Source organism: Hordeum vulgare, chromosome 5H, assembly GCF_904849725.1.
Source record: "Hordeum vulgare subsp. vulgare chromosome 5H, MorexV3_pseudomolecules_assembly, whole genome shotgun sequence".
Taxonomy (NCBI): Eukaryota; Viridiplantae; Streptophyta; class Magnoliopsida; order Poales; family Poaceae; genus Hordeum; species Hordeum vulgare.
In genome coordinates this window covers 565,788,484-565,859,839 of record NC_058522.1, presented here as the reverse complement: position 1 = coordinate 565,859,839, position 71,356 = coordinate 565,788,484, and the positions used below count along the sequence as shown (strand labels likewise).

Genomic DNA, 71,356 nt, shown 5'->3' with positions numbered 1-71,356 from the left:
AGGGGACGGGGATGATATATAGCCAGCCCCATGGAGACATTTATGGAAGAAATTCCTCCCCATCGGGTGCAACGGGGACGGGGCTGTTTCTATAGTCCCCAGACCCGAACCCCACTAAGCCCGGTAAGCATCAGACATGTGGCCCAGTGATTTGCCTATATAATACAACCCTAGGTCAAACACTTGTTTTACCTCAGCCCGTCAGCCGCCGTCAATTTCTAACAGTGTTTTACCTCCCCTACCGCCGTCAACTTTTCCATCTACAGGTGGCACCGCCGCCTCGCGATTGAGTGCCATCTGCCCCTCATCTGTTCCACCTAGGAATAGGATGGACTCCTCCACTCCTACCAACGACCATTCACCATAGGTCAGAGACACGGCTATTGCGGACGGCTCGAAACTCCTCCTCCGGCATCCAGGGAGCGGCCAACTTCCTGGGCGAATCCAAGGTGGACACCAGCAGCTCCGTCGTTCAACTACTTCCAGTGTAGCCAACCCCAAGAAGAACAGGAACACGTGAGTATCTTCTTTCTCTTGATTTATGCTGATTTGGGAGGATGAATAAACTGCTGTGATTGTTAGATTATAGGCATGCGTACTTGTGTGATTTTTAGATCAGAGGCAAGGCAAGCGGGGTTTCTTCATATTGTTAGATTACTAGCATATACGTACATGTGAGTCTCAGATTAAACATGCGTACATGTGATTGCTAGGTTGGACTTATGGGTATATTTTTTATGTGTGATGCTAGGTTGGACTTATGGGTATATTTTTTATGTGTGAATCGGTGATGAAGAGATCTGTTTGTCCGGATACTTGTCAATTATATTTCTCATAAATTCCTTCCGTATGTACCTAGTCCAATTAATCTGTGCAAAAGGGGATTGTAATTAGACCATCCCGCAGGAATGTATATGAACAACAACTTGTTTATTTAGTACTCCGTCCGTCTCAAAATTAATGTATCTAATCAGCATGCACTAATCTGTATGAAAGGTAATAAATAGGCCATTTTGTATGAACGCCTATAAGTAGCAACCTGCTTACTTACTGTTATTTAAAATTATCTAACAAGATATATGCTTATGTGTGTTTGTCATATAAGATAATATCTTCATGTGCATATAAGATATAAGTTTCATCGCTTAATTTCAATTCTCAGTACCAACAAATTTCATTGCTTAAATTGATTTATCATATACTAATGTGATGGCACTTTTTTCTTGTCCAGTCCAACTCGGTGTACCAACCAGAGCCATGAGTCCCAACATTCAGCTGTAACAGGCACATCACTCTCAGAGTCACAAGCATCTGAGTCCGTCCATGAACTTGCTGCAGAAGATGTTGAAGGTGACAATGGTCCTGTAGAAATTTCCGATGAGGACGAGGGAGAAGACGAACAAGAAGAAGTTGAGGTTGTTGGTTCAAAGAGAAGGAAGCTTACCTCACCTGTTTGGATGCACTTTGAGAGAGTGAAAATAAAGGGGAACTGGAAAGCCAAGTGTGCTTATTGTAAAAAGAAGCCTGGAGGAGAAACAAAAAATGGGACTAACATCTCCATGATCATCTGAGGAGTTGTGTTTATGTGAAGATCAAGAACAGGGGAAGACACTGGCTCAGAGTTCTTTGAGGTTTAACTCCCAAGATGAAGGCAAAATTTCACTTGAGAACTATACTTTTGATCAGGATTTTGCTAGGAAGGAGCTTGCAGACATGATTGTTTTACATGAGTATCCATTATCTATTGTTGATCATACTGGTTTTCGCATTGCAGCCTCTGTTCAAAATGGTGACAAGGAACACTATTAGGTATGCATTCAATATACCTCTCCATCATGGTTGTACTGTATATTATTTATTTTGATATTTAAGTGTTGATTTTTATTTTATAGGAATGACATCGAGGCTCATTATGAAGAAGAAAGAAAAAGGGCAATTGAGTACATGGCTACCACTAAATCTAGAGTGGCCATCACAACTGATATGTGGACATCCGATCATCAAAAGAAGGGCTACATGGCCATCACAGCCCACTTTATTGATGATAATTGGAACCTTAGGAGTGTTATTATGAGGTATTGAAATTAGCAATGTTGTTGTCTTGAGATTATCAATACTTCTATGTTGAACATATGAATGTTGTTGTCTAATAACTTGTCAATATTTATTGTATTGTGTCCAGGTTCATTTATGTGCCAGCTCCACATACTGCAGAGGCTATAGCAAATGAATTGTATGAGTCTTTGGTTACTTGGAATCTTGATGAGAAGCTTTCCGCTGTGACCGTGGATAACTGCACCTCAAATGACAAGGCGGTTGATATATTGCTGAATAAGATAGGGAAAGAGAAGCTAATGCTGAAAGGTATGATGCTCCACATGCGATGTTGTGCACACATTCTTAATTTGATAGTGAAGGATGGTTTGGATGTGTTGAAAGCTGCTATAGAAAAAATTCGTGAGAGTGTAGCATTTTGGACATCCACCCCAAAAAGAGTAGAGAAATTTGAGGAAATTGCTAAGTTTCAGAAAGTTAAAATGGGAAAAAGGTTGGCGCTGGACTGCAAGACTAGATGGAACTCTACCTTCACCATGCTCAATACTGCTTTACCTTATAAGGTTGTGTTCGAGCGTGCAAAGAAGGTTGAGAAACTATATGATTGCTATCCTAGTGATTATGAATGGGCTTTTGCTTCTGATGTGGTGAAGAGGCTGGAGTTATTCTTTGAAGTAACTGAAGTGTTCTCTGGAACCAATTATGTCACTGCCAATATTTATTTCCCCAAGATTTGTGAAATCAAAGAGAAAATGAGACAATGGTCCACTTCTGATGATGAAATTATAGCAGACATGACAGCTAACATGAATGAGAAGTTTGATAAATATTGGTCTGGCATTAAAGGTCTCATGGGTATGGCTACTCTTCTTGACCCAAGATACAAAAATGAAATGTTGCTTGTTTGCTTCTCTAGCCTACATGATGTTAGTCCTGAAGAGTGTGATGGTCATGTTTCAGAAGTCATTGCTTCATTATGTAGCTTGCTGGAAGAACATCAGGATGAAAACAAGGATGAGGATGGAGAATAATCACATTCCTCATTGACAACAACAAAAGCTACAGCTTTAATGTCAGTTTTCAATGCACGCATTGCTCAGAAAAGGCCAACAACTTATAGGTCTGAGTTAGACCAGTACTTGATGGATGATTTGGTTCCATTGAGCAAAGAGAACTTTGATGTGTTGGACTGGTGGAAATCAGCTGGTAGACGATACCCTACTTTGAGAAAAGTAGCAAGAGACATTTTTGCTATTCCGGTAACAACTGTTGCATCAAAATCTTCTTTTAGCACAAGTGGGAGGGTTCTTAGTGACCATCGTAGCCGTCTAACTCCTCCCATATTGAAGGCACTAATGTGTTCACAAAATTGGCTTAGGAACAAGTACAAATGTAAGCTGACTTGTTTTCTTTGTTGTTGCACTTCTGTGTTGTCTAAATATAGCTCATTGTTCACTTGTTTATTTGCACAGATGCCCCCAAAGGAGATGCTATAAGTTTCTGGTCTTGTCTTGAAGACATTCAGGAGGGGATGCAGGTACTCTCGGAAATACATTTTGGTAATATAGAAGTATATTTCATTTCGCCATTTAACTAAGTTCACATTGCCATGTAGGATTTGGCACTTTGACTAATACAAGAAGCTGAAGTTGCTGGTGAAGTTGGTCTTCCGTCATCGAATAAGAATTCAACTAGCGTGCTACTATTTCTATCAGTCAGATGAACTTTATTTTAAGTTATGTGTGGTGTGTCGTCAATATTGCATGATTCATGTAATATTTTAGGCTTCATAAACGTTTGTCGTCAACCTTTATCTATTATCATTGTGTCATGGCATTTGGCATGCTCTTGTACTGCTTCTTGGTATGATATTTAAATTTGCTTTTTGAGTTGCTCGCATGATGTTCAATGTTGATGATCACATCTTACTACTTCTTAATAATGGCTGTTAGATAATTATATCTTTGTTTCTCTCAATGTACCACACTCATGTGTATACTCGTCAATTTACTAAAATATAGTAGTTGACATTGTATGCATAGAGGGGATATGGGTTACCCGTGGGTCTCCTACACCCGACAGGGGATGGGGACGGGGAAAAGTTGTCCCCGAGGCTGTATATGGGGATGGGGTGTTGGGTAATGTAGCATAAATTCAAAAAAATTCCTACGCATGTTCAGATCTTTCTATGGAGAGACCTGCAACGAGAGAAGGGTAAGAGCATCTTCGTACCTTTGAAGATCACTAAGCGGAAGCGTTGCTAGAACGCGGTTGATGGAGTCGTACTCGCGGCGATTCCGATCCAATGCCGAACAGCGGCACCTCCGCGTTCAACACACGTGCAGCCCGGTGACGTCTCCGCACCTTGATCCAGCAAGGAGGAGGGAGAGGTTGGGGAAGAAGTCCAGCAACACGAAGGCGTGGTGTCGGTGGAGAGACGAGGTCTCCCGGCAGGGCTTCGCCAAGCGCCGGCAGAGAGGAGGAGGAAGAAGTGCAGGGCTGCGCCGAGGGAGAGGGAAAACCGTGTCCTCCAAAGGCCAAAAGTGCCCACTATATATAGGATAAGGGGAGAGGGGGTGCCACCCCTAGGGTTCCCACCCTAGGGGGTGCGGAAGCCCTCCCAGATGGGGGGAGTGGCGGCCAGGGCAAGGAGGAGGGGTGGCGCACCCCTCTGGTGGGCCTAAGGCCCACCTTAGTTAGGGTTCCCCCCTTCCCCTTTTTTCTGGTGCACATGGGCTGGGTGGGGGGCGCACCAGCCCACTTAGGGGCTGGTTCCCTTCCCCACTTAGCCCATCTAGCCTCCCGGGGTCGTCACCCCCTTTCGGTGGTCCCCCGGGACCACCTCCGGTGGTCCCGCTACGTTACCGGTGATGCCCGAAACACTTCCGGTGTCCGAAACCATCCGTCCTATATATCAATCTTTACCTCCGGACCATTCCGGAGCTCCTCGTGACGTCCGGGATCTCATCCGGGACTCCGAACAACTTTCGGTAATCTCGTATAACAATTCCCTATAACCCTAGCGTCATCGAACCTTATGTGTGTAGACCCTACGGGTTCGGGAGACAGGCAGACATGACCGAGACACCTCTCTGGCCAATAACCATCAGCGGGGTCTGGATACCCATGGTGGCTCCCACTAGCTCCACGATGATCTCATCAGATGAACCACGATGTCAAGGATTCAATCAATCCCGTATACGATTCCCTTTGTCTGTCGATATAGAACTTGCCCGAGATTCGATCGTCGGTATACCTATACCTTGTTCAATCTCGTTACCGGTAAGTCTCTTTACTTGTTCCGTAGCACGTCATCGTGTGACTAACTCCTTAGTCACATTGAGCTCATGATGATGTTCTACCGAGTGGGCCCAGAGATACCTCTCCGTCACACGGAGTGACAAATCCCGATCTCGATTCGTGCCAACCCAACAGACACTTTCGGAGGTACCCGTAGTGCACCTTTATAGTCACCCAGTTACGTTGTGACGTTTGATACACCCAAAGCACTCCTACGGTATCCGGGAGTTGCACAATCTCACGGTCGAAGGAAAAGATACTTGACATTAGAAAAGCATTAGCATACGAACAATACGATCTAGTGCTAGGCTTAGGATTGGGTCTTGTCCACCACATCATTCTCCCAATGATGTGATCCCGTTATCAGTGACATCCAATGTCCATGATCAGGAAACCATGATCATCTATTGATTAACGAGCTAGCCAACTAGAGGCTTGCTAGGGACACATTGTGATCTATTCATTCACACATGTATTACTGTTTCCTGTTAATACAATTATAGCATGAACGATAGACGATTATCATGAACAAGGAAATATGATAATAACCATTTTATTATTGCCTCTAGGGCATATTTCCAACAGTCTCCCACTTGCACCAGAGTCAATAATCTAGTTACATTGTGATGTATCGAACACCCATAGCATTATGGTGCTGATCATGTTTTGCTCGTGGAAGAGGTTTAGTCAACGGGTCTGCAATATTCAGATCCGTGTGTACTTTACAAATATCTATCACTGCACTCTGGACATGGTCCTGGATGGAGTTGTAGCGGCGCTTGATGTGCTTCGTCTTCCGGTGAAACCTGGGCTCCTTGGCTATGGCAATGGCTCCAGTGTTATCACAGAAGAGTGTCATAGGACCCGACGCGCTTGGAACCACTCCTAGGTCGGTGATGAGCTCCTTCATCCAAATTCCTTCATGAGCCGCTTCTGAAGCAGCTATGTACTCCGCTTCACATGTAGATGCTGCCACGACTTCTTGCTTGCTGCTGCACCAGCTCACTGCCCACCATTCAACACATATACGTATCCGGTTTGTGACTTAGAGTCATCCGGATCTGTGTCGAAGCTAGCGTCGACGTAACCCTTTACGACGAGCTCTTCGTCACCTCCATAAACGAGAAACATTTCCTTAGTCCTTTTCAGGTACTTAAGGATATTCTTGACCGCTGTCCAGTGTTCCGCACCGGGATTACTTTGGTACCTCCCTACCAAGCTTATCGTAAGGTTTATATCAGGTCTGGTACACAACATGGCATACATTAGAGAGCCCACGGCTGAAGCGTAGGGGACAGAACTCATCTTCTCTCTATCTGCTGCCGTGGTCGGCGACTGAGTCTTACTCAATCTCATACCTTGCAAAACTGGCACGAACCCTTTCTTTGAGTTTTCCATATTGAACTTCTTCAGTATCTTGTCAAGGTATGTACTTTGCGAAAGACCTATGAGGCGTCTTGATCTATCTCTATAGATCTTGATGCCTAATATGTATGCAGCTTCTCCAAGGTCCTTCATTGAAAAACTCTTGTTCAAATAGGCCTTTATGCTCTCCAACATCTCTATATCATTCCCCATCAATAATATGTCATCCACATATAGTACGAGGAAAGCTACAGAGCTCCCACTCACTTTCTTGTACAAATAGGCTTCTCCGTAAACCTGTATGAACCCAAACGCTTTAATCACCTCATTAAAGCGAATGTTCCAACTCCGAGATGCTTGCACCAGCCCATAGATGGAGCGCTGGAGCTTGCACACTTTGTTAGCACCCTTAGGGTCGACAAAACCTTCTGGTTGCATCATATACAACTCTTCCTTAAGGTTCCCGTTAAGGAACGCTGTTTTGAAGTCCATTTGCCAAATTTCATAATCATAAAAGGCGGCAATTGCTAACATGATTCGGACTGATTTCAGCTTCGCTACGGGAGAGGAAGTCTCTTCGTAGTCAATTCCTTGAATTTGTCGAAAACCCTTTGCGACAAGTCGAGCTTTGTAAACGGTTACATTACCGTTTGCATCAGTCTTCTTCTTGAAGATCCATTTATTTTCTATGGCTCGCCGGTCATCGGGCAAGTCCACCAAAGTCCATACTTTGTTCTCATACATGGATCCTATCTCGGATTTCATGGCTTCAAGCCATTTGTAGGAATCTGGGCCCGCCATTGCTTCTTCATAGTTCGAAGGTTCACCGTTGTCTAACAACATGATTTCCATCACAAGGTTGTCGTACCACTCTGGTGCGGAGCGTACCCTTGTGGACCTTCGCGGTTCAGTAGTAACTTGATCCGAAGCTTCATGATCATCATCATTAACTTCCTCTTCAGTCGGTGTAGGCACCACAGGAACAACTTCTTGCGTTGCGCTACTTTCCTGTTCGAGAGGGGATGTAATTACCTCATCAAGTTCTACCTTCCTCCCACTTACTTCTTTCGAGAGAAACTCTTTCTCTAGAAAGGATCCGTTCTTGGCAACAAAGGTTTTACCTTCGGATCTAAGATAGAAGGTATACCCAATAGTTTCCTTAGGGTATCCTATGAATACGCATTTTTTGTTGGAATTATGCCCTAGAGGCAATAATAAATATAGTTATTATTATAATTCCTGTATCAAGATAATAGTTTATTATCCATGCTATAATTGTATTGAATGAAGACTCATTTACATGTGTGGATACATAGACAAAACACCGTCCCTAGCATGCCTCTAGTTGGCTAGCCAGTTGATCAATGATAGTGTCTTCTGATTATGAACAAGGTGTTGTTGCTTGATAACTGGATCACGTCATTGGGAGAATCACGTGATGGACTAGACCCAAACTAATAGACGTAGCATGTTGATCGTGTCATTTTGTTGCTACTGTTTTCTGCGTGTCAAGTATTTATTCCTATGACCATGAGATCATATAACTCACTGACACCGGAGGAATGCTTTGTGTGTATCAAACGTCGCAACGTAACTGGGTGACTATAAAGATGCTCTACAGGTATCTCCGAGGGTGTTAGTTGAGTTAGTATGGATCAAGACTGGGATTTGTCACTCCGTGTGACGGAGAGGTATCTCGGGGCCCACTCGGTAATACAACATCACACACAAGCCTTGCAAGCAATGTAACTTAGTGTAAGTTGCGGGATCTTGTATTACGGAACGAGTAAAGAGACTTTCTGGTAAACGAGATTGAAATAGGTATGCGGATACTGACGATCGAATCTCGGGCAAGTAACATACCGAAGGACAAAGGGAATGACATACGGGATTATACGAATCCTTGGCACTGAGGTTCAAACGATAAGATCTTCGTAGAATATGTAGGATCCAATATGGGCATCCAGGTCCCGCTATTGGATATTGACCGAGGAGTCTCTCGGGTCATGTCTACATAGTTCTCGAACCCGCAGGGTCTGCACACTTAAGGTTCGACGTTGTTTTATGCGTGTTTGAGTTATATGGTTGGTTACCGAATGTTGTTCGGAGTCCCGGATGAGATCACGGACGTCACGAGGGTTTCCGGAATGGTCCGGAAACGAAGATTGATATATAGGATGACCTCATTTGATTACCGGAAGGTTTTCGGAGTTACCGGGAATGTACCGGGAATGACGAATGGGTTCCGGGAGTTCACCGGGGGGGCAACCCACCCCGGGGAAGCCCATAGGTCTTGGGGGAGACACACCAGCCCTTAGTGGGCTGGTGGGACAGCCCACAAGTGGTCTATGCGCCAAGAGAAGAAAAATCAAGAGGAAAAGAAAAAAAAAAGGAGGAAGTGGGAAGGGAGGGGGACTCCCTCCCACCAAACCTAGTCCAACTCGGTTTGGGGGGGGGAGAGTCCTCCCCCTTGGCTCGGCCGACCCCCTTGAGGGTCCTTGGACCCCAAGGCAAGGCCCCCTCCCTCCCACCTATTTATACGGAGGTTTTAGGGCTGATTTGAGACGACTTTTCCACGGCAGCCCGACCACATACCTCCACGGTTTTTCCTCTAGATCGCGTTTCTGCGGAGCTCGGGCGGAGCCCTGCTGAGACAAGGTCATCACCAACCTCCGGATCGCCGTCACGCTGCCGGAGAACTCTTCTACCTCTCCGTCTCTCTTGCTGGATCAAGAAGGCCGAGATCATCGTCGAGTTGTACGTGTGCTGAACGCGGAGGTGCCGTCCGTTCGGTACTAGATCGTGGGACTGATCGCGGGATTGTTCGCGGGGCGGATCGAGGGACGTGAGGACGTTCCACTACATCAACCGCGTTCTCTAACGCTTCTGCTGTACGATCTACAAGGGTACGTAGATCACTCATCCCCTCTCGTAGATGGACATCACCATGATAGGTCTTCGTGCGCGTAGGAAAAATTTTGTTTCCCATGCGACGTTCCCCAACATTTTTCCGCTTTGGGTTCGAGCTTTTCTGGTTGAAGTTTCTTCACATAAGCATCGCAGCCCCAAACTTTAAGAAACGACAACTTAGGTTTCTTGCCAAACCATAGTTCATACAGTGTCATCTCAGCGGATTTAGACGGTGCCCTATTTAAAGTGAATGCTGCAGTTTCTAATGCGTATCCCCAAAATGATAGCGGTAAGTCGGTGAGAGACATCATAGATCGTACCATATCTAATAAAGTGCGATTACGACGTTCAGACACTCCGTTGCGCTGCGGTGTGCCAGGCGGCGTCAGTTGTGAAACGATTCCACACTTCCTTAGGTGTGTGCCAAACTCGTGACTCAAATATTCTCCTCCACGATCGGATTGCAGACATTTAATTTTTCTGTCACGTTGATTCTCAACCTCACTCTGAAATTCCTTGAACTTTTCAAACGTCTCAGATTTGTGCTTCATCAAGTAGATATACCCATACCTACTCAAATCATCGGTGAGAGTGAGAACATAACGATAACCACCGCGAGCTTCAACGTTCATTGGACCACACACATCAGTATGTATTATTTCCAATAAGTCGGTTGCTCTCTCCATTATTCCTGAGAATGGAGTCTTAGTCATCTTGCCCATGAGGCACGGTTCGCATGTGTCAAATGATTCAAAGTCAAGAGACTCTAATAGTCCATCAGTATGGAGCTTCTTCATGCGTTTAACGCCGATATGACCAAGGCGGCAGTGCCACAAGTATGTGGGACTATCATTATCAACTTTGCATCTTTTGGTACTCACACTATGAATATGTGTAACGTCACGATCGAGATTCATCAAGAATAAACCATTCACCAGCGGAGCATGACCATAAAACATATCACTCATATAAATAGAACAACCATTATTCTCTGACTTAAATGAGTAGCCGTCTCGCATTAAGTAAGACCCTGATACAATGTTCATGCTTAAAGCTGGTACTAAATAACAATTATTAAGGTTTAAAACTAATCCCGACGGTAGATGTAGAGGTAGCGTGCCGACGGCCATCACATCGACCTTTGAACCATTCCCGACGCGCATCGTCACCTCGTCCTTGGCCAGTCTCCGCTTATTCCGCAGTTCCTGCTTTGAGTTGCAAATGTGAGCAACAACACCAGTATCAAATACCCAGGAGCTACTACGAGCGCTGGTAAGGTACACATCAATAACATGTATATCAAATATACCTTTAACGTTGCCGGCCTTCTTGTCCGCTAAGTATTTGGGGCAGTTCCGCTTCCAGTGACCCTTTCCCTTGCAATAGAAGCACTCAGTCTCAGGCTTGGGTCCGTTCTTTTTCTTCTTCCCCGCATCTGGCTTACCGGGTGCGGCAACAGCTTTGCCGTCTTTCTTGAAGTTCTTCTTACCCCTGCCTTTCTTGAAACTAGTGGTCTTGTTGACCATCAACACTTGATGCTCCTTCTTGATTTCTACTTCTGCAGACTTGAGCATCGAGTACAACTCGGGAATGGTTTTCTCCATCCCTTGCATGTTGTAGTTAAGCACAAAGCCTTTGTAGCTTGGTGGGAGAGACTGGAGGATTCTGTCAATGATAGCATCATCCGGAAGTTCGACTCCAAGTGAAGTCAGACGACCGTGTAACCCAGACATTTTGAGTATGTGCTCACTGACATAACTGTTCTCCTCCATCTTACAGCTGAAGAACTTGTCGGAGACTTCATATCTCTCGACACGGGCATGAGCTTGAAAAACTAGCTTCAGCTCTTGGAACATCTCATATGCCCCGTGTTGCTCAAAACGTCTTTGGAGCCCCGTTTCTAAACTGTATAACATGCCACACCTGACCAGAGAGTAGTCATCACTCCGCGCTTGCCAGACGTTTAGAATGTCCTGGGCTGCTGCGGGAGCGGGAGGGTCACCTAGCGGCACATTAAGGACATAGGCCTTTTTAGCTGCTTCAAGGATGAGCTTCAGGTTGCGAACCCAGTCCGCATAGTTGCTACCATCATCTTTCAGCTGTTTTTCTCTAGGAATGCGTTGAAGTTGAGGTTGACGTTGGACATCTACAATATTTGTAAAGACAACTTTTAGACTAAGTTCATGACAATTAAGTTCATTTAATCAAATTAAGTATGAACTCCCACTTAAATCGACATCCCTCTAGTCATCTAAGTGATACATGATCCATGTTGACTAACCCGTGTCCGATCATCACGTGAGACGGACTAGTCACCATGGTGAGCAACTTCATGCTGATCGTATTCAACCATACGACTCATGTTCGACCTTTCGGTCTCTTGTATTCGAGGTCATGTTTGTACATGCTAAGCTCGTCGAGTCAACCTAGGTGTTTCGCGTGTGTAAATCTGGCTTACACCCGTTGTATGCGAACGTTAGAATCTATCACACCCGATCATCACGTGGTGCTTCGAGACAACGAACCTTCGCAACGGTGCACACTTAGGGGAATACGTTCTCGAAATTTTAAGAGGGATCATCTTATTATGCTACCGTCGTTTTAAGCAATAAGATGTAAAACATGATAAACATCACAATGCAATCATATAGTGACATGATATGGCCATTATCATCTTTGCTCTTTCGATCTCCATCTTCAGGCATCGCATGATCATCATTGTCACCGGCGTGACACCATGATCTCCATCATCATGATCTCCATCATCGTGTCTCCGTGAAGTCATCACGCCAAGTACTACTATCACTACTACTATGGCTAACCGTTAGCAATGAAGTAAAATAGTAAGCACATGGCGTTTCATCTCATACAATAAATTAAGACAACTCCTATGGCTCCTGCCGGTTGTCATACTCATCGAAATGCAAGTCGTGAAACCTATTACAATAACATGATCATCTCATACATCATACATGCAACATCACAACTTTGGCCATATCACATCACATGTCAAACCCTGCAAAAACAAGTTAGACGTCCTCTAATTGTTGTTGCAAGTTTTACGTGGCTGATTTGGGTTTCTAGCAAGAACGCCTTCTTACCTACGTGACAGCCACAACGATGATATGCCAAAGCTATTTACCCTTCATAAGGACCCTTTTCATCAAATCCAATCCGACTAGAGTAGGAGAGACAGACACCCGCTAGCCACCTTTATGCACGATGTGCATGTCTGTCGGTGGAACCAGTCTCACGTAAGCGTACGTGTAAGGTCGGTCCGGGCCGCTTCATCCCACAATACCGCCGGAAAAGAATAAGACTAGTAACGGCAAGCAAATTGACAAACCATCGCCCACAACTTTTGTGTTTTACTCGTGCATAGAATCTACGCATAGAAAACCTGGCTCGGATGCCACTGTTGGGTAACGTAGCATAAATTCAAAATATTTCCTACGCATGTTCAGATCTTCCTATGGAGAGACCAGCAACGAGAGAGGGGTAAGAGCATCTTCGTACCTTTGAAGATCGCTAAGCGGAAGCGTTGCTAGAACGCGGTTGATGGAGTCGTACTCGCGGCGATTCCGATCCAGTGCCGAACAACGGCACCTCCGCGTTCAACACCCGTGCAGCCCGGTGACGTCTCCCGCACCTTGATCCAGCAAGGAGGAGGGAGAGGTTGGGGAAGAAGTCCAGCAACACGAAGGCGTGGTGTCGGTGGAGAGACGAGGTCTCTCGGCAGGGCTTCGCCAAGCGCCGGCAGAGAGGAGGAGGAAGAAGTGCACGGCTGCGTCGAGGGAGAGGGAAAACCGTGTCCTCCAAAGGCCAAAAGTGCCCACTATATATAGGGGAAGGGGAGAGGGGGTGCCACCCCTAGGGTTCCCACCCTAGGGGGTGCGGCAGCCCTCCCAGATGGGGGGAGTGGCGGCCAGGGCAAGGAGGAGGGGTGGCGCACCCCTCTGGTGGGCCTAAGGCCCACCTTAGTTAGGGTTCCCCCCTTCCCCTTTTTTCTGGTGCACATGGGCTGGGTGGGGGGCGCACCAGCCCACTTAGGGGCTGGTTCCCTTCCCCACTTAGCCCATCTAGCCTCTCGGGGTCGTCACCCCCTTTCGGTGGTCCCCCGGGACCACCTCCGGTGGTCCCGGTGGTCCCGGTACGTTACCGGTGATGCCCGAAACACTTCCGGTGTCCGAAACCATCCGTCCTATATATCAATCTTTACCTCCGGACCATTCCGGAGCTCCTCGTGACGTCCGGGATCTCATCCGGGACTCCGAACAACTTTCGGTAATCTCGTATAACAATTCCCTATAACCCTAGCGTCATCGAACCTTAAGTGTGTAGACCCTACGGGTTCGGGAGACAGGCAGACATGACCGAGACACCTCTCTGGCCAATAACCATCAGCGGGGTCTGGATACCCATGGTGGCTCCCACTAGCTCCACGATGATCTCATCAGATGAACCACGATGTCAAGGATTCAATCAATCCCGTATACGATTCCCTTTGTCTGTCGATATAGAACTTGCCCGAGATTCGATCGTCGGTATACCTATACCTTGTTCAATCTCGTTACCGGTAAGTCTCTTTACTCGTTCCGTAGCACGTCATCGTGTGACTAATTCCTTAGTCACATTGAGCTCATGATGATGTTCTACCGAGTGGGCCCAGAGATACCTCTCCGTCACACGGAGTGACAAATCCCGATCTCGATTCGTGCCAACCCAACAGACACTTTCGGAGGTACCCGTAGTGCACCTTTATAGTCACCCAGTTACGTTGTGACATTTGATACACCCAAAGCACTCCTACGGTATCCGGGAGTTGCACAATCTCACGGTCGAAGGAAAAGATACTTGACATTAGAAAAGCATTAGCATACGAACAATACGATCTAGTGCTAGGCTTAGGATTGGGTCTTGTCCACCACATCATTCTCCCAATGATGTGATCCCGTTATCAATGACATCCAATGTCCATGATCAGGAAACGTTGATCATCTATTGACTAACGAGCTAGCCAACTAGAGGCTTGCTAGGGACACATTGTGATCTATTCATTCACACATGTATTACTGTTTCCTGTTAATACAATTATAGCATGAATGATAGACGATTATCATGAACAAGGAAATATGATAATAACCATTTTATTATTGCCTCTAGGGCATATTTCCAACATGGGGATGGGCTGATTGTTCTCTCAACGGGACGGGGGAGAAAAGATACTCCCCGGCCGGGTGCAGACCCGTTGCCATCCCTAGCCAGACCGGCTTTAATCTAAAACGAATTATCAAGGGGGTCCCCATAACAACCCCGATCGTGTTAGGAGCGCTCAATTATGGAACATAACACCGGGAGCCGAAACTAAGGGGGCAAAGGTGGAACAAAACACCAGGCTAGAAAGGCCGAGCCTTCCACCTTTTACCAAGTATATAGGTGCATTAAATTAAATAGCATTAATATGGTGATATGACAAGGGACCCATGTTATCACATGGAAGCAACTGCACCTGCAACTAGCAACACTAACAACATGGTTAAGCAAGCAGTAACATAGCCAATCAGTGGTTTGCTAGGTTGAACAGGTTGAAGGTTTTCATGGCATTGTTGAGAGGCTGATATTTAACAGGTGGTAGGCAACGAGACATAATCGATGGAAGCGATAAAGCTAGCATGGCAATGATAGTAATGGTATCTGGGGAAATGGTCATCTTGCCTGAGATCCCGATTGGAAGAAGAATGCCTCCGTGAAGCAGACGAACCAACGTAGCCGAACGGGTCCTCTCAATCCGGCACGCTTGCGGAACTCTATCGAGACGGAGGAAACCGGAAACAAGCATCAACGCACGATATACACCACACGATGCAAGACACACATGATGCATGAACGGTCTAATGCACGGCATGACAATCACAACAATCAAACACTACACATTAAGTGAAGCTCCATATGCAACGAGTTGTATATCGACAAAGCTCCACGTTTAATTATTTAGTTCATTCCCGTTTATTAACACGGCAATATTAAAATGTTGTTAACATGACACGGGGTGAAGCACAAATTAATCTACCTAGCTAGGCATTTTAAATGAGGCCGGAAACGTCATATAGCATTTCCGAAATGACCTCACATGTTAATTTATAATTCTGTCCAGATATGAACTAACACATTTAATTAGTTGTTAAACAGCAAAACAAATAGGTTCACGTGATTCTACGCGTCAAGACAAGCAATTTACATATAGAGATCATCTCCAACGGAGCTACGGATCAAAAGTTACAAGCACCGCAAGATATGATAGCATGAATGCAATATGTGTGCAACGACGGTCACGAGCACTTCAAAACACACAACCAGCAAGATAAAATGAAACTACACGAGATTCTAAGCAAGTTTCATGTAGGACACGATCAAATCGGAGCTACGGTTCAACAACTACGAGCAAAACAAGAAATCATTACAAACTGCCAAAATCAGCCACATAGCATTTTCTACGCCCCACAACTACGAACTACACTATTCCGATAAACTCAAGCAAGGCATGGCACGAAAGAGGGCAAGAAGCACTACTACAAATAACTAACAACAACTAGCATGGCAGGAAGGATCACTAGAGAAAGAAGTCATAAAGTGGCATCTCACACACTATTTCAGACTTAGTGAAAATTACACCTCATGAAAGTGCAGTTTTCGATCTGAAGCAATATTGACAGCAGCAAAACCTATAGCTACAGGACTCCAAATGGCATGAAAATTCACAGAATGCTAGATAAACACAAGGGCTACAACTAACTTCATTGCACCAACCTCAAAAGAGCTACAGATCACAAGATACAAGCAAGACAAGACATCAACTAAATATAACAGATCTCAGACTTAGAAATATTTCAGCTCCTCCAAATCAGCACTATTTCTAATAACTTGAGAGCAAGCAAACCACACCTAAACATGCATTTCTTTTGCAAATAAAAATACCAGGGGCTAGACTAAACACCCAAGAACAACTCCCTAGTTGACAACTCCTTCAAACGAAGCACGGAATAAATCCTACGAATTAAACAAAAGGGCAACACGGCAAAATATCGCGCGAACTAACTTGCCCAAAAGCTAAAACTAATTGCACAGAAAAATCCTACCCTGAAAACATATAAAATATGTGGGGTTGCACAGCAAAATAATACCACACATAAATGCGAGAAAATAACCTATACGCGGGAAAATAAATTAGCGGCAATTCCCTACATGCAAAAATACAAATGGCTACTCTAAAATACATGGAAAATAGGTTCCTAAAACATGGGCATTTCTAATACGGCATACGAACAACCCGGTCTTGCGCGAAAAATAATTACGGGCACGATTCTTATGGGACAGCACGATACTCTAGGCAAACAGTGGTTCAAACCTCATCAAACATTTATGCAAGTTGCAAAAACGGATACTACGCGAAATTCTACACCAAATCCATATATAGATCACCTCGATCCGACTTACGGAATATAAGTTACGGGGTTTTAAAATAGCTATTTTCTGGAATTTACTAATTGGGAGCTGCTACGCATCCACCGGTGGATATTTACTAAACATCCGTCACCTGGACAGCCGTTCGATCTCGCGCGTAGCCGTCCGATCCGCTCCTGGACTTAATTCCTGAAACGACGTTCGAGTTGCAGAAACAATCGCTTTGTTGCAAAAAATAAACTTTGGACCCACTAATTCCTGAAACAACGGTCGAGTTTCAGAAGCAATTGCTTGTTTTAAAAAAAAATTGTTCATCTTTTCTACAAACATAGGTGCTGTTGCGGAAGAATTTTTTGCAACAAAGGTCATGTTTCAGGAAAAAAAATTCAGCGGGCTGGGATGGGGCGGCGCTACGGCGGTGCAGGGCGACGGGCGGCGAGGTGGCTGGCCCCCTGGTTGCGGGAGCTCGCCGGCGTGGCCGAGAGGCGCTACGGCGGAGCCGAGAGCGGGCTGGGACGCAGCAGCTCTCCGGCGGTGTGGGGCGACGGGCGGCTGGCCCCTGGCCGCGTGAGGCGAGGCGGCTGCCTGCTGGTCGCGGGAGCAGGGCAGGGAAGGCCATGGCAACGACGACAGCTCCGGCGAGGCTGAGCGGCAATAGGCAGGCGGCAGGCGAGGTCGCCGGGGCCGAGGCGGAGCCGCGGGTTGGAAGAGTGAGGAGCTCAGCTTCATGACCGTTTCCTGAAACAATGATCCAGTTTTAGAAAACGGTGCGCGATCAGATCGAGATCCAACGGATGAATGGAAGGCGGATGGATCGTGCGGGATCAACCGGTGGGATGTAATCTTTTCCCTTACTAATTCCGAAAAGTAACTAATATCTAATGGGTCGGATCTACTACTGGGCCCAACACAACTAGCACAACAACAAAATAAAATAAAATAAAAACGCACAGGCGCAGGGGGGTGCTCACCCTGGCAACTTGGGCCGAATTGGGAGGAGGGAGCTTCGGGCCGGGAGGCGAGGCCGGCCCACCTCGGACTCGGCCGCGGGGAGGCCGAGCTAGCCTGGGGCCCTGCGGCCCAGGCGCGCTGGAAGGGGCGTCGTTCTCCTCGTCTCCCTCCTGGAGCACGGACAGGACGAACCATCAGCGGCGCCGGGCGCGGTCAACGGCGGCCGACGACAGGACTCCAGCGAGGGGGGCTGACCGGATTTGGCGGCGGCGGATAGATCCGGCCCCCTTGGCCCCATTCCCGGCGACGCATCCGACAAGGAGCGGGGAAGACGGAGTGACCGGCGCACCTCCTCGCGGCGGCGCGGCTCCTAGCAGGTGAACAACGGGGAGGAGCAGGGAGGCAGGGCTGCACGGGCAGGCGGAGCAGGCCGCGACCGGCGGGGAAGGCACGGGCTCGGGGGAGCCTCAGGCGGCGCGGACAGTCCGGCGGCCGGCGGCTCGAGGCGCGGGGCTGGCTACGGGAGCCTCGGCTCCAAGCGGAGGCGCGGACGAACCGGGCTCGGGCGGGCCCCAGATGGGCTTCGCGGCCCCCGGTGGCTGGAGGGAGGAGAGAGGCTGCGCGGCTAGGGTTTGAGGGGCGCGGAAAACGAGGAAGACCTAGGGTTTGCTGTCTAAATAATAGGGGGATCTATATAAAGACAAACGGGGGGCTATGGTTATCCGAATTCGACCCCGTTTTCGCCCACGCGATCGCAATCGTACGAACTCGAACGCAGGGTAGGCTAAGTGACCGTGTAGAGTAGGCTAGCCGGGGAAGAGAGGGAAACGGTGCGGCGCGGCAACGAGTTTTGAAACACCGACAAACGTCCGACGGTAGACCGAATACAGTGCCGCTACGCTCGACTGTTCGGGTACCAGACGGGCTCCGATCGCGACGAAATTCGACAGGCGGCCTACCTATATTAAAATAAGACCGCAAATGAAATCTCAACCCGTTCAGAGAAAGTTTTACGCACACTTTAAATACAGGGTTTTCGACGATGCCGCGGGCGCGTGCGAGTGCGGTCGGGCTCAGAACGGACAACGACGAGAACCGGCAACTAACAACGGATGCAAGTTTCGAAAACTGGCGGCAACGGGATGTCGATGCAATGCAGATAATGCGCATGATGTGATCATGATGCGACAAAAGAAAATAGACACACGACGAAAACGGGATAGAAGGGGAATCTTCTGGAACGTCGTCATCGGGCTGTCACAGAGCTCGAATGAATTCTAAATGAATGTCATATACACATTGTTGTGCATGCATCAAGGATGAGCTCATTGATTGAATCAAATATGTTACGATCAAGATGAATTCCATGTGATGAACAAGATGTGATCTATGTGGAGTTCATTGAGGATCTCAGACATTCTCATGCTTTGGCTTATGGTTTGAACCATGATGGATCATGATCTTGAGATAATAATTAAAGAGAAGAATTCTACATATGTTTTGAAAATAGAATCATGATGAGCTCATATGTTGAGTCATGGATGATTATGTCTTGAAGCAAGTAATTCAAGTGAACAATTCATTGTCCTTCTCAAGAAACTATGTTGTATCATGAAGACGAGCAAGTTATAGCCAATATGAGATTCATGGAGAAACTTGATATGGTCATGGTGAATTGAGATATTGGTAATCATTTCTTAAAGCAATGAAGCCTAATAAGAAATCAATAGGGCCTTCAAGACATCAAGATTAATCATGGATCAAAGATAACTGTTGACCAAGATGAAGATCAAAGAGTTAACTCAAAGTTGGCCATCACAAAAGCGCAAACGATGTACCACATGGGATCTTGTGGTATGGTAAGTAATTGTCAATTGCACTTTGTATACTAACCCATACTATGTGATGTCTATGTTTCTGAGGGTTAGGTAATTCTCATGGGATCGCATCAAGAGAGAGATTTCAAGTGTCCATGTGAGGATGACATTAAGTGTTCATGATCATGTTTGACAAGGGCAAGTTCAAGATAACCATCCCTAAGGATTACATGCTTGAAGCTTGTGAATGTTCACATGATGGACAAGTGAAGATGAATACAAAGCAAGGCTTTCCACATTGTGTATGTGAGAGCTACTTGAAGACTTCATCAATGTCTTGCCTTCAGCTTGAGCCAAGAATAAACAATAACATCAAGATCAAGTGAAAGGCTCGACTCAAAGGTATTAGTTCCTTTGACGTTAGTGGTGTGGAGTGATGATTACCAAATAAACATATACATTTAATAATGGATTATCGGTAGCTATGTAGTGTAGCTATTTTATGATTCTTGAGTTATAGGGATCCCGCACTATTAAGAGGGGATCAAAGGGTTTCATAATGGACTTGCTCAAACCAATATCTTCTATACACAATTCCACTCGTATCATATATCCCAAAGTAAAACCGTTAGCCAAAAATGGTACCCAAAATTATATACTCAAACCTTTGCATTGATTTCATCATCCATTTTGTTTGATATTGGGTGGTTCTCTATGTGAGGACCTGGAGCTTTTCAATAGCTATGAAACGAGCTGAATATCATCAACATCGGAGTTTGTATGTAAAAGTTACGCATGTTCTATTATTGGTACGCTAACTGTTTATTGGAGGGACGGAACTTCCGGGAAGGTTCCAGGATAAACAGAAAGTTTGCGAAAATCTGGCCCAAAGGGAGCCCGGAAGTTCCGGTGGCCAGAAGTTCCAGGCAGGTTCCGGGGCAAGTTCCGGGCTAACCAAAAACTTTACATTGTGTGCCTCAATAGGGAGCCCGGGAGTTCCAGGCAAGCAAAGAAGTTCCGGGCTATATTTTTCTATGCATAATGGCCAGATTTGTTGGGACACTATAAAAGGTACCCTTCTTCCCCAACGAGTTAGACCTTTTGGATCTGAGATTTCCCCACTGTTTTGAACTCTCTTCTGCTCCCCCAAGCCTCAAAACTCCAATCCATTTGGGGGAAAACTATCCCATGGATCTAGGGTTCATTTGTTGACCTCCTCCATTGTTCCTCTGCTCTTCCATCCCTTCATAGCATTAGTTGCTTTTGGTGGGATTTGGGTGAGAGGGATTTGAGCATTCTTGTGGTAAATCCCGAAGAGATTTCTGAGAGTTCTTGAGAGAGATTTCATCCAAGCATACATCCACTCCTCTTCTCTCTTTTGACCAAAGCATTGTGATTTGAGCAAGTCTTGAGCATTTTCCCTTTGATCTTGTTACTCTTTGGGGTTGGAGACTTCTAGGTCATAGGAGTGCCTCAGTGAGGAACCAACTTGTGATTTGTCCCCCGAAAAGTTTGTGAAGGTTTGGATGCCACCTCAAGGTCTACCACTAGTGGTTGGTAATCGCCTTCATGGTGATGTCTCGAGGAGAATAGGGTGAGCCTTCATGGTGTTGGTGTGCCTTCGTGCTAACATTCGCCTCTCTAATGGTGAGTAGCTTTCCTCCAAGGAAGTGACATCGGGATACATCGTCATCGTCTCCGTGACTTCGGTTATCCCTAACCCTAACTCCTTACTTGTGGTTAACTTTGGTTATTTGAGCGTACATTCACTATATATTGTTGTCCTCATTATATTATATTGGCTATTTCCCTGTAAAGATTAATCATTTAGGCCTACACTTTATATCCCGCAATCCAGATTATTATAATCTATTGTGGTTCCAAACAGGGCCTTAGTTTCGGGAGCTTGAAACCACCTGATTTCTTGCTCCCATCTATAGTTAAGGATATGATCATTGTTTAAATAAAGTCGACAAGGTTAATTAGCAGGAAAAACTTGCTACGAAGCAGCATAAACCGCTGTCGAGTTGGAAAGCCGTGCAGCTGGGTCGTATCTCGTTTGGAAAGCCATGCAGCTGGGTCGTATCTCGTTTGCAAAGCACGATACGGGCCTGTTTATTTGTGGTCTCTACCACAACCCTGAATCCCTGATTGCAGCGACTCCTCCAACTAACTATAGACAACAAAATTCTTTACAAAAAAAACTATAGACAACAAAAAATTACGGCCGGACCGGGCGTTTGTTGTCGGAACGACGACACAGTTCAGACACACGATATTTTTCCTTTCAGAAAGGGAATTGTTTCCAACCCGCGCCGCGGCCGAACCGACGCGCCCGTTGACCCCTGGCACGCGGGTCTTGCAACATTTTTCTCATTCGCGCGCTTCTTTGGTCAATGGATGCAACATTTTTCGTCTAAATATGTTTCAACCTGCGTCATTTTTGCTGCAAGCGTTTTTTACTATATTTTGTCTTTGTAAAAAAACTGCATATAAGTTTGGTTGCAACTCTAGTTCGTCGGATTTTTTGTTACAATCGATGTTTTTTTTACTTTTTGCTACAACCGTGTTAATTTTTGCTACAACCGGCATCATGTTTTGCTCTAACCGTTCATTAAAAAGTTGCATACACATCACGTAAATTTTTGTTACAACCGGCGTTTGACTTTTGCTACCATGTACCATCAGCTTTGTTTTTTTGCTACGATCACGTAAATATTTTTTTACTACAAATTTTATTTTTTGTTGCAACCGTTGAAAAAATTACTGCATAACATCAAAATTTTGCTGCATAGGAAGAAAAATGTTGCATGCGGATCTAAAGATGCGGACGACGCGGGATTGGTGGATCCTGCGGCCCGCGCGCGGCCAGCCGAAAATCTGGGTCGGCGCGGGCGCAGATCACCCCCTTTAAGAAAACAAGAAGACCAGATACGATGGGTATCCCCTTTGCCACGGCCTCGCCGACCACGTCGTCATCCGGTGGCGGCACTGGCACCGTCCGCGGCACCGGGTCTCACCTATTTCAGATAGACGGCTACTCCATCGCCAAACGCATACCCACCGGCTCGGGCTTAAAGTCTTGCCACCGCTGGATTCTCTTTCTCTACCCCAACGGCGCCGTAGAAGACGACGGCTTCATGTCCGTCTTCCCCGTCCCCTACGAGGTCTTCACCGGCTTTGTTAAGCTGCAATTCGAGCTCAGCTTCATCGACGAGGTTGAGAAGCAGGATCCGGCGCACGTCCGCACGAAGCAGGTCATCGATCTACTTAGCAGCAACTACGGCGTGGACTATCCCAGGTTCATCGCGCTGGAGGCCTTTGAAAAATCCAAGCATCTCAAGGAGGACCGCTTCACCATCCGGTGCGACGTTCTCGTCACGGAGAGACCTGCCGCCCAGAGATGCGCCGGCTGCAACCTCCGGTCGCCGTCGTTGGCGGTGGAACCGGCCCCCCATGCGTGTTTCTGCGACGTCTGCCACGACGCCAGCCGGGACGACCCGTCCGCAAACCATTGCGCAGGCTGCCATGGACCCTTCACCGCCATTATCCTCGCCGTCACTAGGCTCCCATATGGCCATCTGGAGCTAGACTAATTTCCGTAACAAGTTCAATCTTTCTCTGTTAACTTTTTGGCCATTACTTATGAGTTCTACTACACACGTGGTTCTATGTTAGAATGATCTTGCCTTAATTCTCAGTAATGCTACACGTATAGGGGCATACCGCATACGAGGTTTTTACATCTTGATTTAAGATATAGCGCGAGTTCTTTTGATGTTTTTTTTGGTCTTCTAGAATAAACTGTCCCCTACCAAGTTTATCCTAGAAACTCATCCAGAAATATTTTAGAATAAGTTGTTCAGTACTCAGCTTATTTTAGAAACTCAACCAAAAATATATTTTTAAAAACATATTAGTCAAGTCTTAATTAGTAAACTTATAAAAAAATTAGTTGGCTTCTAAAATAAACTGGATAGGGGCAGCTTATTTCAGCTTATTCTAGAATTAACAAAAAAAACTGGCACATAGTACTACATTAGTCATCGAGTCTAATTTACGCTGCCACAGATGCGATCTGACTAGTGCACGTTATAGCTAAATTATATACAGGTAATAATAGAGGCATCCACCATATTCTAGATTTTTGTAAGATATTATTTTATTTTACTATGGAATACGAGAAGACAAGGAAAGTTTTGATTCCATTGAGGTTTTTGATTTGGGTATTGACAGTCCAAGGAAACGGAAGTTTTGATTTAGTTAAGATTTCGGTAAAATTTGATTTGATGGTGTTTGAAAGTACCAATTTGGTTTAGAGTGTTCCAAGTTACTCTATTTGTATTGGTTTTGTTTTGTGGAGATTAGTAAAAACCAATACAAAACCAAAGACGGAAAGGGGCGTGGGAGAAAAAAAATTCAAGAAAGAGGTGGAAGCGATGCTAGAATATCCATTAAACAGTACGGATGCCACTTAGCTAATAAATAATTTATTATTATTGAAACATCAAAGTTCAAATATAAAAATAAATAAATGAAAGTTGAAGTAAAAAAAATGAAAATGAATAGAAGGGGGGTGTAATGGGCTGGTCGAGGAGAGGTGATACGCAACAACGGCGAGAGCGATTCTGGTATAAGGCCAACTGCAACGCATGAACCCATTTCGTTCAAGAGTATACGTTTGAATAAAAAAAGTCAATTACACCACAAGTGCTTGAACTTGACAAGAAAAGTCAGTTTGATACTAAAACTTACGACATACATTGGATCAGTGATAGAATATGGCTTGAGGGTGCATCTACGATGCTAATCACATTTGTATATGCTCAGTGTGCTGACAAGACACGTCAATGTGGTGTAGGACGTGACCGAAAAGGCAGTATGAGCGTGTGACATGGGTTTTTTGTAAAAAACACCTTGACATATTTTTATCACAAAAGAGCCCCTTAATATTATTTTTCCTTAAAAAACCCAGCAATGTCCACCCGTCAGGAAATGGTTCAAAGAAAAAACCAATATGCAAAAGTCGGGGATTCAAACACGCGACCTCATCTTAACAAGCTCAAGTTACTAGCCACCTAGACAAGTCAAGTTTGTTGTCTAGTGTGATAGCTATACCTCATGACCCATATTTGACACCAAAAACCTAATTACCCAGATGGGGCTTAAATGAGCTGCAGTGAATGCGGTCCATTATTACCATGATAGTATTTTTAGTGCATAAATACAATTAAAAATTTCAAAAAATGATTAAAATCATATTTAGTATTTTACTAAAAACATAAAAAATCATATTTACTATTTAAATTATAAAATTACTTTCAAAATAATGCTTGAATATATTTTAGAATTACAAGAATAGTAATTTAAATAATAATTTTTCTCATAAAGTGAATACATGAATATTTATCTGAATGCATGAATACAGCCAAAAATAGATGTATATTTTCTGAATGCATTAATAATGCATGATTTTTTCATAATTTATGAAAATTATTATAATTCATAAATATTATTTTAAATACAGAAATATTTCGAAATAATACTTGCATATTTAGTAGGATAACATTTACTTTCTTTTAAAAAAGAACATAATTTAGAATTACGTGAGTATTACTTTAAATAATAATATTTTTGGAATTACTTGAAAATTATTTTAAATAATAATAATTTCTATAACTTCATGACCATTTTGTTAAACATGATTGTATTTTAGAATTAAATGAACATTATCTTAAATAGTTTCCTTATAATTACAAAATTATTATATTAAATAAGTTAATTTATTTGTATCTATAATATTTTTAATTTACATCTTACTACAAAATAATGTGAAAAATAAAAAAAATATATGTGAAAATGGCCCTAGGTGACTGAAGCCATATAAGTCCTTTATGTGTGCTTGCCTATAGGTCTTTATGGGTAGAAATCCCATTTGCACGGCAAGTAATACACGGTGTGGTGGCTAGCCTCTACCGGCTCGCGTTAAACATGTGTTCGAACCTTGGCGGTGCTAAATCTTTCGTCCCGTATTTCCTTTATTGTATTGTGTTTTCGTGGGTGGTGTCCAATTGTCATAGTGTGTTTCAGGGTTATTTTAAGAAGAAGAATTGAGGTGCTTTTGCAAGAAAAAATAAAATATCAGGGTGTTTTGGTAAAAAAACAGGCAACACGTCCGTCCCCGTCTTCCGTTCACTGACATTGGATCCCACATCACGATGACGCGCCGGAATTGCCAACTCGGTTACACCGAGTTTCCCTGTCTACTGACAGTTGAGGAACTCGGTGACACCGATTTTGCCATCTCGGTGACACCAACAGCGCACGGGTATATATACGTGCGACTGGACCTTTTGATTTTACTTTGTCAAAACGGTTCGTTCACCAAACCCACCCACCCCCCGAGACCCGAGGTCATAGCCTTAACTCCTCGAGCACCGCCGCCACTGGGACTCACCGTCGTCGATGAAATCTGCTCCTTCGTCGTCGCCGTAGCCGAACCGCCACCGAGCTAGGTACGGTTCGATCCCCTTTGCGTTCCCCGTATGTTTCTCACGCATTGGATCTTTTAATTCTTCTTTCCACTTTGTGCAAACCTCCTGTCCACCAGATAAAATCAGTAGATTAGGAGAAGTAGGAAATTTCGGATCTGATCTGCCGCAGAATGCAACTCGGTGAGACCAAATTTGTTAAATTGGTTCCACCGATTCCTGTTTTAGGGTTCCTGAGAAGCAGCTCGGTGAGACCGAGCAACTATTTTCGGTGCCACCGAAAATGACTGCCAAGTTTCTGTTAAGCGAGTTTGTTTTCTCGGTGACTCCGAAAATGCCAACTCTGTGCCACCGATTTACATCCTGCAGAAGATCATACCCTAAGTTTCAGACTTCAAATTTTCAAAAAATATCTGAATTTTGTGATGCTCATTCATTCTGTCTTTCCTACATCCACTTCACATGATCTGTTGTTTGCTGTTGAGTGTGTCTGTCAGTATGTCAGGTTCAGATGACACTCATAATGATTTGAGAGAGCAGAGTATCGAGATGGATGCTGGCTCTAGTCCAGAGAGGACAGACTCTGACCCTGGATCATACAGTTCTCATGGCTTGCCCAAGGCAGGCACCAGGCAAAGGAGGAAGCTAAATTCTAATGAGGAGGACTTAGACTTTTTGCCAGAAGAAACTTCAACCCCTCCTAAGGCTCCTCCAAGGAAAGTTGTCAGGAAGATGTCTGCCAGTGATGCTGATCTGAGAGCACCTGATTATGCCAAGAAGGGCAAAGTTGTTGCTAAGGAAGCACCTGCAAAGAACGCTGGTGTGAAGAGGCCCAGGAAGAGAACTATCCATCTTGTTGGCAGAAAGACTTCTATGTTTGAAGACCCAGAAGAACCTGAGGAAGAAGCTCCTAAGGAGAACCCAGATCCTCCCAAGAAGGAGAAGCTGATGGGTGATGCAATGAAGTCTGCTCCAAAGCCTCTTGCTAAAGCAAAGAAGGTTGTAGCTTCCAGGAAGACCACTAAAGATATACATGCAGCTGCTAAGAGCAAAGGCCCTGCATCTAGTGCCCATGTTGCAGAAGAAGAAGGAGATGAGAATGCTCCAGTTCTCAGGAAGCTCAGACCATACCTTCCACTCCACAATGATGCTCATCCTGTAGCAGTAGACATGAAGAATAGGAAGGATGATGGATTAAGAAAGTGGAGAGCTGATGATCCATATACTGTCATAAGAAGAACTGTTGTTGATCCAAGGTTTCACACCGAGGAACAATAAGATTTTTATGAGACTGTTTTGTATGACAAGAGTCCTGCTGTCAGTGATGTGAGGTATGTCGACTGGGCATACATGAAGGAGAATGAGAATTTCTTTCCACATGTTCAAGAGAACTTCAGGCTAGTTGACATAGAAGATTTTGTTGGGAAGGAGATGACCCCATGGAATGACGAGATGATCATGCAATTCTATGCAACAGTTCATTTCTATGATGACTCTTTAGTTTGGATGACTGATGGACACATGTACGACGCTACAATTGCTAAATGGGCTGCTATCATTGGTGTTCCCAAGCAGGAACAAGCAGATGTAGATGTGTATGCAGATGCTAAGTAGAATCACAACTCCATGACCAACATGTACAAGACCATTCCACATCCGTACTTGGCCAGACACAAGTTTGGCTCGGTATATTTTCTACAAGCTGGTATTCCCACGACAAACACTATACTGTGATACACTCTCATGCCTAAGTCACGAGATGAGAAGATGATCAGAGGATATTCAATCAACCTGCTGCACCTACTTGATACACATACCAGATTTAGAGTGATGGACTTGATAGTTGAGACTATCCGAAGGACTGCTGCGGATCAAAAGAGATCATGTGGATATGCACCTTATATTCAGATGCTCATCAATGCCAAGCTAGGGAAGCATGCATATCAACTTGATCGTCCCCATCTACCTCTTGAGCCAGAATTTGAAGATAATGAGGTTGTGATGGATGACAATAATCCCAACTCAGCTGCAGCAAGAATGGCAGCAGAGGCAGCAGAGGCTGAAGCTGCTAGAAACAGGCCACCTCCAGTTCCACAGCTCATAACTCAAGCTGAGCAAATGGCATTTCTAGTAAGCAGTGTCCAAGGCATGGAGAAGAACATTCAGGAGATCATGCAAAATCAGAAGAGCCTTGAGAGAGTTGTGGAGACAAAATTCCACAACATGGATATGAAGGTAACTGACTTGACCACCATTGTCATACAACTTCAACATGAAGTTGACTCTGTGGAGATTTCACGCTGAGAGGATGAAGATGAAGATGATGATGACGAGGATGAGTCTCCTCCTCCCACTACTACACAGTTCAGCACTAGGCCCCAGTCAGTTGTTGTTCCTGCACCGAAGACAAGACACACATCTTCAGCACAAGCTTCAGCACCTTCAACACCAGCTCCAGCTCAAGCTCCTTCAGTATCAACTCCTCCAGATCTAGGGACGTCAGCACACGTCTTTGCAGATGTCGTTCTATTGACTCCATCATCAACTGCCCAAAGAGACGAGTAGTACTATACTTTTGAACTTTTTGGTAACTTGTTGCCAAAGGGGAAGAAATGTATAGATCATAGACTTCGTGTGAGAGAGAGATTTTGACTTTATTTTCTCTCGTTTGGTTTTAAAAACTTTGTTTGTTGGATGACTTTATCCTATCTGTGTGTGATCATACGCATTTATCCTGTGTGATGCTACGATATTATATTTTCGCTATCCTTGTGATGATCACTCACTTATCTTGTTGGTGTCATGTGCATTACTTTTACTTTTACGCACCACCAAGATGTATGTGAAATGGAAGAGTAACCCATGATCCTAATCGATTGTGCATTTGCATTCAAAAGCAAATTTAAAATAATGCACAAATTTAGGGGGAGCTCTTGCTTTTCACATACTTCTCAAAGCGCCGATGCTAATCAATGATTATATCTTTTGTCGAAGCTTTGATCTATATGTTGTCATCAATTACCAAAAAGGGGGAGATTGAAAGTACAATTTCTCCCTAGGGTGGTTTTGATAATTCATCACAACATATGCATCATTGGACTAATGTGTTTTCCAAGTATATTTGAGAAAAGTACAAAAGATGCTATGGCTTAAGGTTTATGTGGAGATGCCCCTGGATGCAAGAAAGGAATAATATTGGCTCAAGCTTCAAGCTAGAAGACTCTTCATTTTGTATTTGTGAGAAATCACTTTTGAGTCCATAGGAAAGCCAATAATATTAAAAGGGGGTTGATACGTCTCCAATGTATCTATAATTTTTTATGGTTCCATGCTATTATCTTGTCAACTTTGGATGTTTTGTATGCATGATTATGCTATTTTATATCTTTTTTGGGACTAACCTTTTAACTTAGTGCCAAGTGTCAGTTCCTGTTTTTTCCGTGTTTTTTGACCCTTTTCATAGAAGAATATTAAACGGAGTCCAAACGGAATAAAACCTTCGGAAAGATTTTTTTTTCCGTAACAGAAGATACGCAGGGGACTTGAGAACTAAGGCAAAGGACCCCAGGGGAGGTCACAAGCCCCCTAGCCGCGGCCTGGGGGGCACGCCTAGCAGGCTTGTGGGCCCCCGTGGCTCCTTTGCCCTACTTCTTCCGCCTATAAATTCCCTAAAAATCCCAAACTGCCAGAGAGAGCCACGAAAATACTTTTCCGCTGCCGCAAGCTTCTGTCTCCGCAAGATCCCATCTTGGGACCGTTCTGTTGCCGTGCCGGAGGGTGGATTCGGACACGGATGGCTTCTCCATCAACACCATTGCCTCTCCGATGATGCGTGAGTAGTTCACCGCAGACCTTCGGGTCCATAGCTAGTAGCTAGATGGCTTGTTCTCTCTCTTGGATCTTCAATACAAAGTTCTCCATGATCTTCATGGAGATCTATCCGATGTAACCTTCTTTTGCGGTGTGTTTGTCGAGATCCGATGAATTGTGGATTTATGATCAGATTATCTATGAATATTATTTGAGTCTCCTCTGATCTCTTATATGCATGATTTCGTATCCTTGTAATTCTCTTCGAGTTGTGGGTTTCGTTTGGCCAACTTGATCTATAATTCTTGCAATGGGAGAAGTGCTTGGTTTTGGGTTCATACTGTGCGGTGTCCTCACCCAGTGACAGAAGGGGTAGCGAGGCATGCATCGTGTTGTTGCCATCAAGGGTAAAAAGATGGGGTTTATATCTATTGCATGAATTTATCCCTCTACATCATGTCATATTGCTTAAGGCGTTACTCTGTTTATTATGAACTCAATACACTAGATGCATGCTGGATAGCGGTCGACGTGTGGAGTAATAGTAGTAGATGCAGACAGTATCGGTCTACTTGTCTCGGACGTGATGCCTATATGTATGATCATTGCCTTAGATATCATCATGACTTTGCGCGGTTTTATCAATTGCTCGACAGTAATTCGTTCACCCAAAGTAATACTTGCTATCATGAGAGAAACCTCTAGTGAACACTATGGCCCCCGGGTCTACTTCACATCATATTTTCTACACTTTTACTTTGTTGCACTTTCCACCTTCAGATCTCACCTTGCAATTAATCGTGAAGGGATTGACAACCCCTTTATAGCGTTGGGTGCAAGTTTGTTTGTTTTTGCGCAGGTACATTGGTGACTTGTCTTGATACTCCTACTGGATTGATACCTTGGTTCTCAAATTGAGGGAAATACTTACTGCTACTGTGCTGCATCACCCTTTCCTCTTCAAGGGAAAAACCAACACAAGCTCAAGAGGTAGCAGGGGTGAGGTAGTAAAATGAACTGATTGCTCAAATGCTCAAAGTTAGCCACCAAAACACTTAGTCATTTTTCCCACATATCCACTCTGTCAAGTTCCACATTCACAAATTCGGTGTCACCAACATTGCCACATTGGACCCACCGAGTTTGAACCTAAGACATAACCCTAGCCATTCCCACCAAATTGGTGCAACCGAAACTGCATCGGTGCTACCGAGTTCAGTGTGACCAACATTATGTTGCCAAGATACACAAAGTCGGAATTTCTGAGTTTGAGTATCGGTGCCACTGAGTTTGTCCATCTGACCGTTAGTCACCTTTTTGGTGCCACCGAGTTCTATATATCGGTCTCACCGAGATTCAAAAGTTCACCACTTTAGTGCTAATCGGTACCACCGGGTTTTCCACTTCGGTGTCACCGAGTTTGCTCTTTTGTGTGTAACGGTTGGATTTTGTCTATTGCCTATATATACCCCTTCACCCACCACTCATTCGTGGGAGAAGCACTCAGAACACACATTTCATTTCCAGATCCATTTTCTGAGAGAGAACCACCTACTCATGTGTTGAGACCAAGATATTCCAATCCAATCATTTGAATCTTGATCTCAAGCCTCCCCAAACTGCTTTCCACCAAGTCAAACTCCCCTACCCATGCATATTCTGTGTGAGAGAGATTTGTGTTGAGGAGACTATCTTTCGAAGCACAAGAGCAAGGAGTTCATTGATCTACCCCATCTATTACCTTTTGGAGGGTGGTGCCTCCTAGATTGGTTAGGTGTCTCTTGGGAGCCTCCTACTTCGTGTTGTGGAGTTGAACCAATATGTTTGTAAGGGCAAGGAGATCGCCTACTTCGTGAAGATCTACCGTGAGTAAGGCTAGTCCTCCGTGGACGGAAGCCATGGTGGGATAGACAAGGCCGCTTCTTTGTGGACCCTCTGTGGATGGAGCCCTCCATGTACTCTCGCAACCGTTACCCTCCGTGGGTTGAAGTCTCCACTATCATGGACGTACAATAGAGCCACCTATCGAAACCATGCCAAAAATCGCCGTGTCAACCTTATGTGTTTGATCTCCCTTCCTTACTCCTCTATTTACACTTACATGTGTTACTTTCCGCTGCAATACTATTAGAACTGCATGTGTAGGGTGTATTTGACTTGTCATAGCTGTCGTAGTTGCCTCTCAAGTAAAATTGGGAAACGGCAAAAAAATCATCTTGTCAAGTAGTCTAATCACCCCCCCCCCTCTAGACATACTTTCGATCCTACAACAACAACAAATTTCCCTCAAGTGGATGACCTAATATTTATCAATCCGTAGGAGGTGTAGGATGAAGATGGTCTCTCTCAAGCAACCCTGTAATCAAATACAAGAAATATTTTGTGGCCCCAACACATCCAATACAATGGTAAATTGTATAGGGGCACTAGTTTGGCGAAGAAATGGTGATACAAGTATAGTATGGATAGTAGAAATGGATTTTATTTTATGAATAAATCAAAACAACAAGTTAGCAACTGGCAAGCAGCAAGCAAAACGGTGTACGATTACTTGAAAATAAGGCCTATGGTTCATACTTTCGCTAGTGCAATCTCTCATTAATGCTAACATAATAGAATCATATGATCATCCCTCAGCGTGTGACAAAGAACCACTCCAAAGTTCCTATTAGCGAATAACATAAGAAGAAGTTGTTGTAGGCAGCGAACCACCTCAAAGTTATCATTTCCGATCAATCCATTGAGCTATTCCTATAAGTGTCACGAACAGCCCTAGAGTTCGTACTAGAATAACACCTATGATACATATCAATTAACCCTAGTGTCACCTAGATACTCCAATTTCACCTCAAGTATCCGTGGGTTAATTATTCGATATGCATCAACCAATTTCAGATTCATCATATTCAATCCAACACAAATAACTTCAAAGAGTAGCCACAAGATTTCTATCGAAGGAAGTATAACAAGAACGTGTATGAACCCATATGCATAGATTACCTCATTGTCACCTCGGGAACCCACAAGTCGAGTACCAAAACATATATCAAGTGAATCAACAGAACACCCCATTGTCACCACGGGTACCCACATGCAAGACATACATCAAGTGATCTCAAATCCAATATTCAATCCGACATAAGAAAATCTCAAAGGGAAGATTCAATTTATCGCATCAAGATAGCAAGGGACAAACACTGTATGATCCAACTATATTAACAAAGCCCGTGATACATCAAGATCATGACATCTCATGAACACGAGAAAGAGAGAGAGAGAGATCAAACACATAGCTATCGGTACATACCCTCACCCCCGAGGGTGAACTACTCCCTCCTCGTCATGGAGACCGCCCAAATGATGAAGATAGCCTCCGGTGATGATTGCCCCCTCTGACAGGGTGCTAGAACCGGGCTCCGGATGAGTTTTATTCGGTACGGAGGCTTGCGGGGGCGGAGCGGAAGTTCTAGGTTTATTTCTGAAGGTTTTTGTATATATAGGATTTTTCGGCATTGGAATCACGCTAACCGGAGCCACGAGGGGCCCGCAAGCTATCAGGGTGCGCCCTATTTGATTGTGGCCAACAGGTGGCCCCTCTCTGTTGTTCTTCGCTCAGGTATTTCTCGTATTATCCAGAAAAAATCGTCAAAAAGTTCTGGACAATTCAAAGGACTTTTATTTTCTGCATAAAAACAACACCACGATAATTCTGCTGAAAATAGCGTCAGTCTGGATTAGTTCTAATTAAATCATATAAGGTGCATCAAATCTATATAAAAATATTATAAACATTAGAAAATACGGAATAAGTATTTCATAAATTATCGATATGTTGGAGACGTATCATTAGATAATTTCCAGCGGTTGCAATTGGGGATTAAATATTCTTCTATGTTGAACACGATACCTACCCATATTAATGTGGTTGCATGGAAAATAGGATTTAATACCTTTTGCTTATCATTTATCGACTTATCAAAGAAATAGAAGTTTATTTGTTAAGTTAATAAGAGATGGTGCAGTTGAGGTGGGTTTTTGATGAAAAAACAGAAGATGTGAGGAAAAAATGATAATTCAATATGGAACCCGGGCTCAAATGCACACAGCGAACAGTAAAAATAAAAAAATCCAAAAAAAACTGTAGTGCAAGATGCTCCTGTGTGTGTGAACGTGTAAAAATTTGTGAAGTTTGGACATTCAAGTAGCTCGGGAAAAAAAGGATGTGAACAGTGCGATTTTTGAAAGTTTCTCAGATACCCAAAAACTGTTTTTTTTGCCATGAACTATTCGAATGACCAAACTTCATGAAACTTTGCACGAAGATCACACACTTAAAAAAAATCTTAATTTGTAAAATGACATTATATTCAGTTTCTACACATTTTTCTAATCAAATTTCATATATAATATTTTAAATTTGGAGTTAGGGTTTAAAAGATAGGGTATTTAAAAAAAATCATTTGACATGTACTACGGGTTGATTAAGCCAAATATCTAGGGGTTTCATGGAAAAGAAAATATTTGACTTAAAACTGGGTTGTGGGTCGATTACCAGGAACATCAGTGGAGTTCTCTGTGAAAGCAAAAAATCTGACTTAAAACTGGAGTGTGGGTTGATTACCAGAAACATCTGGGATTTTCTGCAAAATAGCACGACGGACCAATGTTACCTATTTTTTTATTACTAGGTAACAGATTAGTACTATATTATCATTTTATAAATATGAGAAGTTCCAATTCTGCTAAAATTAACTTGATCTCTTTCATAATTTGTTTTGTTTTGTATTTTCTTTGTTGCAAGTGTATTTGCTCAATTTGTTGTAATTCAGCCATTTGCTCTTTGCTGAAGTTTCGATGAGGTTTAGCAAATACTAGAAGGGTTGGGCGTGCTTTGCTGCGTTGTTTGTGTTGTTGGGTTTCTAAAAAATAATCACACTGTTTCAAAAATAGAAGGTGTATTATTGTTATTAAAAGTCAAATCTTTTAAGTTTGATCAAATTTCTAGAGAAATATACCGGAATTCATAATATCAAATCGGTATTTTTTAGACTCATCATGAAATGAATTTCCATAATTTTTTCGTTTAATATTGTGAATGTCGATTTTTTTGCTCCGAACTTGGTCGAAGTTAAAGAAATTTGACTTCCTAAAAAACTAACACCCTTATATTTTGGAACTGATAGAATATTTAGTTTGGCAAGTGAGGGAGATGGTAGAGTGTGTGCTTTACTTCTATTTATTATGCGGTGATTTAGTGGGCATTTCATTCGTGTGATTCTGTATTATCCGCTAACCAACCTATATTTATATGGATTTTTTTTTTGTGTCAGTGGTTGCATGTTTTATATTGATGTTACAATTCACATGGTGACACTTGTTATTATCAAGGTGGTTGGAGGTTGCGCGGAATTGATATGTTTTATTGGCCGGTTGCTGCTAGTTGATTTGAAAGATCGTTGGTCCATTCAAATCATGAACCAAATCTAAAATTAAATACCTCAATTGAATGAAAGTGGTCTAAAATTAGGGAATATAGTGGATTGACTTTTTTTAATGAAAGGGCTTGAGAAATTCTTGACCCGGTCAAAATTGAATGACCCGAAATTAGGAAGCATAGTATATTGAATTGAATGAGAGAGCTTTGATAAATTGTTGACCCGATCAAAATCAGATGACCCAATTTCAATTGACGACCTCAATTGATTGTGAGCTCTTTTAAACAAGGGACCTTAGTTTTATAGAGGATGGTCTCATCAAAAATTGGCACTCACTCACAAGAGGAGAGCTTATGGCAGATTTAACTCGTCCCAAGTCCACTACATCTGTTCGAAGCTGCATTCTAGACGCGACAGTGCATGGGATCCAAGCTCATAAAATTGAGCACTAATTACGTTAACAAAATATATCAAAACAAACGGACACGACCCTGAGAACAAACCCAGGTTGCAGATGTATCTTCCTGCGCATATAGGAGCAATCATACCATCGTACGTACTACAAAACAGACATCAAATTCTTGTACTCCCTCCAATCCATAACGAAAGAAGCGTCAATTAATATGGACTGGAGGGAGTAGCTAATTTTTCACAGACCCAGAAGTTGGGCAGAATTTCTCTCTGCAAAACGAAGGCACAATTTAACAGCGTATGTCACATTCAGGAAAGTTCATTATAGCACATATACACACTAATACGCATGATGCCAACATAATAAGACAGCTGTTTTACCGACACGGAAAGTTTGGTATATTTCAACTACGATAGGCTGGATTGCTCATTGGATCATAGCTAAGTTTGCCATGTCAGTCTGGTTCGTGTTCTCAGAGGACAGGCAGGTCTGAACTCGACAGAAGACCTCATTCAGACACTTCTACACATTACCGCCATATGAATTTCGCAAAGGTTTCCTTGCTTTGATATATTTGATGATGGATGGGAGGGTTCAAACTGATGAGGTCAAGAACTGCCAGAGTTCTTGTGCCAAAAGGATTTGAAAGGCAGCTGCGAAAGCCACGACTCGGCGCGTGGAGATCTACCGGACTGAGAAGCATTTGCACCAGCAGCAGCATCTTGCCAGAACTTGAGAACATAAAGGCTCTCCTCGTCAGTACATCTCTTCAGCAGAACACGCGATGCGAATCCCTTCTCGTTCATCAAATGGCATATGCCCAAAGGATCGTTGTCTTCAAGGGCAATCATGTAGAGACACCCTTTTTCTGATAGCAGCTCGCGTACAGCAGGGAGAATCCGATCGATCACTTGGCGCCCATTCAACCCTCCAGCCCAAGATGAAGCAATGCCGTTCATCCCGATTTCTTCCTCAGGTGTTGGCACATAAGGAGGGTTCACAACAACCACATCAACCATGCCAGCCAGACGTTTCTCGAGACCTGACACGATATCAGTAGCAATAACATCTGCATGAACACCATGGGCTTCAAGTGTTGCTTGAGTTGTCTCCACGGCATGTTGGTTGATGTCTGTTGCTAGGTACTGGGTTCCAGAGCCTAATTGCCTGAGCATGATGGCTAGAGATGTGATGACATAACCACTGCCACATCCTACTTCCATGCACAAACTTGGCTGTAGCGTCAGAAGTTGGGCTTTGTCAGAGAGCAGCGCATCAACAAGGGCAAAGGAATCATCACATGGTTCGTAAACTTCCGGATGGCTTGCGACAAGCTGAATCTGAGCAGTGTTTAATGTCCTTGCTGATGCAGACTGAAAAAAGAAGAAGCAAATTCGTGTTATGTTAACGTCAAACACTAGCCAACAGATTATCTGAAAGAAACATTGGTATGTGCTTTAATTTAGATCTACTGAAAGAATGTTCAATCATTAGAAGAATGGAGAGAAGTGTATGACAGAAAAGGTACAAAATACATATTTTGTAGAGCGATGCCTTACTTTAAAGCCTATTTATCAAGAAATATATTTTATTGCCTTCAACTGAAGAGCCACCTTGGGATGTACCTCATGTTTACTTTAACATTATTATGACCCATGCTCATCTAAAATTAACAACTCATACTTAAAAAATCTTCAGGAAAATCTTTGTTCCCTTGCAATAAATCCCCATATCCTCCACTATGGCACAATGAAGTTAAATTTGCTAAAGAAATTTCATTGGCAAGTCCAGATTGATGAGAGTGGAAGCAAACAGGATAAACATAGTAGGTCATATTTGATGGCTGAAATACACTGAAAAACAACAAGAGAAACATTTGATGGCTCCAGTACAACTCACTGGCAATGGGGTTAGTATCAGGGTCAGCTCGGGTAAGGGTACAGATAAGATAAGGGTGATGCTGGGAAGAAACAGTTCCAACCGGACTGGGTAGGCCATCCCAACAAGGCAAACTAGATGAGGTGCTTTTGGTGAGTACTAGAACAAAATCCACTTTGTGAAGACACCATTTATCTAATCTAACATTATCTGTTAGCCATAAGAGCAAAAAGGGCTTGCTGGATTTAGTAAATATTCCCACAGCAAACTAGATTCCACAGCACAACACAACACGGTGGTACTACAGTATCCTCCAACTTCCATGTATTCTTAAAGAAGAATCCGAAGACGATTCCCACACACACACACACACACACACACACACCACAACAGGCTAAAGCCTTGTGATTCTGAAACCGCTTTCAAGCTCACCAGCTCGATCGTTTGGGTAATGCCCACACGGGGTTTGATGTCATCGAGAGTTCCAGAGCCGCCTACGGGATAACCGTACTTAGTATCCATCGGCGGCCTGCCGCTGGAGATCGAGAAGAGGATGTTCTGATCTAATAAGGCAAGCAAAGCAAGGCGGGAGGGTGAGGAGTGAGAAGAGAGCGCGCTGACCTTGCCCCTCTTGGGGAGCGTCCTGAGGTCGCAGCTGGTGGAGAGCTCCGCCAGCTTCCCCTCCACGGCCGACACCGCCGCGCCGTCGCCAGCCGACATGGAGCACCCGGAACCGCGAGATACGATGAAGACACCCCCGCCGCAAGATCAAGATCGCCGCGTCCCCCGCTGCAGCGCGCGCACGAATCGCACGTTCACAAACGTATCTGGAGAGCTCTCCACAAACCAAAGGGGGAAACAGAAACAGAAACCGAAACCGAACCTGCCCGGAGGAGTAGCGGATGGCGCAGCCGGGGAGGAGGGGGCGCGGATCTAGTCCCGGGGGGCGGGGGCGGCGGCGGCGATGGGAGGAGGAGGGGGGAGGGGGGCGGCCGCCATGGTGCTGCTGCTGCTGTTCTGGACGGACTTCTGGTCCAGGACTCGTGGGGAACGGGTTATTGGGTCAGGCTCAGGCTCTTGCCGTAGCGGGTCGGACTCTCCTCCTCCCGGTATGGTCCCACCTTCCCCTTCTCTCTCAAGTCTCAAGGAGGCAGAGAGAGTCTATCCACTTCGGCAGGGAGCGGAAAAATCTCTCCCCCCGAAATCCAGGTGGGTGGTGAAATCCAAAACCCCCACTCCCACTCCACCGCCGCGGCGGCATGGCGCTCGTGTCCACCACCACCGTCGCCTCGTCCTCCTCCTACCACTGCGACCACCAGCTCCGCCCGGCCCGGAGCTGGTGCCGCCCGAGGAGCCGCGGCGGGGGCGGGGGCGGGGGCAGGCCGGCGGTGCTGGCGCGGGCACGGGGCCAGCTGACGGCCACGCCCAAGGAGGACGCGGCCCCGGCCGCGGCGGGGGCGGGGGAGCGGGGGCGGTACTCGTACGAGGTGGACTCGTTGATCGACCGGCTGAGCAACCTGGCGCCGCGGGGGTCCATCGCGCGGTGCCTCGAGACGGCCAAGCACCGGCTCACGCTGCAGGACTTCGCGGCGGTGTACCGCGAGTTCTCCCGCCGCGGCGACTGGCAGCGCTCCATGCGCCTCTTCAAGTACATGCAGCGCCAGTCCTGGTGCCGCCCCGACGAGCACATCCACGCCATTGTCATCGGCGTGCTCGGCCGCCAGGGCCCCGCCCTCCTCGACAAGTGCCTCGAGGTCTTCCAGGACCTCCCCGCCGACGCCCGCACCGCGCTCTCCTACACCTCCCTCATCGCCGCCTACGCCCGCAACGCGCTCCACGACGACGCCCGCGCCCTGCTCGACCAGATGAAGGCCCACGGGGTCGCCCCCACCGCCGCCACCTACAACACCGTGCTCGCCGCCTGCGCCCGCGCCGCCGACCCGCCCGTCCCCTTCGACATGCTCCTCGGCCTCTTCGCCGAGATGCGCCACGACCCCTCCCCGGCCGTGCGCCCCGACCTCACCACCTACAACACGCTCCTCGCCGCCGCGGCAGTGCGCTCCCTCAGCGACCAGTCCGAGATGCTGCTGCACACCATGCTGGAGGCAGGCATCATGCCGGACAACGCGTCCTACCGCTACATTGTGGATGCCTTTGCCAATGCCGGCGACCTGTCCCGGGTCGCAGAGCTGTTCCGTGAGATGGCGGACACAGGGCACACGCCGGACCCCTCCGCGTATCTCGGGCTCATGGAGGCTCACACCCGGATTGGTGCCACCGCTGAAGCTGTGGCCGTGCTGCGGCAGATGCAGGCTGATGGCTGTGCGCCCACGGCTGCCACATACCGTGTCCTGCTCGATCAGTACGGAAAACAGGGGAGGTTCGATGGTGTGCGTGAGCTCTTCCGTGAGATGAGAACGGCTGTACCTCCAGACACGGCCACCTACAATGTGCTCTTCAATGTATTCGGCGACGGCGGTTTTTTCAAGGAGGTGGTGGAGCTCTTCCATGATATGCTTCGTACGGGGATAGAACCTGACATGGAGACCTGTGAAGGTGTCTTGGCTGCGTGTGGTCAGGGTGGTCTCCATGAGGATGCAAGAGAAGTTCTTGACTACATAACCAAAGAAGGAATGGTGCCTACTGCAAAGGCCTACACTGGCCTAATTGAAGCCCTCGGTCATGCAGCTATGTATGAGGTCGGTCTACGAACCAAATACTGCTCTATGATATATGATTCACTCTTAAGATAACCCTTTGGTGATGCAAATCTAATATTTCAATGATCTTCTCTATCCAGGAGGCCTATGTTGCATTCAACATGATGACTGAAATTGGTAGCTTGCCAACGATAGAGACGTACAATTCTCTTGCAAATGTGTTTGCCAAGGGCGGGCTCTTCCGGGAGGCTGAGTCCGTCTTTTCTCGGATGACCAACAGTGCTGGTATTCAGAAAAGCAAAGATTCATATGATGCCCTCATCGAAGCATATTGCCAGGGTTCACAGTTGGATGATGCAGTGAAGGCATACATGGAGATGCGCAAGTCTAGGTTTAACCCTGATGAACGCTCCCTTGAGGGAGTACTCAATGCCTACTGCATAGCGGGCGTTATAGATGAGAGCAAAGAGCAGTTTGAAGAGATCAGATCCAACATGGCTGTGCCTAGCATTATTGCTTATTGCATGATGCTGTCACTCTATGCAAGGAACGACAGGTATTGGTCAAGCAGAACTATTCGCCTTGATAATGTGTCAAACTTCTGTTCTCTCGTGAACATTGCTGACTGTTTGAATGCAAACATTGAAATGAAGCCTGTGCCAATTATGTTTAACTATTTCTGTTAAAATATGTACAAACTTCGGATCTTCAGTTAGGTACTTCACAAATCTGACCATCAACTCACTGCCCCTAAGCAAGCAGACTAGCTCACCGGGCAAGAGAACAAGAAAATTTACAAACTTTGGACCTTCAGTTGGAGCTGCCGCTCATCTTTTTATTTTTGAAGATAGCTACTCAAAGTTTGAACTGTTAGATCAACTAGATCTCCTGGGCTAGCAGATTCCGGTAGTAGAGATGGAGATTACCTTGTCCTGCACTTCAGGTGCTCCCGCCGGCGTCCATGGAGAGGTGGTGACGGCGGCGGTGGCTACTCAAAGTTTGAACTAGGAAGGGAACATAAATCCAAACGACCATATGTTACTCCTCTGTTTTTCATTGTGTGTGCTATTACTGGTATTTATCATGCTTAAATCTTTTGGATCTACTGACCTAGATATGACCTGCATCATACAGGCAACATTGGCATAATACATAGCCAGAAGTAAAATGATCTGATGCAGGCATACTTATGTCTGTTGCAACTTACATTGTACATAATATATAGCCAGAAGTGACCTGGGATTTATCTTTTCTCTACTTTTTGCAGCTTACAGTGTTTTTTAAATGCTTCTAATGTGATCTCACTGCACTGTAATCGATTTGTGATTTCAGGTGGGCTGATGCTTATGATTTGCTGGAAGAAATGAAAACAAATCGTGCTAGTAATACACATCAAGTGATTGCTTCCATGATAAAGGGGGAGTACGATGATAGCTCTAATTGGCAAATGGTTGAATATGTCCTTGACAGCAGTAACTTGGAAGGATGTGACTACAGTTTACGATTTTTTAATGCTCTCCTTGATGTGCTTTGGTGGTTCGGCCAGAAGGCTCGGGCTGCAAGGGTTCTAGATCATGCAGTAAGTTATGGGCTCTTCCCTGAATTATTCCGTGACACCAAGCTGGTCTGGTCTCTAGATGTACATAGGTAATATAATTTTCTATTTGCTGTCTTTTCATTTACTGGTCCAGTTTTATATTTGTCATCAGTCTTTACTAGGTTTGTTTACATTTCAGGATGTCAGTTGGTGGAGCATTAGTGGCTGTGTCAGTATGGCTCAATAAACTTTACGCCAGAGTAAAAAGAGAGAAAGATCTTCCCCAACTGGCCTCTGTTGTTGTACTGTAAGCTTTCAACCTAAATCGATGTTCCTTTCCTATTATCATGTTCTGTTTCTATGTTGTGGTAGCTTTATTCTCTAATTGCTCTGGAATCGGTTTATTTTGATTGATTTGCTCACAAAAAGGAAGTTCATCTTAGACTGCTGTGACAATGCTTTCTTCTTGTCTAGAATTGGCAATGCTCCTGTCATTTTCCTAGGAAGCAGTGCAGTGCTAGAGTGCAAATTTTTGGAGGCCGGGCTCCATGGAGCCCCCTTCTTTTAAATCTCCGAAAATGATATTTCCGAGTTTAAAAAAAATCAAAAACAATCCTGTGAAAACTTGTACAAATTTGTGACGGATCTGGCTTATTATGATTTGTATGCTGTGCAAAAAAGACAAAACCTAGGCCCCACAACAACAAAAAAAGGCCTATTTTCATTTACGTATTTGTCTATTTTGTGTATGCCACGTATGAAAGTATATCATTCTGAAACTTTTCTTAGACGTGTTAAACATGTATTTGTGTATATACATTTTTTTTCAGTTTTTTTTGCGCTATATAAATATGTTTTTTTTAAACGAGCTCAATGGAGCCCGGCCTCCATTGGTCATTTGCGTGCAGTGCTAGTTCTACTTGAATGGAGGGCTGCAGAAAAAGAACATAAATATATATCATTTCCAGAAGAAAAAGTTTGCAAAAAATAGAAGTTGATTTTAAGCTGCTTCAGTGGATTATAAGTACATTATTCCCTTAGAGCAAAGTCCCTTTGTAGTAGGAATTATTTGATATCCTTATAGATTATCGTGCCCATGGTTGAATTTTCACAGAAACAATTAACCTTTTGTAACAATATTTTTCTCTTTTCTACGTTGGCCTGACAGTTTTTGTTACTGCCAGGAGGGGGGAGATGGAGAAAAGCACGGTCACAAGAGGACTACCGATCTCGAAAGTTGTGTACTCCTTTCTCAACGACACGCTGTCGGCATCGTTCCATTACCCAAAATGGAACAAGGGGCGAGTCATATGCCTGAAGTCCCAGCTGAAAAAGCTGCAGGCGGCCATAGATTCCTCAAACGGCGCGGCCATCCCGGGCTTCGTCCACATGACGGACTCCCGTCTGCCGCCCCCTGGCTCGAAAGTATACACCCGGGAGCAGCCCCAGGTGGAGAACGGCTCGGCCCATTCTGCCGCAGAATCGTTGGTAGAAGAAGAGAAGGAGTCGGAGCTCCTCGCGCTGTGATCTCCCAGGGTTGCGGATACAGTATTATCTGGTTGACAGCCAGTGGAAGACGAGGTGCAGAATAGCAGTTTTGGGGTTTGGGCATCCAGCCTGTTCAGCTCATCATGCCTGTGAGACAAGAATGACCATAGATACCATCCCTTTGCAGCGGCTCGCTTCATTCAATTGTACCCAGCGGGTGCTGCTGCTGCGAATTTTGTGCATCTTGCCCAGAACAGAAGAGCGGTACGTGCAAGAGCTCCTGACACGTTGGACATTGCTGTGGACTTCAGGTTCATCTCAGGATTTAGTGCTATGTAGGTAGGACCAGATTATGCATGTTTGTTGTTGCTAGTGATAAATAGTTGGCTCACTTCCTTCCATATCGCCATCTCAGTGCTTTCAATCGAGCAAGCATGAATTTATTTTTTGGTTTCAACTGGGGCAAAGATGCCACACTGTAAAACATGGCAGCACCCTCATCCTCCTGGTGAGTCTCGGCGAAACATTTCTGGCAGAGGTAGAAGCTAGGAGTTTTGTAGAACTGCATGATAACTGTTGTATGTAAGCTGCTGGAGTTCTGGTGTTTAAAGGTGTAAACATCTTGTAATACACGTTTGTTTATTTAGAAAATTTTGGTTAACCTTTTTTTTTTTGCAATGCACCTAGCTCGAATTCTTGTATTCTAGTATCTTGTTTATTTTTGAAGGTATGTCAAGTGTGAGTTTTTTTTTTGAGAATATATGTCACGTGTGAGTTAAAACGATGAAGATTAGGTGAACTAGCAAAAGGGCCCGTGCGTTGCAACGGGAGAAAAAATACCACACGCTTGGCACATGGTTGGAGGCATGGGGAGGGGATCTCATCAGATGATGAGTTCCTGCCGGAGGAGGGGATACGATGAGGGGAGCAAGGGTTAGGCGCCTCTATCTGGCCATAAGGAGTCGCCGTTGCCGCACCATAACCTCGGAGTTTCTCGTGTGAGCCATGGAGGCCCGCCTCCACCTGCAAGTACTTCGCTCCGTCGCGCCTTATCCGCACGCCGCCGCCGTTCTGCATCGAGCAGGCTCATCATCCCCGGTCACTGTAGCTGTGGCGTTGATTTGATCCAGAAGTTGTGCTCGAGAGCTGAAACGGGGGCAGCAAGCGGGCAGAGGTACGACCGCGGAGGCGGGTGGGGTTGAGATCGACAACAGTGGTGGTTGAGGTCGGCCGCGGCGGCGAGTGGTGTCGCAGCGGCCTGGGCACAGGCCAGGGTGGAACAGGGTCGACGCGGTGCGCTCGAGCGCCGCAACGGGGCCAGTGAGCGGGGAGAGGTACGGCCGCGGAGGCGGGTGGGTTGAGATCGACAGCGGTAGCGGTTGAGGTCGGCCGCGGCGGCGAGTGGTGTGGCGGCGGCCTGGGCACAGGCCAGGGTGGCCCAGGGTCGACGGGAGGAGGCAATGCGCATGGGTATAATTTTTGCAGCGAATCGTTTTTTCCTTTTGCGTTGCAGATAAATGATGGAGCATGGGTTGAATAACAAAAATTACAGGGGCTTTTTTATGAAAATGTCGCGGTGGGTTTTCCGACGAAAACAATAGCCGCTTTATTATTACTAGCAAAAGGGTTCGTGCGTTGCAACGGGAGAAAAAAGTAACACACATTTTAATCTTTTATAATCATTTTGATTTATTAAATAATAAGCTAACTAACTAATGTAGTGAGTCCTATCCTATTTTGTTGAGAAATCAACCCGTTCATTGTTAATTTCACCATGATGAGAAATTGAGGGGGACAAGCAAAGCAAAACAAAGAGGCTACGTGAATTGATCAAGGGACTATTATCTTATTTCACTCATGGGGTAGAGAATGTGGGATGAGATGACAAGCTGAAGGTGGTGTTCCACTCTCTTTCTCTACAACAATGCAATCTTACATTCAATACATTCATTCATCAGCAAACAAAATTTCACAAAACAAAATTTCTTGTCGGTGCTTGGCACACGGTTGGATGCATGGGGAGGGGATCTCACCAGATGATGAGTTCCTGCCGAAGGAGGGGATACGATGAGGGGAGCAAGGGTTAGGGGCCTCTATCTGATCATAAGGAGTCGTCATTGTCGCACCATAACCTCGGAGTTCCCCGTGTGAGCCATGGAGCCCCGCCTCCACCTGCAAGTACTTCGCTCCGTCGCGCCTTATCCGCGCGCCGCCACCGTTCTGCATCGAGCAAACGCATCATCCCAAGTCGTTGTAGCTGTCGCGTTGATTTGATCCAGAAGTTGTGCTCGAGCGCCGAAACAGGGGCAGCAAGCGGGCAGAGGTACGACCACGGAGACGGGCGGGTTGAGATCGACAGAGTGGTGGTTGAGGTCGGCCGCGGCGGCGAGTGGTGTGGTGGCGGCCTAGGCACAGGCCAGGGTTGACCAGGGTCGACGCGATGCGCTCGAGCGCCGCAACAGGGGCAGTGAGCGGGGAGAGGTACAGCCGCAGAAGCGGGTGGGTTGAGATCGGCAGCGGTGGCGGTTGAGGTCGGCCGCGGCGGCGAGTGGTGTGGCGGCGGCCTGGGCACAGACCAGGGTCGCCCAGGGTCGACGGGAGGAGGCGATGCTTACGGGTATAATTTTTGCAGCGAATCGTTTTTTCCTTTTACGTTGCAGATAAATGATGGAGCGCAGGTTGAATAAAAAAATTACAGGAGCTCTTTTATAAAAATGTCGTGTTGGGTTTTCCGACGAAAGCAATAGCCGCTTTATTATTACTAGCAAAAGGACCCATGCGTTGCAACGGGAGAAAGAAATACCACACGTCACACGTTCTTAATTTATAAAAAATGTCTATAATTTGAGAATTTATAGTTACGATACAAATAAAGATGGTCTTATCCTACAAAAATGTAGTTCAAAATTTCACAGGTCTTCTATTTTAACACGGCTTGCATGTAGATTTAATACGTACAAAGAATCAGTCAAGTGACCTTCAGTTTCATCTCTAATCCTGATTTTGTTGACGTGTTCATTCCCAACCCGGATGAGTACCGGTATGAAAGAAAGATGAATAATGACTTATTTATTAAGATTGCACCCTAGATAGTATTTTTATTAAACATTTAACAGATAAAATAATATCATATTTAAATTCTACATATTTTTCTAATCAAATTCCATGTATAATATGTTAAATTTGGAGTTACGGTTTAAAAGATATGAGTATTTAAAAAAATATTTAATATATATACTACGAGTTTAATGTCATAAACAGTAAGGGCTTTTTTTGTAAAATCACCTCGATGGGTTTTTCGACGGAAGCGATAGCCTCTTTATTATTAGATAAAGATGTGTCACGCCAACTCAAAAAAAGGTGAGTGTGTCACTGGCACGTAGAGCCATCCTTCCAATTTCCTCCCTGAAACGGGGCTTTGCTTCACAGGGCGGCCTGCGGCCCATAGCTTGAGGAGGAGATGGGCTGGCCAAAAAATTAAGCCCAGCAGATTGGCTAGTGTTCACGGCGCCCGTTCACAGTCCCTGCCCCTTCCCTGATTCCCCTCTGCTCCCTCTCCGGCTCCCCCGATCTGAACTCGCCGCCGCCTACCTCCGGGGTCCGTGCCTCGCCGGCCCCTCGCCGTCGCCACCTCCCTCTTGTCCACGTGCCCCGCCCCGCCGCCCCCTTCCCCACGCGCTGCTTCCGCGCCTGCGCACTCCGCCGCACCCAGCCGCCCAGTCCTCTCCGCGGCGGTGTGCAGGCGTGAGCGAGTGAGGCGTGCACCACGCCCTGCACTACCTAAGCAGCCATCCTGCAGCCACCAGCTACACATCCATCCCTCCCGCCGCCCCTCGACTGAACGCAGCACACAGGTACGGCTATCTACCAACATTCCCCAATTTTACGAATTTCTGATTCAAACCCTATGTTGATTTATTCATTTTCTGCTGTTCAGTTATGGTTGATAGTAATGCAGGGACTGATAGATTGTAATGTAATTTATTTTCTCCTATAACTGTTGAAGGATTGGTATGTACTATGTATGTAGGCTTCTCTTGTGCAAAGCAAAACTGAGATTTAGTTGATAATTTTAGTGTGTTTGTAAGACCATGTTGATTTATATTTACGTGCTATTGGTAAGTTGGTTAGAACCTACACATGTCATACTTGTTGTCAATTTTTTGTAGGTAGACCACCCTCTTTAAAATTCCTAGGTTCGGCTACCGGAGAGCACAACTGTGCCCGCGCGAGATGGGAATGGAGGAGGCAGCTGCGGGGGGTGCCGCGAGGCAGGCGAAGGAGTCGCTGGAGCTGGCGTTCCAGATGTCCCAGATCCTGGACACCGGCCTCGACCGCCACACCCTCTCGCTGCTCATGGCGCTCTGCGACCGCGGCGCCAACCCGGAGGCCCTTGCTGCCCTCGTCCGTGAGCTCTCCTCCGCCGCTCCCCCAACACCCGCCACCCCCACCGCGCCCGCCTCCAACGCGGCGGCAGCCCCGACTGCTCCCTCGCTGTTCCCCTCCGGCTTTCGCCAGCTCTAGGCTAGGGTTCGTGTCCTCGACCCCTTCTTCTTTTTCCTCCCAGATGACACCGCTTGTCACTTGGATGCGTTGTATGTGTGCACTTAGGCCTTCCATTCTGTAGGCTGAAACTGGTTTGTGGTTTGTATTCTCAAGATTGGTAATGCAAGGGGAGCTGTGTCAAACTCTGTTACACTCTAGCAAATGATTTTCTCTTCTGTTGGCTAAAACTGATTCCTGGTTTGTATCCTCAAGATTGATAATGCAATGAAGTCTGTGTCAAATTATGTTATCCACATTCTTGCACATGGATTGATTCCTTGGAATTATGCATGTTGTTATGACACCAATACATGATTACATGGACGAATTTGAAATACAGCCTACTTATTTGTATCACCTTCATAATCTTGAATTCCACGTTTAAGTGACTGGAAACATGCCCATGAGTAGAATTATTGTTATGTCAATGTTCCTTGTTCTGGAGGCATCCCAATTAGTAGCTCTTCTTTATCATTTGTTTGGTTGAGGTTTAGGCACACGTGTTTCAATCGCTGCTAGATTCATCGTATTCAGGGACTGAGCGTTTGATCTCACCTTTCGTTATGTTATTATTTTCTTTATCACTAACGTTTATACAGTAGTAAAATGATCACCAAGTTAGCAGGCCTTGAACAAAGGTGGAAGCAAATGGAAATACTTTACACAGTTAGCAGGCCTATGCCCCTCACCAGTCGTTGTAAGGTTTGGTTGCATCATTGCTGTAAGGTTTTAGGTTTGGTTGCATCATTATTGTGAGATTTCAAATGCTATACAAAGTCAGCCTATGCTCCTCCCCAATAGTGTATGTGGGCTGGCCTGCCATCGTTGAATTGTGAGTTTGACATTTTAACTACAGTGAGCGTGCTCATGAGCAGAGTGGTTGTTATGTCAATGTTCTTTGTTCTAGGCTAGAGGCATCCTAATTAGTAGCTCTTCTTTGTCATTGGTTTGGTTGAGGTACATGCACGGATGTTCCAACAACTGCTGGATACATCATGTTGAAGGACAGCATTCGAGTTCACCCTTTATTAAGTTATTGTTTTCTTTGTCACTCTGGGATTAAAGGATGAAATGCTTTACAAATCCAACGTATACTCCTCACTGGTGGTGTATTCAAGTTGGCCTGCCCAATATATTTTTCGGCTTGTTTCCTGATGTTGGATAAATCTAATAGTCAAGCAGTAGCCTTGTATCCAATGAAGTTGTATTTTTCTAGAAGAAAAAAAAACTCCCTCTGTAAACTGATATAAGACCGTTTAGATCACTACTTAGAGTACTGGTATACAGTTCAGTGAAATTGCAACGGTTACTGCAGCTCACCTGTCTGAAATTTCAGTCAATGAACAATCACTTGAAGTGCCACCTGTTTTTTTTACAGCATTATCAACATTACCTTGCAGCTCAGACATATTTCTTTGGTTTAGTCGATCCAAATATAATAGTTTTTGTGTGCTTGAAATCCAGCAGGACTTATGAGTCAGCAGCTTCTTGTGTACCACATTAAGATTTTACTGGATGCCATCCAAAACTTTTTCTCCAGATTATGTAACCTTGTCATCATTCATTCAGCAGGTATGGAAGACTGGACGCAACTGGCGTTCTTGATTTGAAGTCGAACCAAATCTGATACTTGGTTTGCTGGAAGAGCCGGATTAGCTTTAGTCAGGAGGAAGCAAATCTTGCTCTGGAATGCACTTTGATGGTGTTGTTTCCACAAGAAAGTTGTGGCTCATTGAGTTCCTGTAAATTGGCATCTTTCTTTGCTTGACTTGGACACTACTGTGGTAATCATGACAGCCACTACATCTTCATTCATGGTCTTCTTATATTCCCATCACTGTATGCATCAGCCGGACATCTGGTGTTCTGTCGATTATACTCTCATTGACCACATGGCCATTCTGGTTGCTGATAATGCCTATCCGAAAGGAACATGCCATGGCTTGGTGGCCATTTATCGAGTCCTTATTTTGGGGATAACAGTCAAAAAGCTATGAAATGATGACATCTCTTGTTCAAGCTGAGAATGCGCTGTACAAATTTACTGCTGCTCATCTTCTGCAGTTGCTGTCAGTTTTCTTCACTTGTCTTCCAGACATGATAATGTACTGATGACACTAGTACCATATTGTCATGCACATGGAGGGAACTCTTTCTACTGCTGCTTAGTTCATGCAAGGGCACCTGCAACGCTGCATTTTGCATCTTGTTGATGCGCTTTTTGTTTTTTTTGCGAGTGTTGTTGATGCACTTATATATAGGAGTATTATCCATTATTAGAAGAAGAGAAAATCAAAATCAGTTTGAGTAATAATTTGTTATCAGATCAACTTAATCCTATCATGTTGATAATTGGTCATCGGAAAAAACTTGTGGCACGCCACGTCACAGACTCGGTCGTTAACTCGTCTTTAGCATAATAAGTGTAACGGCCAATTAAGCCACCAAAGATTATGAATAGAGCGAAAGTTTCTTCCCTAAAAAAGAAACGGTGGCATGGGGGCAAAAGATTCGCCAGGTGTGGAACACAACCAAACATGCTTGTCATATGCACCTTTTGCCATTTTGCTAACTCTTTAGTGATCAAAACGGCCTTATATTTCTTTAGAGAGGGAGTACGACCTAGACAAGCGTGTGGTTTGCCTCATGTTTGGCACCGGAATTTGCCCAAATGTGTCATGTGTATCCAAACAGTGCCCATGTCTCGGCCGGCGTGTCCGAGCCAGCCCGAAAGGATTTTGACGCCAGAAATATTTTTTGAGGGGTTTTTGACGTCAGAAATGTGCTTCAGGCCGGCAGGGTAGGGTAGGCCCGGTTGGTCTTTTCCGTAGCCTGCCTTTCCCGGCCCTATGGGCCGGCCGAGTCACCCGGCAATTCGAGGGCCATTTTCTATGCGACCAAACCGTCGCTCGCGTCGCACCCTGACCGAACCAGAAGTACCAGTTCCCCGTGCGGGCGGCGCGGCGCAGGGTTAGGTTGCGACCGGCGGCGGCGATCGGAGGCGGGGTGGGAGGATTGCGTCGGAGATCAGATGTCGCAGAAGCGGCAGCCGGAGGAGGGCGAGCGGCCGCGGTGGGGAGGCTGCGGAGGCGGCGTCCCGGCCGAGTCGGGCGGGACCTCCTCCCCCGGTGAGCCCAAGCGGCAGCGGGTCCCCGCGCTCCGCGAGTAAGCGTCCCGCCCCCCTTCCCCTTCCCCTTCCGCGCCCTCGATCGGAATCCCCACCTCGGTTTCGCTGATTGGATTGGATTGGCTTCGCTCGCGCAGGGTCATCACGGAGGTGATGCGGAAGAGCAGCATCGAGAAGCTCTTCTCGTCGATCGAGCCCCTCATCCGGAGAGTGGTGAGCCGCCCGTCCCGTGCACCTTCTTTTTGTCTTTCCTCCCTCCCGAATCCTCGTTTCCTTCATGAAAATTTTGCAGGATTGTGACGCGCTTGGCCGCGTGGTATCTGAATTAGCCTTAGTTTCCTTCAATCCGTGATCAGTATAACTGCCAGGAATCCATTTTGTACATCTCTTATTTTAGTTTCGAGTGTGTAAGAATCAGAAACTCCGCAGACCCGCAGATTTGGACTGTGAGATTACAACCAACTTTTAGGTATTGATTTGGGAACAGGCGGTTTTTATTGAGTAGATCTGAAATCGCACTTCCCAGAACGCTCTCCATGTCAGCCACTCATGTGCAGAATGGTGCATCTGCTTTCCATTCCTTTAGGCTTACGATTATGATGTGGTTGGTGACATGGTTTCTGAATTAAACTTAGGTTACTTAAATTGATGAGCAATATTGTTGTCAGGAGTCCCATCTTATATTGGTACCTGTATTTGTATTAGTTCTGAAGACGGAGGAATTAGGAACTCACAAGTCTTCACTAAGAGATCACAATGACCTTGTAGTATTAGTTACTTTAGGAAAAAGGGTTCTTATTCAATAGATCTCAATCACACTTTTTGGAAGCCACTGTATTGAATTAGTTTGTTTAGCATTGTATTGTTCTAGATTCAGAACCATTGAAACCCTGCAAGACTAGCAACAAAGCATTCATTCATATGGATATTTTCTCATTCATTTTCAGAAGATAATATTTTATATTTTCAGTCAAAGCTGTTGCTTGCATCATAAATCTTGACCTAGTCAGTGCTGTTTTCAGCCATGTTTCCGTTTAAAGTTATCCAGTGGTGGCCTTGATGCTTAATTCGAGTCAATTTTTTAGGTTAAAGAAGAAATTGAGTTGGCCCTCGCAAATCATGCCGCTATGATGACAAGGTATGATATATGACACTTCTTTGACAATTTTTTAGGTTCGTAAACTGACACAGCTTTATCTAACCACCTTGTTTTTTTTTTTCATTTTTCATTAGAAGTCCCACGTACACTGTTCCATCTACATCGAAAAATCTGCAGCTCCAATTCACGACTAAGCTTTCTCTTCCAATTTTCACTGGTTCCAAGGTTGAAGGCGAGGGTACCTTAAGTATTGCTCTAGTGGACACTTTGACCAGAGAAGTTGTAGTAATGGGCACAGACTCCCTGTTGAAGGTTGAAATAGTAGTTCTAGAGGGTGACTTTGAAGACGGAGAAGGCAATGACTGGACAGCTCAGGAGTTCAATAATAACATCGTTAAAGAAAGACAAGGTAAACGACCCTTGCTTTCTGGAGACGTGTTTGTTGCCCTTGATAAAGGCATTGGTACAGTGGGAGATCTATCATTCACAGATAACTCCAGCTGGACACGCAGCCGAAAGTTCAGGTTAGGTGCAAGAAGTGAGGATGGTTGTTTTAATGGCGTAAGAGTACGGGAAGCAAAAACTGAATCGTTTGTGGTAAAGGATCATCGTGGAGAATGTGAGTTTCTGCCGCTTTCAATTGTTATTTGTTTGTTGCACTCCTTCCTGGACATTTGATAAGTTTCATCATTTTGGCACAGCGTCCTTCAAATTAACAAAGGCACATACAAATATAAGCGCATGAATTCCTTGCCGCAATCTAGATTTGTTAGAACACAGTATCTATGAAAGTATTTTGACCAACTTAGTTTGCTCTTATTGCTATGATTGACCTATGTCATCCCTTCATCATCTGAAATGCTACCAAAATGGAAAAATTTAAATTCCTCACCTTTTATGTTTTGTTCCCCCTTCCCAGTGTACAAGAAGCATCACCCACCAGTTCTTGAAGATGATGTTTGGCGACTGGAGAAGATCGGCAAGGAAGGAGCTTTTCACAAGCGTTTGAATAAGGAGAAGATAGTTACGGTCAAAGATTTTCTCACTTTATTGCATCTTGATGCTCCTAGGCTTCGGAAGGTACTATGCACCCTCTTGCAAGGTTTACAGAATTTGCTTAGGTATTTTGTATTCTTTGCAGAGTTTATACAAGTTGTTGATGACTACTTCATTCTGTCCAAGGTTGACATGTATATTTATATCAAACTTGTTTGGCAGCATTATTTTGTTTATCTTGTAAATTAGGAAAAACTAGAGCCATCAAACTGCATATATATATGTATCAGTTCCTCATTTGGATGGATCAACTGTATTTTCTCTATGGTAGTCTAAATGAGGTGTGGCATGTTGTTGTAGATGATAGTGGTAGCTCAGAAACTATGTGGATTTCTAACCAACTCAAGTGTTTACGTTGTGCAGATATTGGGCACTGGCATGTCAACTAAGATGTGGGAGGTTACTGTTGAGCATGCGAAAACAACGTGTGTTCTCAGTGAAAAGGTGCATATTTACTACCTAAAAAGCCCAAGCAAAACTGCTGTTGTGTTCAATGCTGTTGGAGAAGTGAGAGGGTTAATATCGGAGAAGTTTGTTTCTGCTGATGATCTAACAGAAATTGAGAAGGTATTCAGTTTTCTTCATCCTATAAGTGTGTTTAGATCAAATTCATTTGTATTCCCCTTCGACCAGTTGCGATCTAGACCATCTGTCCTTACAGTGTTTGTTGTTTCTAGGCCGAAGCACATGCTGCTGTGAAACAAGCATATGAAGACTGGAAGAATGTCTCGACCTGTGACAGTGACACGCTTGTGGAGAATCCATCACAGCTCTTCAATATGAGATCTCCATCTTTGCATGAGAACGGATTTTACCAGTTGCCTACACAAGTTTTAACTGACGATTTTGATATAAGCCACTTGGACATACCATCAGATGACATTTTCTCTGTTGAACCATCATGTGCCTTGGATCCTTGTGCCGTGGGAGCTGCAGAAAGCAGTGAAAATAGATTTCAGTCCGAGCTTCCCCCACTTGGTGGCCATGGACAGCCTCGAGAATCACACGCGTTAGACAGGTTCTCAAATTCATTGGTTTTCGAGGAGAGCACCAGTCATGCCTCATTCAACGAAGACTACTATTGCCGTCCAGGTCCAGATCCCCCAGTATCCTTTGACTCACAAGATCTTGGTGCTGCGCTGAAGGGCTTCATCGCGACGATATCAAAGCCCAAGCCATATAGAGGATGGAGGACGCTGTCATATGTTATAGGATGGATATTCTACACCAAGAGGATGGCCGCTCAGAAGAGGAAGAAACCCGGGAAATGATGATTTCCATTTGCCTGCGGTTGATTAGTTAAAAAATGTGAGATATAGAAGTGCAGGAAAAGGAAAGCGTGTACAAATGAGTGGTTGGTTATCTGTTAGAACATTTTTCTTTTGCGCGCTGATCTTGCTGGTGTTCTCCCGTTTTATCAGCGAGAGTGACGCCTGTAAATAATCAGATGATTTTTTTTGCTGGTGTCTCGAGCCGTTTTATCAGCGAGCGTGGCACCTGTAAATAATCAGATGAAGCTCTGTACAGTACATAATGCGTAAATATGAACGATGGTGCTATGGCATGGGCTATCATCGGCGTGTTATTGGTATTGTCAAGTTGGTCTACGTAACTTTGCCACATCTTTTGTGGTATGACATGTGTGCATATATGATGCCCGAGTACGAGTGAAGTCTACTTGTGCAGAACCAAAAGAATTGCATTGTGCTGTCAAATTCAGACTTCACACTCCAGATGTTTGCTGGATCTGGAGTATATAATTCAGGTTCTTGCCACGTAGTACATGTTTTTCCAGATGTTTAACATAAGTGCCCATGCCGCACATAATAAACGTGATTTCCTGCCTGATGCATAAGCTAGATGTTTAACATAAGTGCCCATGCCGCACATAATAAACGTGATTTCCTGCCTGATGCATAAGCTAGATGTTTAACATAAGTGCCCATGCCGCACATAATAAACGTGATTTCCTGCCCGATGCATAAGCTGAATGTACTCACCCATAGCATATATCGTTTGCTTGCAGTGTGCGTGTACCTTTCTTCGTGGTTGATATACCCCACACGGTGTGTGTGTGTGTGTGGGGAGGGGGGGGGGGGGGGGGGGGGGGGGGGAGGAAATCATGGCATCTCCGATGTGAACCTCAAAATTGTCCTCCCTATTTGTCCACGGACATGCATGATAAGTACCCGAACAAAGGTAGGTACTCCGTTGTTCCACAACGTAGTTCATATTGTCTTTTTTCTTTCTTAAAGTCAAACTTTGCAAATTTTGATCAAATTTGTAGAGAAAAATATCAACATTCAGAATACGAAATATATATCATCAGATATACCATGACATATTTTCATATTGTATATGTTTGATATTGTAGACATTGATAAATTGATATATAAATTTAATGCTAAGTTCAACTTTTGAGAAAAGGTATAGGCACTACTTTGTGTAACAGAGGAAGTATTATTTTATCATGTTACCCAATGGCCCTGCCTAGTCCCAATTTTTTGTCCAACTTCCTTTTTTTCAATCTATTGTAGGTATTGCACTGCAATCATTCACTAGTAGAAAACATGACTTTGGTTCGAAGCATTAGTTTCGGTTGGTTTTTGAACCGGGACTAATGCTGTCACTAGTTTCGGTTCATGAGGCTAGGCTTTAGTCTCTGTTTATTAGGAACCTCTAGTCCCAGTTTGTGTTACCTATCGGAACTAAAGGAGTGGTTGCAGGGTTGCGTCAGGCTGAAGTCCATGCGAGGGCCATTAGTCCCGGTTGGTAATACAAACCGGGACTAGATATAGATCTCTAGTCCCTGTTTGTATTACTAACCGGGACTAAAAGTATCACTATAAATAGTGTTCCGTCCAGCCCGAGCCCAAGCTCTCTGTTTTCTCCTTTCTCTCCTCTGTTTTCTTCCCTTGCTCGAGTTCATCCTCAATTTCTTCCAAGTTTTGTCAAGATTTGAAGCACCCCATCCATCCAAGTGTTCACAAAGGTTAGCAACTTTCTCCTTTCATCTTTCATTGCTAGATTAGATCGTGCAATGTTCTATAAGTATAGTGATTTGTGGGTTTAGTTTGGGAGTAATTATGTGGGAGTTTATTTGATTTATATGCAATCTGAGCTCAAATTAACTACTTAGTTTGCATATGTGTAGGTGTGATTTACTTAGTGCTTTCACGTCCCCGTCCTAATCACCGTCGATCGCCCGCGCCGTCTCGTCGCCGCCACCATCTTGGTGATCCTCTTGTTCTTATTTTTTTATTCCAAAAAAAATCTTATTTGTATGATTTATATAGTTTTCTTACCTGTACGATTGTTTGTTATACATAGTGCCATGGTCTTGATATCCGTCCCCGTCGGCCCTCGTCCGGTTTATGGTTCAGATGTGGTATATTCTCTTTTATAACTATTTGTTGCATTTCTCGTTTATATGACAATTATGCCCATCAAGTTGACATAGATATTTTTATCTAGGAGGTATGTGAAGCGGAAATTGCAACCGACCCTCTTGCCGAGAAGTTAAATTTAGTTGAAAAATAAAACGAGTATTTAAAAGAAAAATTGAAAAGAATTGAAGAAGAAAAGATGAAATTGGAGTTGTATGTTGTCGATGTCGTTGATGATCACAAGATCAAGATGGATGCGATGCGCTTGAAGATTAGAAAGATTAGAAAATATGCCCTTAATAAAGAGGCTTGGTATCACTATGCTATTGGATCAATTGTTACCTTAGTTGCGATCTTGATCGCATTTGTTGTTGCATTTAAATGCTTTAGCTATAAACTCTTGTATTTTGTTTTATGAGAATACGTGTGTATGAACTTTATGTGTGAAATTTTATTAATTTGGTCTTTTCGGTCTTGTGTAATGAAGATGAACCGGCAATGGATGTACGATGACCAACACTCTTCCCAGTTCATTGATGGCTTGTAGAGTTTTCTGCGTGTGGCTGAGGCAAACCAGCGGGATGATTTTATGTGTTGTCCATGTGTTGTCTGTAAGAATGATAAAACTTACTCTAAGTCAAGAGTCATTCACATCCACCTGTTTACGTCCAGTTTCATGTCCGGCTATAACTGTTGGACCAAGCACGGAGAAAGAGGGGTTCTAATGGAAGAGAATGAAGAAGAAGAGGATGATGACGGCGGTCCTTTGTTCCTTGAATACGATGGTACTGCAATGGGGGAAGAAGCTGAAGTAGAGGCACCAGATGAGACCGTTGATGATCTTGGTCGGGCCATTGCTGATGCAAAGAGAAACCGCGCAAGTGAAAAGGAGAAGCTGAAGTTGCAGTGCATGTTAGAGGATCACAAGAAATTGTTGTACCCAAATTGCGAAGATGATAAGAAGAAGCTGGGTACCACACTGGAATTGTTGCAATGGAAGGGAGAGAATGGTGTATCTGACAAGGGTTTTGAAAAGTTGCTGAAAATGTTAAAGAAGATGCTTCCAAAGGACAACGAATTGCCCGACAGTACGTACGAAGCAAAGAAGGCTATCTTCCCTCTAGGATTATAGGTGCAGAAGATACATGCATCACCTAATGACTGCATCCTCTACCGCAGTGAGGAGTACGAGAATTTGAATGCATGCCCGGTATGCGATGCGTTGTGCTATAAGATCGGCCGCGATGACCATAGTGACGATGTCAAGGGCCGGCGCCCGAGGAAGAGGATTCCTGCCAAGGTGATGTGGTATGCTCCTATAATTCCACGGTTGAAATGTTTGTTCCAAAACAAAGAGCATGCCAAGTTGATGCGATGGCACAAAGACGCGCGTAAGAAAGACGGGAAGTTGAGAGTACCCGGCTACCCGCTCATGGGTTGTAGTTGAGGAAAATCAAGAGAGAGTGGCCGAACTTTACAGATGACGCAAGGAACTGTTGGTTTGGTTTAAGTGCAGATGACATTAATCCTTTTGGGGAGCAGAACAACAATCATAGCACCTGGCCTGTGACTCTATGTATCTATAACCTTCCTCCTTGGTTGTGCATGAAGCAGAAGTTCATTATGATGCCAATGCTCATCCAAGGCCTCAAGCAACCCTGCAATGACATTGATGTGTACCTAAGGCCATTAGTTCAAGAACTGTTACAGTTGTGGGATATCAAAGGTGCACGTGTGTGGGATGAGCACAAACAACATGAATTTGACCTACAAGCGTTGCGGTTTGTAACCATCAATGATTGGCCTACTCTTAGTAACCTTTCAGGACAGACAAACAAGGGATACCACGCATGCACACACTTTTTAGATGATACTGAAAGTATATACTTGGTAGGAAGAATGTATACCTAAGACATCGTCGATTTCTTCCGATCAAGCATCTCTTAGGAAAAGAAGGCAAGCATTTCGAAGGTGATGCAAATCACCAGAAGAAGCCTGACCGCCGTACCGGTGATCATATACTTCATATGGTCAAGGATTTAAAAGTAATTTTTGGAAAGGGGCTTGGTGGACAATCTGTTTTGAATGACGCTGACGGACACACACCCATGTGGAAGAACAAATCTATATTTTGGGACCTACCTTATTGGAAAGTCCTAGAGGTCCGCTCTACAATAGATATGATGCACGTGACGAAGAATCTTTGCATGAACCTACTAGGATTCTTGGGCATGTATGGGAAGACAAAAGATACACTGGAGGCACGGGAGGACCAGCAACATATGCACGAAAATGACGGCATGCATCCAAAGCAGTATGAAGGTCCTGCCAGCTACGCTCTTACCAAAGAAGAGAAGGAAATCTTTTTTGAATGCCTGCTCATTAAGAAGCTCCCGTTTGGCTACTCATCGAATATAAAGGGAATAATAAATATGCCAGAGAAAAAAAATTCCAGAACCTAAAGTCTCATGACTGCCACGTGATTATGACGCAATTGCTTCCGGTTGCATTGAGGGGGCTTCTACCGGAAAACGTCCGATCGACCATTGTGAAGCTATGTGCATTCTTCAATGCAATATCTGAGAAGGTAATCGATCCAGAAATCCTACCAAGGTTACAGAATGATTTGGTGGAATGTCTTGTGAGTTTCGAGTTGGTGTTCCCACCATCCTTCTTGAATATCATGACACATGTCCTAGTTCACCTAGTCGAAGAGATTGCCATTCTGGGCCCTGTATTTCTACACAATATGTTCCCCTTCGAGAGGTTCATGGGAGTCTTAAAGGAATATGTTCACAACCATGCCATGCCAGAAGGAAGCATCTCCAAGGGCCATGAAACAGAGGAGGTCATTGAGTTTTGTGTTGACTTTATTCCCGATCTTAAGGCGATTGGTGCTCCTGAATCGCGGCATGAGGGCAGACTGGGTGGAAAAGGAACGCTAGGAAAGGATTCAGTAATATGTAGGGACGGGCATTCTTGGGCGCAAGCACACTACACAGTTCTACAAAATTCCACCTTGGTGGCTTCGTATATCAAGGAACACATGAATATTGTACGATCCAAGAACCCGGAGTAGTTTGATCCCTGGATCAAACGTACACACATGTCGTCATTCGGCGGTTGGTTGGAAACACGTCTCATGCATGACCCTGAATTGGGAGATGACCTGTACTTGCTGGCCAAGTCATCATCTTCGACTATATTGACTTTCAAAGGGTACGAGATAAATGGGAATACATTTTACACGGTCGTCCAAGATAAAAAGAGCACCAACAAAAACAGTGGTGTCCGCTTTGATGCATCAAACACCAACAGTAGGACAAAGGACACATATTGTGGTTACATAGAGGAGATATGGGAACTTGACTATGGAAACAATTTGAAGGTCCCTTTGTTTCGGTGCAAATGTATCAATCTGAAAGGAGGCGGGATAAAGGAAGACCCGCAGTACGGAATGACAACAGAGGATCTCAACAATCTTGGGTACATAGATGAACCATTAATTCATCCTAGCCAATGATGTGGCGTAGGTTTTCTATGTGAAGGACATGTCTACCAAGCCGAGAAAAATAAAAGATAAGGAAGTGAATACATCATACGATGAGCCAAAGCGCCATATAGTTCTTTCAGCAAAAAAGAACATCGTGGGAGTGGATGACAATACAGACTTGTCATAAGATTATGAAAAGTTTCATGAAATTCCTCCCTTCAGAGTGAAGACTGAGCCAAGCATCATGTTAAATGATGAAGATTGTCCATGGTTACGGCGCAAAGAGACACACGCGAAGAAAAAGTTTTTTTACCACAACATCCCAATCTCGGATGTGGCTCGCTTTCACCGTCATCACTTTCTTCTTATTGAGTTTTCGGGCTTATCTGGAAGGTCCCACTTCAGACAAACCGGAGGTAATCTTTGTGTAAGAGTTAGGGTATATGTGTGTGTCTTTTGGCATTTGAAATGCAAAGAAACATTATGTAGCTAGGAGTTCATTAGTGCAATTATGTGCATTTCTAAGTATGAGGGTTTCACACGAATATTCATTTCTTACAAAGGCATTTTATTTTTTAAACTTATTTCAACTCCAGACTTTTTTGCGCTGCATATGCATCATTCAAAGCCACATCATCAATTTTCAACCCTTCCTCACCTCATTTGCTATTTTTCATGCATTTAATGATTTTTTGAGCTAAATGATCCTGAAATTGAAAAGGGCTACAAATGAATTCTGAAAAGGCTGAGACTTGGCATGGTATCATCATTTCACCCACATAGCATGTGCTAAAAAGTTGGGAGGGTTACGGCAAAAACTGGATGCACTTCGTGTACAAACTGAACAATCTATTTAGACGTATCACGGTTTCGAATGAATACTCATCTCTTACAAAGATATTTGATTTTAATCTTATTTCAACTCCAGACTTTTTATGCGCTCAATATGCATCATTCAAAGCCATGTCATCATTTTTCAAGCCTTTCTCACCTCATTTGCTATTTTTCATGCATTTAATGATTTTTTGAGCTAAATGACGCTGAAATTGAAAAGCGCTACAAATGAACTCTGAAAAGGTTGAAACTTGGCATGTTATCATCATTTCACCCACATAGCATGTGCTAAAAAGATGGGAGAGTTACGGCAAAAACTGGATCCACTTCGTGTACAAACTCGACAATCTCTTTCCAAGTATGAGGGTTTCGGACTAATACTCATCTCTTACAAAAGCATTTCATTTTTTATTATCCTAAAAATTACCAAATTTAATATAATGATAAAACACACTAATATTAAATATCATAAAAAGAATGACGGAAAAAAATTTATTTTAAAAATAAAGTTATTCACAAATTTAAAAAAAATATCATAAATTAGTGTAAACTACTAGCACTAACAATTTTTTTGTAGTTTTTGACCTAAACCAAAATGATTCATTAAAAAACTATAAATAGTCTAACAGTTATTCTAAATTTAAAAACAGAAACTGTCCTGTTTAGAAAAAAATAGACCTTTAGTCCCGGTTGTAGCCACCAACCGGGACTAAAGGTCCCTTCCCACGCGAAATTTGGGCCGTCGAAAATAGACTTTTAGTCCCGGTTGGTAGCTACAACCGGGACTAAAGGTGCCTGCTAGTGGGCCATGCGTCTGACCTTTAGTGCCGGTTGGAGCCACAACCCGAGACTATCCATCCGGGACTAAAGCTCTCTACATATAACTCCATGGCCGTTTTCGGCCCCGATCTCTTCCATTCGACCCCCCTGACGCCGACGCCCTGCCTAGACGCCGCCAGGTTGCCGGAGGTCGCCGCCGCCCCCGAAGCCGTCCTCGTCGTCGCCGCCCCCGATGTCGGCCGCCATCGCCTCCTCCACGAGCCCCTCCTGCACGTCGATGAGTCCTTGCTACGACCCGGCCCTCCTCCCACGGCGAGCTCCGCCAGCCTCTCCTTCCCTCCTCGATCTGTTTGTCCTGGCCCCTCGCCGTGCCCGAGCGGGGCCGCGCCATGACCGCCTGCCTGCCCGAGCACGGCCACCTCCTTCCCCCTCTCTAGCTAGCTGACTTCTTCTCGCAGCAACGAGCTTGATAAATGATCACAAGCTTCTTTGTATTTAAATTTATATATTACTGGCGCAATTTCAATCTTTTAGCTATTTTTGTGATGAAACTTTACTATTATGGGACAAACATATTAAAAACTTTAATTACCTATGCACCATCTTGCGCTCGGTTAACCAATCACAAACATCTTTTTGCGATTTATGTGATGAAGCTTTACTTTCTATGGGACAAATGTTCATATGTACATGCTCGCATGCCTTTAGAGAAGCTCTAAAAAGATCTATAAAATATTTGTAGACATTGTTTGATTGAGTATGTTAATGTGTGAGCTTAGGTATTTTATTTCTGTTTACACACTGTTTAGAAATTGTGTACATACTTATAATTTACATATGAGCTTAGGTATTTTCGTTTATTAAATATATTTGTAAAAGTTTATTAAATAATAGAAATTTAAATAGTTGTAGAATTTGTTCTCGACGTCGATTATGCCCGGCCCGCATCCTCGTCGTCGAGTCAGTGGCGGCAACCTGCTTGAGAGGCACCATGTCCGGGACTGGGCTCCGCCGGGCTGGCACTGGGAGGTGCTACCTTTCGGGGCGTGCATCTTGTTGAGGAACTCGGATCCTGTCATCAATCCGGAGCTTCTCTGATGGCGGTCGCATGGGCCACTTTCGGTGCGGAGACAGCTAATACGTCTCAAACGTATCTATAATTTTTGATGGTTTCACGTTGTTATCTTGCCTTCTTTGTATGTTTTATGTACCTTTTTATATCTTTTTGGGACTAACTTATTAATTCAGTGCCAAGTGCCAAGTGCCAGTTCCTGTTTTTTCCGTGTTTTTGACTCTTTTCAGATCTGATTTTGGAACGGAGTCCAAACGGAATAAAAAACCCGAAATAATTTTTTCCCGAACGAAGGAAGACCAGGGAGCCTTTGGGCCAAGTCAGGTGGGCCCCAGGGAGCCCACAAGCTCCCACCACGCCACCAGGGGGGAGGCGGCGGTGGGCAAGCTTGTGGCCACCCTGGCCACTCCCTAACCTAGATCTCGCGCCTATATATTCCCAAACATTTCGCAAAAAAATCAGGGGAGCCTTGAAAATACTTTTCCGCCGCCGCAAGCTTCCGTTTCCGCGAGATCTCATCTGGAGACCCTTCCCGGCACCCTGCCGGAGGGGAGTTTGGAGGTGGAGGACTTTTTCATCATCATCATCGCCCCTCCAATGACTCATGAGTAGTTCACTTCAGACCTACGGGTCCGTAGTTAGTAGCTAGATGATTTCTTCTCTCTCTTGGATCTTCAATACAAAGTTCTCCATGATCTTCATGGAGATCTATCCGATGTAATCTTCTTTGGCGATGTGTTTGTCGAGATCCGATGAATTGTGGACTTGTGATCAGATTATCTATGATATATATTTGAGTCTTTGCTGATTTCTTATATGCATGATTTGATATCCTTGTAAGTCTCTCCGAGTCTTGGGTTTTGTTTGGCCAACTAGATCTATGATTCTTGCAATGGGAGAAGTGCTTGGTTTTGGGTTCTGCCATGTGGTGACCTTTCCCAGTGACAGTAGGGGTAGCAAGGCACACATCAAGGAGTTGCCATCAAGGGTAAAAGATGGGGTTTTTATCATTGGTTTGAGATTATCCCTCTACATCATGTCATCTTGCTTAAGGCGTTACTCTGTTCTTATGGACTTAATACACTAGATGCATGCTGGATTGCGGTCGACGTGTGGAGCAATAGTAGTAGATGCAGAAAGTATCGGTCTACTTGTTTCGGACGTGATGCCTATAGAAATAATCATTGCATAGACATCGTCACGACTCTGCACAATTCTATCAATTGCTCGATAGTAATTTGTTCACCCACCGTCTACTTGCTTTCATGAGAGAAGCCACTAGTAAACACTTCGCCCCCCGGGTCTATTCACATCCATCGTTTACATCTCCGCTTTTACTTTGCTTTGTTACTTTGTTGCTTTCAGTTCTCACTTGGCAAACAATCTATAAGGGATTGACAACCCCTTCATAGCGTTGGGTGCAAGCTTTTGTGTTTGTGCAGGATCTTGAGATACTCTTCCGCCGGATTGATACCTTGGTTCTCAAACTGAGGGAAATACTTACCGTCGCTGTGCTACATCACCCTTTCCGCTTTGAGGGAACACCAACGCAAGGCTCCAAGGCCACGGGGGAAATCCTTTGCATACTTGCCTAGGAAGTCCCTTAAGGCGTAGCTGTAGCTGAAGGATTCCTGGTGCCGTCGACACAACTACTTCCTGGCGCCGTTGCAAGGGATACACAGCAGAACAATCAGAAGTATTTCCGGCCCACTGCCGGGGATCTTTTTGAGGTAGCAGAAGTATCTCTGGCGCCGTTGCTGGGGATACACAGCAAACATCAACAGCCGACCCCCGAGGAGGAGGTACGTCGCCGTGTCAGGGAGGAGGACGAGCACGTTCGTCGGTACATGGAGGCATTGGACGTCAGGTTCTCCAATACCTGGCAGGTTCTTCAGGGATCTCACCCGAGCTATGATCCTGTGATGGTTCCTTCGCTTTGGGTGTCCACCATCCGTGCCTCAGTACAGCGACAACTCTTTGGGTGATCGGTTTGATAATATTTTTTTGGGGAAAGGCCATCATGGCTAGCTTTATTAAACGCAAACAATAGTTACATCGTTCACCAATTGGCTAACTAAGAACTAAGGAGGTTCGTTAGTCGAACTGTCGTCACATTTATTACAAAAACTAAATTTTGCTAGCTCATAAGAACTGAATTTGCTTCACGAAAACAATGAGAAAAGATGACCTTTCCTATCGACGTAGACAAATCTATGCACTCGGCAAAGACCGTTGCAGCTGCATCCCACCATTGATCTTGTCCTCGACAGCAACTGATGACGCTCAACGAGTCTGATTCCGCTTCTACTCTGTTGAAACCCAAGGAGTTCGCCAGAAATCACCCATCTCGCATTTCCATTGCTTCAATAGTCACAACATCTGCTGCCAATGGTATAAATTTACAAAACCCTGCAAGGAAATTTCCTCGCTCATCTCGTAGTACACTGATACGTCTCAAACGTATCGACTTTTCCAAACACTTTTGCTATTTTTTTGACCTCATTCTTGCATGATTTGAATGAAACTAACCCGGACTGACGCTGTTCTCAGCAGAGCTTCCTGTATGTTTTCTTGTGTGCAGGAAAATGGATATTTAGACGTCTCAGAAAATTCCTAGAAACAAATGAGAAAATCCACGTATCGGGAGGGACCCTGGGCCAAAAATGAGCCAGAGGGGAGCCACAGGGCCCCCAGGTGACCTGCTGGCACGGCCTGCCCTTGGCCGCGCTGGGAGGCTACCTGGGTGGGGCCCACCTCCTCTGGTGCCCTACTCTGGCTCCTAGTTTTACTCATGATGAGGAAATTCCATAAGAGAAGTCGTTTTGCAAGTTCTTGACGCGGAGCCGCCGCCACCCTCGGTGTTCTTTGGGAGAGCTAATCTGGAGGCTGTTTTGGCCTTTAGAGAGGGGAAATCGTCGCCATCGTCATCACCATCACCACTCCATCATCCTTCCATGGCTTCTCCCATCATGGGTGAGTAATTCCCTGCTGTAGGTGAAGGGGATGGGAGAGATTGGATGAGTTAGATCATGTAATAGTTCGTCAGATTGTTGGGGGGCATGTTGGCTATCATCTACTACGGTGTTTATCATCTTTGCTACTGCTCTTACTCTTAATGCTTGTCACTTTGGGCCCGAGTGCCATGATTTCAGATCTGAATACCTTATATTTTCATGAATATATTTGTGTTCTAAATCCTATCTATGAGTAGTATGCACCTATTATAGTCCGGAACCGGCGATCCCAATGGTGACAACTTGGGGAACCAAAGGGGGTGGGTTATAGTTTGAGGATTCCATGTATCCATTGATTGTTAATGCTTTGTTCCCGTGCTCTTTGACATGAGCACCTTAATATCCATAAGTTCCATTTGGCCCCGTTGATAGCGGGATGGTAGGACAAAAGATGTCGTACAAGTTCTTATTGCAAGCACGTACGACTACCTCGGGATACATGCCTAATGTTTGATATATGCCTAGATGATCATTACTTTTTTGTGTGCCTTGCCCCAAGTTAAATACATGATATCTCTCATGCATGACCAACCATCCATCTCCCTAGCCTATAGTGTTTTAATCCTGCTGGTCACAAGTCGCTTTACTTTCGCCGTTTTACTTTCGTTGCTCTGCCACAATTATTTCCGTTGCCACCATCACTTCCATATCACCGTTACTACTAATATTTCGTTGCCAAGCAAGTATCTTTCAGGTGCGGTTGAATTGACAACTCAACTGTTAAAGATTATAAATATTCTTTGGCTCCCCTTGTGTCAAATCAATAAATCGGGTTAACTTACCCGTGAAGACTGTTGCGATCCCCTACACTTGGGGGTTATCTATACCTTTTTCTGGCACCGTTGCCGGGGAGCATAGCTTTATTTACAAGTCTACTTGGAGTTATTTTTCTTGCTGCGATTTATTCATTACGGGTAAGAAAGGAGACCCCAAGGTTCCAATTTTCCCATCCACTACTAGAAAAGGTACTGTTCTTAGCACTAGTGCTACGTTTGATTCACCTTCCGTTATAAGTAAGTTTGCTTCACCACCACCACGAGCTGCTTCTACCGAGTCTGTAATTGAACTTCCTGTTACACGCTACCCCATTGGTGTAGATCTTTTGGTTACCCATACTTGAGTGGTCTCAAGGAAAGAATTCTTGATGATGATTATATTGAACTTGATGATGATTTATGCAGGGAACTCGTAGAGTGTGCTGACTCTGACCCTACTTCTGTTAAGAAGCTGCTTGAAAAGCATTCTATGAAGAACAAGTTTACTCTTGATCCTAAGTTTGCTTCATCTCCTATTTGCATTGATGATGCTGATTTTGATTTCTCTGTTGATCTTTCACTTATATCCACAGTTGAAGCTGACCCCTTTTATGGCAGAGAAGATGACGATGCTATTGCACACCTTACCAAACTCACTGAGTTGGGTGGCTTATTCACTACAGAGGACAAGAAGATAAGTTATTATGTTACTAAGCTACTTCCTTTCTCTTTGAAGGAAGATGCTAAAGCATGGTATGATGCACTACCATGTGGTTCTATTAAGAGTCCTCAAGATTTAGCTCAATCCTTTGTTGCTAAATATTTTACTGCTCATAAGCAACATGTTGCTTTACAAAGAATTTATAACTTTAAACAATTGCAGGATGAGCACCTCCCTAAAGCTTGGGGGAGCTATTGCACTTTGATTAAGGCTACACCGGTACATGGAATTCCTAAGAATGAATTGCTTGATATATTTTATGCTAGTCTAACTGATGAATCTAGAACCTATCTGGATAGTTGTGCTGGTTGTGTTTTCAGGGAAAGAACACCGGACAATGCCGAAGAATTCATGAACCACCTCCACCACCCAAGAAGACAGGTATGCTTTTCTTGAGCCCAGAAGTTATGCAAGAAGCCAAGAAGTCTATGAAAGAGAGAGGTATTAACACTGAAGATGTGAAGAATCTACCTCCTATTGAACAATTATTTGAGCCTACCACTCACCCACCTATGGTAGAGGTACACTCTCTTTTAGAATTCAATGAAAGTGACGTCCCTCATGGTAAGCCCCCTGATCAATGTTTAGCTTGATAATTTCATTGTCAAGCAAAATCACTTTATTGAGCGGATTCAAATCCAATTGCATGATAATTCCCTTGCTATCAAAAGTTTGCTTGATGTTTTAAGTAGAACTGTTAATGATGTTAAAGGTATTGTTAAGCATTTTCATATGGTTCAAACTCAGCTTGAACAAATTTCTAATGTGCAAAAAGATTTGCTTGCTAACAATGCCAAACAAGTTGATACGTAGGCATACGGTATAAAGACCCGATGAGGTACACATACCCAGGACCCCCTTTATCCGGAGGGGCATCCAAAGAGGATCGAGCAAGATTCTCAATTGCAGGAAGAAGACATTGTGAGCTCCCCCAAGAAGAAGAACATAAGGAAGCTCACAACTCTAATGATCCCATAACTGAGGACACTACTGAAATTCAGAAATTTGCCGTCTGCCATGGCGGACGACAAAGGCTTTGTCGTCGGTCAGCAGACGGTAAAAAAAAATCCGGTGAAGAGGTTCTTTGCCGTCTGCTTTTTTAAAGCGGACGGCAAAGAATCTTTGCCATGAGGGGGCATACGACAAATTAAATGGGACGGCACAGATTGCAACGGCCCCGTTAAGTGTTAATGGCAGGCCTCCTCTCTTTGCCGTCTGCCATCCCCCCTTTGCCATGTGGGGGCTGACGGCAAAGGGGGGAACCAGCCCCCTCTCTCTCCCCTCTTTGTCGTCTGCCATTCCCCCTTTGCCATGTGGGGGCAGACGGCAAAGAGGGGAGAGAGAGGGGGATGATTCCCCTCTTTGCCATGTGGTGGCACACGGCAAAGGGGGGAACCAGCCCCCTCTCTCTTCCCTCTTTGCCATCTGCCATCCCCCCTTTGCCATGTGGGGGCAGACGGCAAAGGGGGGCACAAGCCCCTTTTTTAATTTATTTTTTATTATATCCAGCATTTTTAACAATAATCAGGATATATATATATATATTTGACATAAATAAATTTCTTTCCGTACTCATAACCATATTAAAATAACTCTCATCCATAGTGCATACATATTATGCAAGTTGCATCCGTACCAAACCATATATTACACCAGTTTCATCCACATGCATACAAAGTTTCATATATATCCATATACTACAAGTTTCAATACAAGCCATGGTACAAGAAATCATCTTCAAGCATTCCATCAATATAATCCAAGCTTCCCGTGAAGTGAATGTAATCTGCAAAATGACTAATAAGAAAGTTAGAAGAATAATACTAGATGAAGAAGTGTATATAGGTTATTTCGGAGAGAAATTAGCTAAGTATAGGCCATATAGGAGCTAACTAAGCTAATTATATTATTTAGGTGGAACCCTAGCTAACTATAGGTCGTTTCGGAGCTAACTTGGGTAAAATAGGTCATTCCGGAGCAAACTATGCTTATTAAGCCATTTTGGATCTAGCTAGGCTAATTATAGGCCATTTAATACCTAAGTTAGGGGGAATAGGTCATCTTGCAGCTATGTAAGCCTTATTATGTCATTTAGGAGAGAACTTAGCTAACTATAGGTCATTTTTTATTAAACAGGTCATTTTGCAGCTAACTAAGCTAATTATGTCATTTCGTAGGATAATTAGCCAATTTAGCCTTTCTTGGATGAGTCTAAGCTATGTAGAAGAAGAGAAAGAGAAGAAGAAGTAAAATAAGGAGGAGGAGGAGGAGGAGGAGGAGAAGGAGAAGGAAGAGGAGAAGAAGAAGAAAATAAGAAGGAGAAGGAGAAGGAGGAAGAAGGAGGAAGAAGAAGGAGAAGGAGGAGCTCCTTGTCCTTCTTCTCCTCCTTCTCCTTCTTCTTATCCTCCTCCTTCTCTTCTTCTTCTTCTCTTCTTCTTCTTCTTCCTTCCTTTCATTTTTCCTCTTTCTTCTCCTCTTGTCCCCTTCTTCGGGCTAAATTAGCTAAGAATGCCTTTTTGGAGCTAATTATGTCATTTCGAGGATAAATAGCTAAGTATAGGTCATTCCGGAGCAAACTATGCTTATTAAGCCATTTTGGATCTAGCTAGGCTAATTATAGGCCATTTAATACCCAAGTTAGGGGGAATAGGTCATCTTGCAGCTACGTAAGCCTTATTATGTCATTTAGGAGAGAACTTAGCTAACTATATGTCATTTTTTATTAAATAGGTCATTTTGGAGCTAACTAAGCTAATTATGTCATTTAGGTGGAACCCTAGATTTGAAATAACATGAAGAAGAAACTTACCACGAAGAGCTCGTATATGGCCCTGTTAGACGCATCATTCCGTGCCCTCTCCGCCTCCACCAATGCAGTCGTCCTCTCCTCCAGCTCCCTAATTTCCTTATCCTTCTCCGCCATAGCCGCCTGCATTGCCTCTCTCTCTTTCTGAATAGCAGCCTGCAACACAACTCATTGTTAGCAATGTTATCATATTGGTTCCAACGCACAACATAATGTGGAAAGATAGTTGAGTCCATTAAACTAACCTCGATGGCGAGCTCGACTGGGCATGGACGATGTGTTATCTCCGGACAAGAGCTCGTTTGGCGTGCCTTTATCTGCCGGAGAGTGCTAGGACAACGTATAAGGCCGTCTCCAATGGCGATCGAGCCATGGGGCCTCCTGTTGCCAGCTATCATCACCAGCTCTGGATCAATAGGCCCCTCGCTCGGGTTAAAGTCCTCCCCTTTCCTCGCCTTCCCGTGATTTCTGTACTTCACGAGCTTGTGGTGGGAGGAGATGTTGGTGAAGTTTTCTGGATGCTTGAGGTCAGACTCAGAGAATGCCTTGACCTTCTTGTACGAGGCAGTATGGGCCATCGCATACAGGTCATACATATGTGGCACCTCCATCTTATTGTGACACGCCTAAACGAGAGAGAGAGAGAGGAAAATTGTATTAGTAAAGGGCTCAAGATAGCATTAAGAATGAATTGCATGAGGTATGAAGCAAACCACATACCCAGTTCTCGCCAAATTGGATTAAGTTGACGCTCCCTTGATGGTGTGGCACGCCAACCATTTTGCCACGCCTCTCCTTGGCATTGTTGTGGCTGGCCTCCCACGTTTCGGAGCACCACTGATACACCAAGGCCTCCCAACAATCCATCTTATCCACACACCATCTCGGGGGCACCTAAGTTAATAAAGAGAAATTTGAGCGCGCAAGAACCAAATCAAGGAAACTAACTACAAAGCCTTAATAATATGTAATTACCTTCATGTAATGCTCCTCCTCCATGTTAGCATCACGACACTTCGCCTTGTCAATCCTAATACGCCGCGTGGCATAGTAGTCTCGAACAGCCTGCACCCGAGCCTCGTGCCGAAAGTTTTGAAG

General features: G+C 44.6%; 4 protein-coding genes across 9 annotated transcripts; 3 read left to right on the top strand and 1 right to left on the bottom strand.

The window, feature by feature from the left end:
* Positions 1 to 36,292: 36,292 nt before the first annotated feature.
* LOC123453104 (methyltransferase N6AMT1) lies at positions 36,293 to 39,016 on the bottom strand. Its single transcript, XM_045129866.1, has 3 exons — positions 38,769 to 39,016; positions 38,507 to 38,674; positions 36,293 to 37,380 (listed from the first exon to the last, which is right to left on the bottom strand). Exons 2-3 carry the CDS (start codon positions 38,603 to 38,605, stop codon positions 36,616 to 36,618), a joined length of 864 nt encoding a protein of 287 aa, XP_044985801.1. The 5' UTR covers positions 38,606 to 38,674; positions 38,769 to 39,016; the 3' UTR covers positions 36,293 to 36,615.
* A 33-nt stretch (positions 39,017 to 39,049) lies between these two features.
* Positions 39,050 to 44,231, top strand: LOC123453103 (pentatricopeptide repeat-containing protein At1g74850, chloroplastic). 2 transcript variants are annotated; one of them, XM_045129865.1, is made up of 5 exons: positions 39,050 to 40,584; positions 40,686 to 41,101; positions 41,878 to 42,192; positions 42,282 to 42,389; positions 43,270 to 44,231. In XM_045129865.1, exons 1-5 carry the CDS (start codon positions 39,145 to 39,147, stop codon positions 43,607 to 43,609), a joined length of 2,619 nt encoding a protein of 872 aa, XP_044985800.1. In that variant the 5' UTR covers positions 39,050 to 39,144; the 3' UTR covers positions 43,610 to 44,231. The 2 variants fall into 2 exon arrangements, with proteins under 2 accessions (XP_044985800.1, XP_044985799.1); XM_045129864.1 differs by having other exon boundaries at positions 39,051 to 40,584; positions 43,267 to 44,231.
* A 2,868-nt stretch (positions 44,232 to 47,099) lies between these two features.
* Positions 47,100 to 49,930, top strand: LOC123453102 (mitotic-spindle organizing protein 1A-like). Of its 3 annotated transcripts, none has more exons than XM_045129862.1 (3): positions 47,100 to 47,424; positions 47,740 to 48,100; positions 49,685 to 49,930. In XM_045129862.1, exon 2 carries the CDS (start codon positions 47,804 to 47,806, stop codon positions 48,092 to 48,094), a length of 291 nt encoding a protein of 96 aa, XP_044985797.1. In that variant the 5' UTR covers positions 47,100 to 47,424; positions 47,740 to 47,803; the 3' UTR covers positions 48,095 to 48,100; positions 49,685 to 49,930. The 3 variants fall into 3 exon arrangements, with proteins under 3 accessions (XP_044985797.1, XP_044985798.1, XP_044985796.1); XM_045129863.1 differs by having other exon boundaries at positions 47,105 to 47,424; positions 49,688 to 49,930; XM_045129861.1 differs by lacking the exon at positions 49,685 to 49,930 and having other exon boundaries at positions 47,107 to 47,424; positions 47,740 to 48,365.
* Positions 49,931 to 51,059: 1,129 nt separating this feature from the next.
* On the top strand, positions 51,060 to 54,988 carry LOC123453101 (calmodulin-binding protein 60 A-like). Of its 3 annotated transcripts, XM_045129859.1 has the most exons (8): positions 51,072 to 51,280; positions 51,380 to 51,455; positions 52,328 to 52,380; positions 52,476 to 52,750; positions 52,832 to 52,960; positions 53,261 to 53,421; positions 53,761 to 53,964; positions 54,075 to 54,988. In XM_045129859.1, exons 1-8 carry the CDS (start codon positions 51,147 to 51,149, stop codon positions 54,666 to 54,668), a joined length of 1,626 nt encoding a protein of 541 aa, XP_044985794.1. In that variant the 5' UTR covers positions 51,072 to 51,146; the 3' UTR covers positions 54,669 to 54,988. The 3 variants fall into 3 exon arrangements, with proteins under 3 accessions (XP_044985795.1, XP_044985794.1, XP_044985793.1); XM_045129860.1 differs by having other exon boundaries at positions 51,060 to 51,280; positions 52,476 to 52,960; XM_045129858.1 differs by having other exon boundaries at positions 51,073 to 51,280; positions 52,479 to 52,960.
* Positions 54,989 to 71,356: the final 16,368 nt, after the last annotated feature.

Coding starts and splice junctions, on each gene's coding strand:
- LOC123453101 (XM_045129860.1), top strand. CDS start 51,147: ATGTCGCAGAAGCGGCAGCCGGAGGAGGGCGAGCGGCCGCGGTGGGGA. Junction 51,281..51,379: donor CGGGTCCCCGCGCTCCGCGA/GTAAGCGTCCCG, acceptor TCGCTCGCGCAG/GGTCATCACGGAGGTGATGC. Junction 52,381..52,475: donor CATGCCGCTATGATGACAAG/GTATGATATATG, acceptor ATTTTTCATTAG/AAGTCCCACGTACACTGTTC.
- LOC123453104 (XM_045129866.1), bottom strand. CDS start 38,605: ATGTCGGCTGGCGACGGCGCGGCGGTGTCGGCCGTGGAGGGGAAGCTG. Junction 37,381..38,506: donor CGCTCCCCAAGAGGGGCAAG/GTCAGCGCGCTC, acceptor TTCTTTTTTCAG/TCTGCATCAGCAAGGACATT.
- LOC123453102 (XM_045129862.1), top strand. CDS start 47,804: ATGGGAATGGAGGAGGCAGCTGCGGGGGGTGCCGCGAGGCAGGCGAAG.
- LOC123453103 (XM_045129864.1), top strand. CDS start 39,145: ATGGCGCTCGTGTCCACCACCACCGTCGCCTCGTCCTCCTCCTACCAC. Junction 41,102..41,877: donor CTCTATGCAAGGAACGACAG/GTATTGGTCAAG, acceptor TTGTGATTTCAG/GTGGGCTGATGCTTATGATT. Junction 42,390..43,266: donor CTGGCCTCTGTTGTTGTACT/GTAAGCTTTCAA, acceptor TGTTACTGCCAG/GAGGGGGGAGATGGAGAAAA.